The following is a 71,122-nucleotide window of genomic DNA, read 5'->3' on the forward strand; positions in this document are numbered from 1 at the left end:
TAACTAAATTGTCAGTAACGTATTTAATTAACGGACATACGATATCTTAAACACGGGGAGATTAACGCACTCATAATAAGAAAAACTCATATTGTAATATGAGATTAGTACGGTAGTTTAATAATAACCCTTTAGGGGTATGAGTTATTATTGATGGACTTGAGTTGGGTGTTCGGGGTGAACACAGGAAACCCAAACCCATCGGGAGGCCTAAACCAATTTCTCTTCTAGGTCTCTGTTGTAGCCTCAATATATAATGCCTTGCATTCACCTTTCCATAACCGGATTTGGTTTAACTTGGTTTGGTTTAACTTAACTTGGTTTGATTTAATTTAAGTTGGTTTGGTTTAACTTAACTTAGTTTGTTTTAACATAGTTTGTTTTAACATAGTTTGTTTAGATTTTTTTCTAAACAAAATTTTGTTAATTTTTCTTTCCTTGTAACCGACGACAAGTCTATAAAAAGGAGTAGGATGTGCCCCCTAAAGCCTAACTTTTTAATCCTCCACAACTCCCTTCTCTCCTTGTGGTTGCCGCCAACCTCTCCCTTGCTAGGGCCGGCGGCACAACCAATTCTTTTCTCCCCTTGTGGTCGGCGCCACCTTCTTCCCCACCTAGGGCCGACGGCCGGCGCCAACCTCTCCCTTGCAAAGGGCCGGTGGTTTCCTCCTCCACCTTGGCTAGGGCCGGCGGTTCCCCTTCTCCCTTGGCGACCGACGCCTCTTCCCATCCATTGGTGGCCGGTGGCTTGAAGAAGAGGAGGAAGAGAAGAAGAAGAGGAAGAGAAGGAAGAAGATTAGAAGGTGCCCTATCCTAGAGACTTCTTTTGTGCCCTGCGGTTTGGAAGAGAAGAAAAGAAGGGTGATGTTGTCTTGGTAGATCGTCGCTCACACGACATCTAAGAAGAGGAGAGAAATACGACAGAAGATCAAGAAGTCTTTAGCTACGAAGAAAGGTACAACTAGTTTTTTAATTCCGTCGCATAATTGGTTTTATTTTCTTCGTGTAGATTTTGGATATCGATTTTGAATACCAACACAAGAGGGCAATGATCTTGTACTTCAATCAAGGTGTGTTTTGATCATTCAAGAACTTGTTTGATTGATCAAACACATGTCTGATCGAACATGCAGGTTGCTAGGAATAGTTATGTACTTGTATCATTTTTGTACGGGAAATTTAAACAGAACGGAATTTCAGTGCCTTCATGGCCAACCCACGACCTCCATGATTTGTATTATGCTTTGTGTGTTGGGTGCTGGCCATCGAGTCGCTGAGTTATTTGTATTATCCGGCCTGCGAGCTGTTGTCGTATCCCGGCCTAAGTGTCGCTGTCATGCATGGCTCGTCCTATAGGCCGCCTTCCGGATCCATGTTGCACCAGATTCCATATCGTCGCCCCCAGATCCAATTCCTTAGCTGACTTACACCTATCTATTCGTAAGGGCCACGATGACTCGATCAGCATTGCGACCAGCTCACCCATCCATCCGAGGGCACCCCCCCGGGGCTAGGGTACGTTCTCGTACTCCTTATTCGTGCATTTATTTCTCTATTATTATCTGGCTGCTCATATGTTCACGGGACTCACCTCGAGCATCGAGGTACCAGGGATCAGGGCAACCCGGTCGCTGGTTGCAGGTGTTGTTGACCAGAATACTTCGAACGACTTGGTCAACATAGATGACAGCTCACCATCCGAGTCATGGAGATGCTGTCAACCTTCTAGACACGTCATTCCGGCATCCTCGTCTTCCCAGATTCCGGACAAGATCAAATTAGCGCCATATGTGGGAACGCACCTGATTTGGAACGTGAAGATGGACGACGCCGGAAAATTCTACCATCCTCATGACCTCGGTAGGTTTCGACGAATGTGTCATTCTCCTCACTCCACGGGTATTCGGGAGTCGAGGAACTGAGTCAGATCCTCTGCTGGTCGGTAGGTCAGTTTTTGAGTTATTTTTTTTCTTTTAGTTATATGATCTACCCTAGTTCCTCGATCGAGGACCCCTGTGCCGATCGGCCGGGCGTACATTATCCGAGCCACGGGCTCGATGTCGAAGACCCCGTGCCGATCGACCGAGCGTATATTATCCAAGCCACGGGCTCGATGTCGAAGACCCCGTGTCGATCGGTCGGGCGTATATTATCCGAGCCACGAGCTCGATGTCGAAGACTCCGTGTCGATCGACCGGGTGTATATTATCTGAGCTGTGAGCTCGAAGTCGAAGACTCCGTGCCGATCGGCCGGGTTTGAGTTATGCTTGAAGACCGTCAAGCGGCGACGTTAAACGGCAGAGCCGAACCAGCGACTATAAATACCCGGCCTGAAGACCGTCGAGCGGCGACGTTAAACGCCAGAGCCGAACCGGCGGCTATAAATACTCGGCCTGAAGGCCGTCTGTTGGTGCAGCGGAGGCCGGCAAGAGGGGGTGAATTGCTAGCAAAATTAAATTATACCCTCCTCAAAACTTTCAACTAAAAAATACAGCAACAATAATAAAATTAAAACAGAAATAAAAGAGGAGACCGAAGTTTAACTTGGTTACAACCAAGACGGTTGTTAATCCAAGGTAGTCGAAGATCGCGCTAGCAAATCTCCTTCACTGTAGGCGAAGAAGCCTTTTTATACACTTAAAATGCTCACTGGTTGCTAGAAATTGATTACAGAGTTGAATACTGAGTTAATATCTAATTCCTAGCTCTAGGGGCCTTTATATAGCGCTTGGAAATTCTATCCCGAGGGTCCAAGGCGCCTCCAATGAGGTTCAAGGCTCCTCCAACTCGGTGAGTGGATAGAATTCTATCCGGTGCTCGAACGGTCATTTTGACCAGCTTGGAGGCGCCTCCAACAGTGTTGAAGGCGCCTCCATTGTTGAAGGCGCCTCCAACATGGAGGACTGCGCAGGCGCCTCCAGCACTTTCTTTAAGGCGCCTACAGCTAACTCTTTAGCTCATTTTGACTTTATTTCAGCTTCCAAAGCTCCGATAAACTTGGGTGATTGCGGTCAACCGAAATAGGGCTCACCCGAATCCAATTTTCGGCCTTCTCCTCGAGCAGTCTTCCTCCCCGGCTTAACATCCCTCGAACGCCGCGCACATTCTTCTCGCCCACCGGTATACTTTCCGCAGCTCTCTCGTCCTTCGGACGCACCGAGCCCGTCGGCTCCCTTCCTGTGCCGTCCTTCTAGCTAGCTGCGTCTTCCGCTCAACTTCCTGCGCTCCTAAGCTCCTGCACACTCAGACACAGGGATCAAACACAAAGAAGGACCTAACCAACTTGGTTGATCACATCAAAACAACCACGGGATTCAACATCGTCAAGCGGCGACGTTAAACGCCAGAGCCGAACTGGCGGCTATAAATACCCGGCTTGAAGACGGTCGAGCGACGACTTTGAACCCGTGTATTCACCGACCAGCTTATCATAGCATCTATCGCTCCCGTTCGGGGTCGAGCAATATTCATGAGCGTCTACCTCCCCCGTTCGGGGTCGAGCAGTATTCACAAGCATCTACCTCCCCCGTTCAGGGTCGAGCAGTATTCACAAGCATCTATCTCCCCCGTTCGGGTCGAGCAGCTTTCACGAGCATTCATCTCCCCCGTTCGGGGTCAGGCAGTCTTCATTGGTCGCGGACGAGAGTATCTCCACTGATTCCAGACCAGAATATCTCATAGGCTCTGTGTCCGTTCGGCTCACGACTTTCGCTTCCATGCGCATTCGACTCACAGGCTACACTCCAGTTCAGCTCACATACGATGCACTCGTTCGGCTCATGACTTCCATTTCTGTGCACATTCAATTTCGTGGGCGATGCGCCCGTTCATATCACGACCTTCGTTGCTGTACGCATTTGATTTCACGGGCTATGCTCCCGCTCAGTTTTCGAACCCCACTCTTGCCCAGCGCTGCTTCGTCTCTCGCTCGGTATTTGTCTAGGCGCTCACTTGACGTTCGTCCGATAGCTTATCTGGCAACCGCTCGACCCTATTTTTCGTCGCTCGACCGACACTTTAGTAGCCGCCTGATCCTTTGCCCGATCGTCCACTTAGCCACATGCTTGTTTCACTCGACATCCTGATGATCGTCAGGTCAACATTTTACGGTCACCAGGCCGACATTTTCTCTATCACTCGCTCGGTCGCTCGGCCTGCTCGGCATCCCATGTGGAGCTCGGTCGACTATCATTTCACTTGTCGCTCGCTTGACGTTCCGCCGCCCTTTCGACATCGCGTTCTATCGCTCTCTCGGCATCGTTCTGGATGTCGACTTGGCATTATTTCTCGTAGTTCGTTGGGCATCGCTACCATCTCCCGCACGACGCTCTCTCGAATACTCAATTCGCATTTTTTTCGATCGCCTGATCGACATCTTCTTGATCGCGCTCTCGGCTCGAGCGCCCGTCTTTCTACCTGATCAGCATTATCTCCGTTGCCTGGACCGCATTATTTCTCGTCGCTCATTCGATACTCCTTGAGTCACTTGCTCGACATCGCCACAGCTACTCGTTCAACATGATAAGACGAGCCCAGTGATTTAGCGTTCGGTAGTGATTCTGTTTTGGGATTGGTCTAGTCAGTTGGACTTGCGCCGCCTTCGACTAGACTTGAAGGGAAGGCTTGTGATACAGATATGTTGAGGGGTCCAGAGGGAATTAATGCAAAGGATAGGGGCATTTCAGTCTTTTGGGCGTGAGTAGGGTTTGGTGTTAAAAGAGGGGGCACTGTAGCACAGCAGAGGGGCATTTTTTTTGTCCGCCGCCAATAGGATCTTCTTCCTCCTTCCTCGCCGGCGCCGGAGTCGACTGCCGGCTGCTCCTCTCCTCCACCTCCTATCCGAGATCTAGCGGCGACACACCAGATGATGTAGTGAGGGAAAGACCGTGGGTGGAGAAGGAGCACCGTCGACGATCAGCTAGAGGGATCTAGGGCACGACTCAACCAATCGAAGAATGGAGAGGCCGGTAGCGGAGATCGTCGGCTGCTAGTTGTGGCAATCGACCTCACAATTATTGGTGTCCGGGCTCGGTGGTCGCTGGTGACAATGGGAGGCGATGGAAGCAGTGGCGGATCTAGGGGGAGTGGGGGTGTGCTTGAGCACCCCCTTGCTCCCAGAAAATTCCACCAGTATGTGTAGTCAGAGGGGCAACGAGAAGGAAGACAAGCTTCAGCTCCCTTCTTTGAACACCCTCTTCCTTTTTTATCTAGATTCGCCATTGGATGGAAGGAGATCGCGAGAGGGAGTCAGCGAATCAGACGTAAACAATCGGGAGAGGAATCGGGAGAAGGAAATGAGATAAGAAATTAAACCTTAGTTTAGTTTTTATATTTAACCTTAATGAAATTAATCAACTCTCACTTAAGAGATATTCCAAAGAGGCTTTCCTTCAGCCTAATAAATTTATCCCCTCAAACATGTCATATGGAATTCATTTAAATCTCAAAAAATTTCTAAAAATTCTCGAAAAATCTAATAAGATTATTTATCTAATAACACTTATTATTTAATTTGTTGTATCTTACAAAAATAGGCATTTCCATCAACCAACGCAAACACACTTGATCTCCTTCAAGAAGCGGGATAACTTGGTGCGAAACCGGCTAAGTTTCCCATTGAACAATCCTTGAAGCTCAACTCAAATAATGATGACTTACTCAAAGATCCGACGTATTATTGATGATTGATAGGAAAGTTGATCTACTTAACCATCACATACCAGAAATTTCATTTTCAGTTAATACTCTTAGTCAATTTATGCAAGAACCTAGACAGTCTCACCTTTATGCAATTCATTGATTGCTTTGATATCTAAAAGGTATACCAGGACAAGGATTATTTTTTCCTTCTAAAGGTGATTTATGTTTAGTTGGGTTCTGTAACGTGGACTGGGGTGGAGACATTACTATACGGTGATCAATCACTAGTTATTGTATCTTTCTTGAAAAATTTCTTATCTCATAGAAAAGTAAGAAACAAACCAGCGTATCTAAGTCTTCGGTTGAGGCAGAATATAGATCCATGACTTCCGCCACTTATGAAGTAACTTAGCTAAGGTACTTATTACGAGATTTGGGTATTGATCATCAACAACCAGTACTTTTATATTGTGACAATCAAGCAGCGATGCACATCGTTGTCAATCCGATTTTTCATGAGAGGACAAAACACATTGAGATAGACTGTCACATTGTTCGTGAGCGAATCAAAAAAGGAAAAATTATGACTGCTTATGTGTCAAGTGAAAATAAGATCACAAACATATTCATTGAGGTATTGGGCCAATCTCTATTTCACATACTTATTCACAAGCTAAGTATTTTGACATCCACGCTCTAACTTGAGAGGGAATATTAAAAAAAGAATTCTAATTGATTAACATATTAAAAGAAAAGATTCAATTGATTGACTCAATCAATTTGATTAAATATGATTTTAGGAATATATTCTGATATCAAATTAAACCTTAATTCCTTATTTTATGTAATCAATGGAACATATTTCATGATGAATACATACAAAATTAATAAAGTCGTCCGTGATTTACCTCCTCCGTGTTGGTCCTGAGATAGATTGATGGGAACACTGGGGGCGAGCGTATTCACCTTTTGCCACCATGATAAATACATACAAAATTAACAAAGCTTTCCTCCCACGTACTTTCATATTTTTGAACCTTCTTGGGCCTCTACCACTAGGGCTGTAAACAAGTCGAGCCGATCCGAACTTTGGGGTGTTCAAGCTTGTTTGATAACGTAACCAAGCTGAGCCGAGCCGAGCTTAAAATGAACCAAGCTTTTGAAATGAGTGTTCAAGCTTGACTTGGTTTATTTTTATGAGCTTGAGCTTGTTTGAAGCTTGGCTTGAGCTTGGTTCGTTTAGATGTTATCAAGTTCTCAATTCAAGCTTGTTTGATTGTTTGAAACTTTTAATTGTTTGATTGGTTATTGAGCTTGACAATTTAAATTTTTTTTTTATTTATTTTTTTTATTTAGCATATTAAAAAGAGTTTTATTAATGAATATGGTTCATGAACCTTGTTCATGAACGTTGTTCACGAATGTTGTTCACGAATATTGTTCACGAACGTTAATGAGCTGAACACATATGTGTTCAAGCTTGTTTGTTTAGTTTAACAAGCTGTTCAAGCTTGTTTGTTTAATTAATCTTATTTATATTGAACGAACATAAACAAGTTCTTACCAAGCTGAACACCAAGCTTGTTCACGAACACTTGTTCATTTATAGCCCTATCTACCACACAATTTCAGTGCCGATCTTACGCGCCTGCAGTTTTTGTATGTGAATGGCAATCGGCTTTATGGACGGTGTCCAAGTTCATGGCCGAATGCTCCCAACGTAAAAGCAATCCAATTGGAATATTGGATCACAACTTCATCGGCATGATTCCAAACAGTTTTGGATCCCTGCAAAATTAGTTCTTCCTGCAACTTGGTTATACTCAGTTAGAAGCAAGAGATGCTCTCGACTGGAGCTTCTTAGATGCTTTGGCAAATCGTACTAACCTAAAGGTCTTGGTCTTGTCTGACAACAAGCTAAGCTTGCAGGCAGATTCCCACAGTCTATAGCCAACTTATCAACAATTAACCTTGGAGCTATGTCGATGGAACACAATCAAATAGGTGGAGACATTGATTGATAGTGATGGCAGTGAGCATACAAAAAAAATGATCTATCAACTACAAGTGTGTTTACTAGTGTTATGAGCAGCTAAAATCTTCGATAGGTTTCTGCCCAAGTGGGTGAACAAGTATCTAGCATTGGACCTTTGAGTGCCTTCTTCAAGTCTTGAGCAGTATGATGTTTTTGGACAGCTTTGGTATATTCAAGATCTGCAAGTCTCTAAGATAATGCTTACTGCGCGTGGTCAGATCATGTCAGAATCAAACATATATAACACGATTGATTAATTTGTTGTATCCATGGAGTTGTTCTAAAAACTAGTTGCGGTGTAAAAGACTAACCAAAAACTACCTCTTTGGGTTCGGTTCTCATTCAAATTAAGTTATGGTCATCTTTCGCCGCTGGTGGTACGATGGACTATACTAAAGAATCTGCATCTTTAATTCATTTTTATCAATTCCATTGACCAGGGATGAACATTTTATTCCTTATCAAATTTTCTAGATTCGTTGTCAGTTTGATGAAAATAAAATTCTCTCCATAGCTTCTTACTCTTACCGAATCATCCATTTCAAACTCTCTCTCACTGCAACTCAAGCAAGAGATCTAGACTAATTAGAAGGAAGTCAGGTGATCTAGACTCAGAATTCTTCCCTCATTTAACTTTTTTTTGTAGCCACCTCTTGCTAAATACTGAGGCATGATTCCACATCAGAGAATGCTCTGTCTCTAATATGGAGTCTTAAATGGTGCAGCTGCCTTGAGATTATGCACAATGTCCGCCACAGAGCCGACGCTCGCAGCGATCGAAACTAGCAGACACAAGAAGCTGAGGCCCTGCAGCACGAACCACTTGCGATCGCCTCTTCGTATCTTCTCCTGAGCCATGTGCATGCCCAATGGGAAGTACACGGCCAACGGCCAAAACCCCACGGCGCCGATCAGTCCCAGCACAGCGTTGAAGAAGGGAAACAGCATCGCCACCAGCGTCGTGAACATGATGAAGATGGTCCTTAGCACGAGCTTGGACGGCGTGAAGCTCAAGGAGCCGATGGAGTAGCTCTTTTGCAGGAATTTGTTGTCCGGGCAGTAGAAAGCCAGGAAGATCTCGAACCTGGCGAAGATCGGCTGCGCGTAGACCTGATACGCTCCGATGAGATGGACGATGACGCAGACGTTGGCCAAGTCGACGAGCCAGTACGGCTCGTAGAAACCGAAACCGGTGAGGATGTTTCCGGGCGCGTCGTTGCCGAATGCCGCGTAGCCTATGCAACCGAGCGAGAGGTAGAAGACGGTGGTCAGGCCGATGCCGTTGCGCGTCGCCTTCTTCATCGACTTGTTCTCGGCGGGAGGCGACTTCAGGGTGTCCTGCATGATTCAGAGCATGTGGAACATCAGCCGTCGTCGATCGTCGACTACTCATTAATTAATTAGCTCGTTAGATCACCTGAATCTCAATCAAGACGTCCGCAAAAGTGTATGCGAAAGCTATGTTCCCCAGTGCCAGGAGCACGTTGAAGCCCTTCTCGCTGGCGGCGGCGTTGCCGGTGCCGCCCAAAGTGCCTCTGAATTCGCCATGAGAAATCCACTTCCCGACGCACAGGCCGAGGCCGATGAAGGAGTAGCCGAAGGATGTCGTGACCGCCACCACCGACAGCCATGTTATGTTCTCCAAGCTCGGGAACTGGGACAGCACGAGCTCGAAGAGGCCGAACACCACCATGTACATGTTGCCCGACACCAGACACCTCGCGCCGTGCCCATTCCGATGGAAGCAGTTGGCGCGCTTCACCGCCCTTGAGACAAGCAAGAATCGACTATGAAAAATTCGAATTCAAAATTAATGACTGGTTGATGAATCATTCAGCCGTACATCATGCTTGTGCTGGCTGTAATGGTGTAGCCCACGAGAGTTCCCCACAGATTCACATACTGAGCACATCCACACAAGAACACTTGCTTTGGACCTTCAGGGACAAGACATTAAAAAAAAGGTAATCGATTCCGAGTCATTTCCATCGCTTCTTAATTTTAGTTGTTGTCATGGAAAAGTTTGTACCTAAATACGATCGAACAGCATCGATATATGCGCGATTGATCGTTCCAGTGATGGGATCAGGGAACCTGTAGCAGTTGGCAAGGAGAACAGAGGTGTAGTAGGTGACAGCAGAGAAGAAGAGGAGAACCAGAGGCCCGACGATCCACCCTAATTGAGCGACACTCCACGCGAGTGCCAAGACCCCTGAACCGATCAACGCTGCGACGATGTGCGCCGTCGCGGTCCACACAGTTCCTGCATTCGAGAACAGCTCGAGTGTGAGAGAATTCAGGTAAAGTAAGTAACAGGAGCTGCAACAGTTTAATTACCTTGTCTTTCATGATCTCCATGCTCGATGTCGTTAACGATGACGCTTTTCTCCATTATTTGTTTTTTTCCCTCCTCTCTCTCTCTCTCTCTCTCTCTCTCTCTCTCTCAGGATCTCGACCACAGTTGGAATGAGAAAGAAGTGAGGGAGGAGGGAGGTGATTTATAGTGCAGGCGGAGTGTGCTTCCAATACCTGATGATCCCTTTGATTCTTCGATTTGAAATAACAAAGTGAAAGGTTCAAAATTGTAAATCCTTGCCACCACTAAAAGACAGAGAGAGAGAGAGAGAGAGAGAGAGAGGGGTTGCAATTTGCTTGCATTATTGGAAGACAAGTGAAACATCCATGGAAAAGAAGATGATATAAACCTTAAAATTAGTGTGGATGAAGAACAAATTCAAGTAACTTCCCTTGTTATTCTCCTAAAACTACTCCTACTTTCTATTTTGTTTCATTAACTTGCGAGGTAAGTTTCTGAATAAAATGATAAAATAAGTCTACTTTTCTCCAACAATTTTTTTTATCTTTATTTTTAAAATGAAGCCAACTTTTGCTTTGAGTAGCCCTTTTGTGTTGGAAATGGAGTGCTCGTTCGTTTAGCTTAAATCATTGTTGGTGGTTGCATACTAATATATATAATTTTTTGAAAGAATGCTCAACAACTTTAACTGTACACTGAAAGCAATACTATTGTCGGCCCTCTAATGTCGAATTTGTTATTCACATAGGTCATAGCTAGCATCTTATTCACTTGTTATCGACATTCAAAGTCGAGATTCTAGTCCTTCATGTACTTGTTAGAGACATTGCATGATCACCAACAATTTGATACGATACTATCATTTAATTTGCTCTAATGCGGATGCTGTGATCTATAGTTGGACGCCATATATAACCACTAGGAACCTATTCGAGTACGTAGTGTAAGGTATTGGATGCGACATAATCAAATAACAATGCCATAGCACGTGTAAATTCGACACTAATACTAGGTTAATCTATGTTTCCTTGTCATGCGGTGATGATGAGGGGTCTCATCCCACGATCACGGTGGAGGTTAAAATCAAGGCGGTCAAACGTGCAGATAGTATCGGCCGGTCGGGCGAGGCATGCACCAACCGGGGGAGAAGGTTCCGATCCGTCGCCTCCTTCGACATGGGGGAGAAGACAAACAATCGACGTTCAAGGGAAACGAGGTGTAGAAGCCGAGCCGAGCGGCTACTCCACTCGGCCAGACAACATAGCTTGATGTGGGCAGAGTTCGACTTCGACCAAGTGACTACCCCACTCGGCCTAGCAACAGGCCTCGGCAGTGACAAAGTAGACCTTCGGTCGAGCAGACACATAATGAGGAATAGCGAGATTCTGACCAACCGAACAAGGCACCAGAGTGGTGAGATCTCGGCCGAGCGGCCAACCCGCTCGGCCTAGCAGTACACTCCCTCTGATATTCAGCGACATTCTTTTGGGAGTTGGTGTCGCCGACACTGGGCATGGGCAGCCAGAAGATCATACGGCGGAAGCTTCCATTATTGTCAATTCAGAGATATGTTCGGCCCGTTAAGGTACTGTGTCAGGGACATTTTACTGACAAGTCTTTCAGTAAAAATTTTAAGCATGCTTACCTCGGAAAGTGTGCACAAGCATTACATGAGCTCTATATAAGAGGGGTCTCAGCATTAGAGGAGGTATGCGATATTCATTGTTTGTGCTACAGTCTTCTTGTTACTCTGCTTTACACTTCATCGTCGGTGACTGATTTGAGGATCGAAGGACCAACGTCGGGACCCCTTCCCTGGTTCAACATTAACGTAATTTATGTTGCAGGTCCGAACGAAGTCTATATACGGTCAACGAAAACGTTACATTTTTTACTTTCCATTTTTTTAACTTTCGGACATGAACACCTTGTGCATTAATTATGAGTAATTTATAGTTTTTTACAATTCTGTATTCACATATTTTATTGTTAATTCCTTCTCGTTGGAAGATATAGGAGTAGCTAGGAGACGTCCTTGCGAATGCAAGGAACCAATGCAAAGTTAATTCTCCAAGTAAAAAGATAATTGTAAATCGAATCGAATCACACTTTCGCCATGCACAGAACACGAGGATTATTTGCCAATTAGGAGAATAATTCGCTAGATAAGTTCTCGGAAAAGATGAAGCAAAACTTGATTGATGGACGAGCAATAATTAAAATTAAAGCCGAGGAATGCACAAGGCTTAGTGCTCGCCCAGTCACTGGCAGGCAGGCGGCAGTTTAGTAGTCTGCCTACTGCTTTAAATTATAATGATATTGTCTCTCAACAGGTGCAGTCCGCGTTGGCTTCCTATAAACGGCCTTTTGCTTGATGGCTTCGCCCACTGCTCGACTCCATACTCAATATCTAAAGCTGCTCGCATATATTGTTCCTGACGTGACTGCTTACTGATTAGTTATAAGTGTATACAAGAGGAATAGCGTAACAGTGTACGTATAAGGGAGCATTCCAACGTCGGAGACTGGCTTTCTAGCTCCGAGTCTGCAAAGGTGGTAATTATTAACATGGATCGAAAGCAAAAGTAGCTCAATGATACAGTTAAAGTAGGATATGATGAACACTCTTTTTGAAAGAGCAGAACCGCTTGCCATACTGAGAAGGCAGAAATGGTTTCGTAATAGACGTTTAAAAGAACGTGTCTGCGTATGGATTTAGTAGAGCTCACGAGACGTGTTTGATATTAGAACGTAAACTGTCGCCAAAACGACAAATTAAAGAAGTTTTGAATGGCCCCATGCAGGATCATGTCATGTCCTTTTGTCATGGTCACGAGATAATAAGATATATGCAAGTTGCCTATTGGTGTATGACACTGATGAAACTAACTCAGCAGATTTTGGTTTACTGTTGCAAAAGTTTTTGAATTAATTTACCTTTATTTAATGTATTCAAAATGATATGGAACTAAAAAATATATATGGAGAAAAAGTATATTAATTTGACTTACATTGACACCTGCCTTTGGATTATTATGGCTTGCAACTGGATCATCTTTTCCTCTTTCAATTACATGTTTTGGGGAGCTTCTAAACTCAATTGCAATTGAATCAGAATAACGTTCGCATCAACAGTCCTATTTAAGATGAACAAGTCGGCACATCATCACCAACTACAATTGATTAGCAGAATGCAAATCTGAAAACTGGATACGAGGGTCATGCACATTAAACTGAATTACATATAAACTGGATCATGTTCCATCCAGTTCTATAATGTCAGGTGCTAGAACAAGTATCAGTGCTAAATCTCACGGTTGCAGCCAACAATCTCGACAGAGGAAAATAATCTTGCATGTTTTTGCAAGTGAACATGTAAGAACATAAATTAGAATTGGGCTGATGCAAAATTCTTGATGTGTTGCAGACTTGGATGTTGTTGCTGTTTCAAAAGTGACAGACCAAATTCATGGAAGGTCGTACTTCACATTGCCGAGATAGAGACCACAAGAAGGAGCCATCGGACTTGCAGCGGTCACCGTCTTTGCATTCAAAATTCTTTCAACTACGCATCAGATCAACGAAGAGTAATTATTACGTTCTGAAATTTTACATCATGGCAAAATTCTTGGATAATTGTTTTTAATGAAATTACAGATATAGAAATGATGCAGACCATCGCTTATTGTCAGTTCTCCAGTTCCAACAGATTTTAGAACACCAACCATAAGCCTGACCTGCATGTTTCAATTAATGCCTTTCAAAACCATGAAACCTACAGAATAGGGGCTACGGCAAAATTTAAAAAGTCATTTGTTTCAGGGAGTCATTGAAAACCACATATAATGTTGACTTGTAGGGCAACAATGCTGCCCCAAGGCGTAGCACATATGGTGGGCGTATAACATTTTCTGGCGTAATGGCTAGGAGTCGATTCTAAAGAATTGATGACTTGAGATTTATCCCACCATACGCCTAACATTTGTTGTACCTGTATTTACCTCTCTCCATATCCGTGGGGCCGACACTAAAGGGCCTGTTAAAGTAACGAATTGACCTTTGTAGAGCAACAATGCCACAAAATTTTGACTTGAAATGCAAGTGCTCACACCAAATGTGAATGATTTGGATATGCCGTAGCAAATATGCATATCAGACTTAAATTTTTTTCTTCTAAGGTAAGAGACATATGAGGATCACACAAGACATGAGGATCACATACAAGACTCTAGTCTCTAAATTTCAGCCACCTATTCCGTAGTTTATCCTGTCAATGATAATTAGTATTCATAATAACTCTAAAATTGTTGTTCAAGGTGAAAATTTTCAGGTGGCTTGATTCTTGGTATTTGCTTGATCCGTACTAAAAAAACAATGATATACATAAACTACCCTTCCTAAAATCTGCCTCAAAATTATGACTAAGGACAGAAGACTTCATTTTGACTCACAAGTATCCCATTGCAACCTGTTGATTAGATGACCTGAATTCATCCCAGGCTAGGATGATCCGAAGTGATCCAATCAGTATCAAACATTAGTACCTTGACAGTATTCAAACATTATTGATCTTTAGGAGATTACCAACATATTCTGAGTACCTTTACAGTTTTTTTTACTTCATCACATAACAAAAATAAGACTTGCTGCCATAATTAACCAAGAAAACTAGAGCCAAAACTACAAAAAATAGTGTAAAACTAGAGGAAGATGATTAAATACTGAAAAATACAAAATACGCGAATGTGTTTAGAATAAACCTTGGCTCATACTGAATCCTAAAGAAACTCATACCGGAAAAGCCATGTCTACCAAGTATATCATGGAGCATGTACTTGAAAATGCCACCTTGGCTAGCAAAAAATGGTAGAAAGAAGTAGAATAAGCAGAATAGTAGTGCAAAAAAATACCAAACCTGGTGGTAAAGAAAAGAACGAGCTCTTGCTGCTATAACATAACAACGATGCCTCGGTTTTTGTCCAAATCCTTGATTGCATCCCTGCAAGCCCACCCAAGTGATGTCTAAGGAACTTGGAGGTGATCCATGGCCTGATTTCTCAGAATGAATGAGACATCCATCAGTTGATTCCAGCTGAGACCTCTCCAACAATGAAGGGAAGTGTAGTGAAGGAAATGTTTCTGTAATGCTAAGTTCATCCAAGGTTTTAATAGGAGATTTCGCCTGAGAATCAATAGACAATGATTTTAAAATAATAATTATAATAATAAAATTTCATTAATAATATAAAAAGCAGGAAACATGCAGTATATCCTTCTTTTCACTAAAACGTGATAAAAGAAGAAAGGGAAAACGTGATAAAAGAAGATAAATAAACTTTTGAAAGTCAGTCACTGAATGTTACAAAACAAAAAAAAAACTGATTCAAAGATCCTTTTTGGTCTTCAGGAAAACAATCTTTAGTGTTCTTATCAAAGTAGGCCAAATAATTGTGTCAGTTAGATATATATTGATGATTAAGGAGATGAGCTAACGAAGGCCATGCATTTTCATGCTGACTAAAATTGAAGGCAGGCCTTTCTGTGATTGAAGTGTCATAATTTGCAGAATGAGAATCCGTAAGTCATACAAATTCAATATGGGCTAACAAGGCAAAAGAGATCATGCTTTGCACGTCATCTAATTGAACCTTGATCTATCAATACGAGTACAAATTCTAAAAAAATTAACAAATCTATTAAGTTCACATTGTGATTGTTAAAAGACGTCCATATAACAATTGGTGAGGCAACAATACCTACAAAAGGCCCAACAATAAACAAAACAAGTTTTCTGTCATTTCTCTTTAAATATTGTACAAAAATTACCAACTACCATTTTGCTTGATCCTGCAAAACAATTGGTGAGGCATGAGAATTTAGGGTCATTTCAAAGAGAAGGTAACAATTCAATGCCATAGATGGATGGAGAGGCCGCAATCACCGGATCCAAACTCATTGACAAGATGGTAAAATCTAGAAGGGCGAAGTGAGGTTGCGCTAAAAAACAACATTCACATTGTAGCTACAAACAAATAACTTAATTTGATATGCATCAATAATACACTAAAGGAAATGATACAGATATTTAGATTATAAAGAAAGTTAAAGGTAGAATTTTAGTATGATGGATAAAGAAGAACCTGACAACCAGAAGCCCTAAAAGAGCTGAAATCATGAGACCCGACAAGGATTGTACATGCTTTCTGCATGGATAACAGTTATTAGAGAAAAAGGTATTACTGGATTTAAGTTTAGATGTAGTAATGAAATCAACCTTCATAGCAAGAATATCCAAGTCCTCAGATATATGCCAAGCACGGTCTTTCTCAAAAGTTGACAATGGCTCTGGTCCAGAGAACAACCGGTAATAGTATCTACAAAGAATTTTGTGTCTTAAGGTAGAATTCAGTCTATACATCAACATACAGAAAATGAGGCCAAAAATAAGTTGCATTCATAGTCTTGCAAGGAAGTATATATCAAATATTCAATTATTGCAACAGTGAATGAGATAGCATACCATACCATTGCACAGCTAAATTCACTGTGCAGAAAGCATGTACATGTAGTCAACCTTAAGGAACACAAACTAAGGAAATCTAGTGTCCAGCAATCTGAACAGGGAAGAAAATATCAAAGAAAGATTTAAACTTTACTTATATATTGGAAGACATTTTCAGGAACTGGAATCTGTGGTAATAGTTATCAGCCAACAAAAGAAACAGCTACAAGCAAAGGTTGGCCACTGATGTGCCAAACTACTAATGTATGCGTCAGATGTGCCACAGAAGACAGACACATATCCAGGGAGAAAAATAAGGAGTTCTACTGACGCAGGCACACAAGGAGAAGGGGAGAGACAGAGAGCAACAACAAATTTCATTAACCAAAAAGTGAGTAACAGAATCTGAAAAATTCCTACAGAACTTTGGGAATCACTTGTATTTTATTTTATATGATAAGTTATCATTCTGATTATTCTTCATGGCATTGACAATCAGTAGTAAAAGCAGTTGGGCTGAGGTCATGATATCAACAGCCAACAGAAACTAGAAATAATAAAGTTTAACACAATTAATGTTTTAATACTTTGACTTTAGCAGCTAACACATTTTCCATTCATGGACTTGTTGCAGGAGAAAATATGACTAGCAAAGGTGCAACTACATAAAACCCAAGATCAAGGACTTTTCAGCATTAGAGGAGCATAAGCAAAACAATGAGCTAGTTTTTGACGAACTGAAAATATAGATAGCAGGTTGTTTGATTGTGCAACATGTGATTGAAGCAATTAGCAAACAATGTGTTCATAAATTAAGCAACGTGCATAAGGTTTTTAGCATCAAGAAGCATGAGAATATTCAAATGAATCAACTGCACATATGAGTCCTTTTGACGCCGTAAACAAAATTTTTGCTTAGAAATGTTAATTTATCACTAGTCATCTCAAGTTCTGAAATCAGTAACTTTAATAAAATAAATGATGAGAAGCACATAATGGAACTTCACATTGAAGATATTTTCTGCTACCTACGTCCTCTCTAAGGCCTTGAATCTAGCATGGAAATCTGATGGAACACATCGAACATCAACTATCGATATGTCGCCTTCACATTTCTGTCATAAAAAAAAACATCTATGATTATTTCAATTATCAAAGTATCAACACTAATAGATTGCAAGAAATTAAGGGGGCGTTTGGTATGAGCATGGGAATGAGAATCGAAATGAGAATTATTGTATTGTGGAATGGGAATGGGTATGAGCATGGATATCACTCTTAAAAGCAATGTTTGGTTAGTTGCATACTTTCTATCGGAATAAATCAATATTTCCTTTTTTACCCTTAAAGGAAAATAAGAGAAAAAATTAGATGTAAGAGAAAGATGAATGTGAGAGAAAAATATGATGAGAGAGAATGATGAGAGAGACAGTATGATGAGAGAGAAAATGTGATGAGAAAAATGAAGAGAGAGAAAGTGTGATGAGAGAAAATGAGAAAAGAGAGTGTGATAGAAGAGAGCATGATGAGAGAAGATGAGAGATAAACTATGATGTGAAAGAAATTATGATGGGAGAGGATGAAGAGATAGAAAATGTAATGAGAAAAAATGAGGGAGGAGAGAGTGTGTGATGAGAGAGATTGAGGAGAGAGAAAGTATGATGAGAGAGAAAGTGTGATGAGAAAAAAAGAGAACAGTGAGTGTGATGGGAGAGATTGATAAGAGAGAAAGTATGATGAGAGAGAAAGTGTGTTGAGGAAAAAAAAGGAGGGAGTGTGACAAGAGAGATTGAGGAGAGAGAAAGTGTGATGAGAGCGAAAGTGTGATGAGAAAAAAAAAGAGAAAAGAGAGTGTGATGGGAGAGATTGAGTAAAGAGAAAGTATGATGAGAGAGAAAGTATGATGAAAAAAAGAAGGAAGAGAGTGTTATGGAAGAGATTGAGGAGAGAGAAAGTGCGATGAGAGAGAAAGTGTAATGAGAAAAAAGAGGAAAGAGAGTGTGATAGGAGAGAGAGTATGTGATAAAATGATGAAAGAGAAAATATGATGAGAGAGAAGTGATATGAAGAAAAAATAAATAAATAAATTTTGATATTTGATATTAAGGGAGAAAATTTTAGTTTTAGGTCAAGGGTATTTTTGGAATAAGAGAATATTTTGATTAATGAAAATAGGGTAATGACTCATTGAAGGGGAGGTACATGGGAATGAGTTATTATCCAATTTCAAGGATTCATTCCCTTATTTGTATTCCTATTCCTATAATCCAAACATTAACAATGACAATCAATGATTCTCATTCTCATTCCCCACTTTTATTCCCCTAAACCAAACGCCCCCTAAAGAAATATGAATCCAGATTAGTTCTCAGGAGCATAACATCGAAGTAAACACCAGCTCAAAATGTGAAAATATTAGATGCAGTATTTATCTTTTGCACATAAAAGCCCATGAGAACATGCAAAAGGTATGAAAAATTAAAGCCTATTACAACAGGTACAAATATGATTTTTCTGACATAGAAAACAGTCAAACCTGTAAAAAGTGGTTCATGGCACGCCTTACAACAGATGGTTCGTGTGGTGGTAACTGCAAAATGCAAAGTATGTCACATGAAATATCAATTTTATACCTTAGTAAAACAAGGCATATATAGATAGACATGTGCCATATAAACACAGATGAAAAAATAGTAACAACAGAAAACTGATGGATCTGATATCAAAAACATAAATGGAAAAGGACAATTATACTAGAGAGTAAAGATTACTGAACAATGTTTCTTTTAAAATGACTAGATTTGACTAAAAACAGATAAATTGTCCATTTCTAGTACGTAAATAACTCTGTAAATCACATACCACTTCTCCAGGCTTCCTTTTACTTATTCGCTCAACATCAACATGGCAAACATTGGATAATGCATGAACTCCAGCATCCTGGAAAAAAAGAAAGAGAAAATTTTTAACTCGCCTGATCCACTCGCAAAGTAAATTAATTTGACAACCAAGTATGCAAAATAACAATAGTGGTGAGACACACAACTACAGGTGAAGCTCAACTGATGAATGTGAAATTAAAAAATGTAATTTTTGGACTCCAGCAAGGCAAACATAGTTAGTCTCTCCTTGTAGAGTATTTATTGGCAATTAAATAATCCCACGGCAGGGCAAATGAAAGATACCTACCAGTTTCATAATGCACCATACTCTGCAGTCATTTTGTATGGTTTGATTTAGTGCAGCAATGCAGCACCAAAATCATAATGTTTCGTCTACCCATGCAACTTTGTAAAGACCCAAGTAAGAATTTGGTGTGAGTAGAGCAAGAGCCTACATGGAAACAATATTTATGCAACCCCACTATCTAGGACAATTTTTCATATTTTTTTCTCCACATAATGCATATGTATTAAAAATACTCGTACACTTGTATGTGACATCTAATGTGGTTTAACTTAAGTATTTAATATGCTAAGTACCATAATCTCTATCCATTATCCATCTTTGCCAAATGGTTGAGTGCATATCTTTGGTTTCTTCCTCTTTTTCTGTTTGATTTAGACTAAGTTACATAAGATAATTATCTTAAACTTTGGCCCATTTTGCATTTTATTTAAAACCTTTGCAATTAGCATTTGTATCTCTCACACTCACAATAGTGATGGTTTCTTCTCTTAATCATTGAACTAAGATTATGGATAAGTAAACTTTATAGTTTTTTATTTTTTATTTTGTGAGAACAACTAATTAATTGCAAAAAATTACAAAGCAATAAAATACCTAGCTGGTGCAAATTAAGTCCACTGTCGAAGTTGTTGCATCTATGGTTTAAAATCTCAAGCCGTATCTATGATTGAAACGATACGATTTTGGTATTGTTTAAATATAAAATATAATAACTAAAAATAAAATATTTAACATAAATATTTAAAAAATAAAAATATATAAGAAATATTTTTTAAAAAAAGAAAAAATATAGAGATAAATAAATAAATAAATAATGTATTATATATTTTTAGAATTAAAATAAATAAAATAGATAATTAATTAGATAATTTTATTAGGATTTAATTAACTTTTTTTTGATTATTTCTATCATGGTTAGGAGTTGATTAAAATAATTAACCTATATTTCAAATTAAAACCCTTGGCCCGCTCACGCTACCTCTTCGAAGGAGTCACACGACTCCTCCGTAGTATTTTTAAAAATATAATAACTAAAAATACAATATTTAAAAAAGAAAAAATAATTTTTTAAAAAAAGGAAAAAATGGAGATAAATAAATAAATAATTTTAAAATAAAATATATAATTAATTAGATAAATTTATTAGGATTTAATTAATCCTATTTAAATTATCTCAATCATAGCTACAAGTTGATTGAGATAATCAACTAAGTTATCAGATTTAATTAAAAAAAAATCTGCCCACTCTTGCGGGACCCAATGCTCGCGCGACCCCTTCGACGCAACCACTGGGGTCACGTGGCCCCTCCAGTGCAACTGCGGGTCTCGCGACCCCTCCAGAACCTAGCACGGCCATTGGATCGTGCGAGCCTTCCGGGGTGACCGTAGGGTCACGCGATGCCTCCACGGCTCCACGGCTGTCGCAGGGCCTGGTGTTGGGTTGTGCTGGTGCCCGTGGCAGAACAAAATGTTTCACTCGTTTTGACCAGCTCGGCGTGATATTTTAATCCATGGTTGCATCTTAATCAATTGCATTTGGGTGTCCTTTTTCTTGCAATTTCTTATTGTAAAGGATAGTGGACTAGATCCTAAATTAGCTAGTATAAAATCCTGGTAAGTAATAGGCCCACCTCTCACTACATTCTCTATGTTTACAAATCATTGTTTTTCGTTTTTTATATATGAGGCCCAAACTATTAATAAAGTGATACAATCTTGCATACCTAACAACAATTCAAATTTGCAAATCACAAGTTGGTGTATGTCTAGTTGGGAGCCACAATGACTCATGTGAAGAAAGGATGAAACTTATGCTAGTGAATGTTGAGAAGGTGGCGGTGGATATAGCAATGATAAATCTAGTACAAGCATGTTTTTGGAGGAGAGTCCAGATTCCATAGCAGAAATGGGGTTGGCTTCGACAGGAAGCACAGAGACAATGGCACTGCAATGTAACACAACCAAACGAGTTCCACTTGCAAATAGATTGATGGAAGAGAAGAGGGGGAAGCAGTGATAGTATTGTGAAGAAGACAGCAGTAGCCTTGTCGTGGGTGTTTACAAGGTGGGGTTGATGAGCAGATGGAGAACTCCACTAGACCTAGTGGGTGGAATCAAGTCGCCAAAGGAGAGTTGTTGGTGTTAGTGGGTGGGAGGAGGCTTGTGGGTGTTGGTAGCTGCATGTGTGAGATGGCGGATTGATGCAAATCAAGACAATCTCTACAATAGTGAGCAGGTTGGCTAGGGCACAAAGGCGAAGAAGGATGCCTAAACATAATCTAGGTGGGTTACAGGATGAGGAAGTGGAGGATGAATAAAAAAATTACTTTTCTACGAACTTATTTAGCACAATTAGAAAGGTTATAATTTTATGTGCCTCGACCATCATAAAATTACATGCCTCAATCTACATCTCACAAGAGAAAACAATTAAAGGACACAGAAGTTTTAGTAAATTGAAAGATATTGACATCTCAATAAGAGACAAGTTCTCTCTCTTCTCTAGTGGGAGAGAATGATGCCAAAAGAGTTTTCAGATTTGAAAGTCTTAAAGTAGAAAGTTTTAAAGTTTGATGGGCCATATAACTTGAGAATTAAATTCCCAAGTTGCTCAATCTAATAACTTGGAAACACCACCTAGTTAGATACTTGAATTTGTTGTTCTAAAACATTCATTTTCTTCAGTTCCATATTCCATTTTATAATAAACAAATGGGTCTTAATACATCAGAAGCATAGAGCAGAGATCATATTAGAAGAGAACCTTAACTTGTTAAGTCTATTTGAGGTGCTAAATAAAAGAGGTAGAAATAATTTCTACTCCCAAATTCCTAAACTAACCAAAAAGCATAAAGCAAATTACCGTTCGGCTAGAACAGGTTACTGAGACTGGCTGTCCAATAAATTTGTGAAAAGCTTCCTGCACACACACGCGCGCGCGCGCATTGCTCAGTGAGATGAAGTTTTCATGGGTGAAACCTGTATAGTGATAGAGAAGAAATACAATTTCCAGTTGCCATTTGGTACTCTACTAATCAAACCAGTATGTATCATATTATCATATTCCTTGTTTTATGGCAGTTGTTAAGTTGAGATGTAAACAGAAAACCAGCACACACACATTGCTCAGTGAGATGAAGTTTTCATGGGTGAAACTTGTATAGTGATAGAGAAGAAATACAATTTCCAGTTGCCATTTGGTACTCTATTAATCAAACCAGTATATATCATATTCCTTGTTTTATGGCAGTTGTTATGTTGAGATGTAAACAGAAAACCAGTTTCCAATTTTTACTGTCAATGTCTACTGGAGACTAAAACCCATTGTTAATTTCTACCAGCCAAGCAAAATTATACAAGACAACTGACAACAAAGTAATCTAGAATTAATGTCTGCACTAGTATTTTAGCATGGTATGTACGGTCAGACATATAAACGCCAAAAAGCAAGGGAAAATAATGTGGATAAAAAGGAAATTAGATACTGATGCAATAATTATCACCTAGATTGTCGAATCCCCATCTCAAAATGAAACAGGTAATAGCTCATTCGACATGTAATTATGTATTTTAAGTTTACAAAGGAAATAATAAGACTCATTTTCTTCCAATGTTTCCTTCCACTTAGTGTAATCAATTATGAATTTGTCCTCCAAATATTATAATCATCATATTATAATTCATCATATCCTAGTAACAATCAACATTTTTAGCAAATACAATTTTTTACTAAACTGAGCTAAACACTACAATGAAGATACAGATAGACAATTTGAATCTCAGTGCACCAATTAACCAGTAGAATCAGGTGAAATGATATGCAAGGCAATTAAAGCGAGTATGATATTAAAATAAAAATGCTTTGTTGCTTAGCTTGGTAGAATGCTTGAAGAACTTCTCGAGGTAATTTACATAGGCTCAGTTTGGGATTTACAGGAGATCAGTGAACTTATTTCTAAACATTCTCCCTTAAGCATATTTAACATATGTCATTTAGGTTTAGCAAAAGCAAAAACATACATATAGGTATTCGTTCTAACACATTTTCAGTAATGTGTCAATGCAAATAACAAAGAAGTTATTTTCAGACATCAAAAGTAAGTATGATGCTAAAATATATTGACCTAGCAAAATATGTATGAGACATAAATGTGTTGGTATCCATCTGCAAATTGGTGATATAAGTTGGACGATCTTCAATTTTAATTCCACATAACTGAAAAATATATCTTTGCACTAAAAAAAGCCCACTTAATTCTGTGGTAAACGCAAAAAAATCCCGTCATAACCTCTTGCCCCGTGATTACAAACATAATAGGAAGCAGAAAATTTTGAACTTTTTAATTGGAAGTAAATACTTATTGATATTAATCCATGAATCGCATAAGATGAACTTATCAAAAAACGATAAACGCGTAGCATTGAAGAGAGAACATATTCTCGTCCAATAACTGAGCCACTACTTTTGCTTCAAAAGGAGTGGCATCAAATGAGGTATTGCACGCAACTAACATAACCTCAAGGAGGCCAACAACGGTCCTGCAGTTGGGTTGCCTCTGGGATCCCGAGAACCGCGTTCCGATGTACTCCACCGCTATCAGGTACCTCTGGGCCTTTGAGTTGTGGCTCATCCCGTCGCCTCCTCCACCAGCTTCCTCTTCGGATCTTTGCTGCTTCGGCGGCTTCAGCAATTCCGAGGGCGAGTCGAGAGGTCGCTTTGGTTCTTTCGAGGAATTCAACGACGGCGTTGCTGAGCATAAATCACTGGAGTCGTCCACCATCTCTGCCACACTGCAAAACCGGCGATTTTCCTTCGAAGGGTTTATTAGGGAAGGGCTCGCTTGGCGTTTAATCGAGTCCGTCGGATGCACAGTACTCGGATCCGATGGATAGAGCTCGCAAACTCTGTTTTCGTTCGAGGACTTCACTTTTTAATATTTTTTAAAACTCAATTAATTTTAAATAACTGATTAAATAATAGTTATGAATCCTTAAAACTCAATTATTATGACTAAATCATGTTAATTATGCCTTGTAATTTTAATAACCCTAAAATGATTTTTCTTTCTCTACCCCACTAGTCGTATCTCCACCGTCCATATATTGCATGACGGTGATGGAGGGTAGAAAGCACTTCTGACTCAGCTGACTCTTCGCTGCCCGTCTCATTCGTACCCTAGGGTTTTGCGTTTTGAGGGTTTCCGACGACTGCCGCATTCATGGCGAAGCCTGGCAGAGCTCGGTCCCGATCCTCCCCGTCTCGGTCGTTCTCCGGCTCTGATTCCCGATCTCGATCTCGCTCTCGCTCCAGGTCACTCTCTTCGTCCTCCTCGCCCTCACGAAGTGTGAGCTCTCGGAGTCGGTCCCCTCCGCCGCAGAAGAGGTAAGTTGTTTCCATGATATATTTTTTTAGTGACTAGTTCTGGTAGATTTAGATTTTATATTAGATCTCGATGCTAGTCCAAAATGAAGTTTGCAACTTCCATTCGCTGGCTTTCAAATTTGAAATGGAGGTGCTTTCCCCCGTCATACACAAGCGTCCCATCAAAAATTGAAAGGAGGATGGTTTTTGGGTGGTGGTACCAGTGACATTAATTGTTCAAGTCCATCAAAAGTCTTAGTAGCGTATATTGATGCCTGTGACTTTCACAAAAAAAAAAAAATTACAAAGTAGCAGTTGCTAGAGCTTAATCGTGATATTGAATGAGTAGTTGCAGAGTAGAGTAGGGAAAAGGTAAATCTGCTCATTATTCCACCAAGAAAATGGCACTCGAAATGATTTTATTGCTATTGACCCAACTTCTTTAACAATCTGGTATCTAAATTTACATCTACTATGTATATGCCAAATTAATCAACATTATTTATATAACAAAATGAATGTAGAATTCACAAGTATTATGTGCTTACAATTACAATTATTTGTCAGTCGAGAGACCAATTTATAGTTTGCTTGTAAATAAGTCTCACTAGTATGAATCCTCTAAAGAAGAAAATGTGTCTGAAAAAGATATTATGAAATAAATTTGTCATGTCATCTTCCACATTATATATCAAAATTCTTAATAAAAGCAATTTTCTTAGTGAAACCACTTTAATGAATTATCTCGCTCTCCTTTTGTTGTATAGATACACAGTCGTACACTATTTTCCCATTACCTTTATTAGTATGATTGGTAATACTAGTATCCCCAGACTGAACTAAAATTAGTAAATCTATGTACTTGTGTTTTATTATTATTTTATTTTTAAATTTAATTTCTTCTTCAACTAATCTTCCTATTACTACAGGCCGAGTAATTCATTTTAGTTACTATTAAATTTTACTTGCTAAAAATTTATGAGCATGATCTCTTAGATGATTGACATGCTAACAAAACTTATTTAGTCTGTAACTTTTGTTTCTTATATCCTTTCATTTTGAGAGATTTTTTATTGATGCGGTAAAGATTCTTGCTTTGTTGTGTGCCCAATTAGTATATCTTGTTAATACAAAACGAAAAGAATGAGAAACAGGATAATTACTGTGGCTCCTAAATGTGCGTTAATACTTTGACAACATGGTTTCATCTTCTTCCTGTGATGAGGTTCATGATTGATTTTGTACTTTGACAATTTCCTAATATCTTATCCCTCTTTCTTGTTTGTGATAGAGCAGTTGTTTCCTCAACCTTCTGTCATTACCTTTGTAACTAATGCCTAATTTTTTAGCTGAACACATAAAGAGTAAATATTGCAATGTTTCCTTTGGATTATCATTGTTGTCAAAACTGGAGAAGCAGGTGTTTTGTGTACATTTTTCTGCCATATTTATGGATACCTAACAACTATAGGAGAGTGTAAACAACCTCACCTTATTGCTCTATAAAGAGTTTATATGTTTATAATTAAGATAATCATTGCACTTTTTATTTCATTTTCTCGTAATAACATGAAATCTGAGACAATTTGACTGAGTAAGCTGATGGTACTTGCAGAGAAATAAGATAATGGAAGTATGGGAATATAGAATATCAATTGAGCCATTGCATGATTCTTTTTCTGAACGTTGAGACAGCCCTTTTCTTCTATTTTCTCTTTAATATCATTTTGACATTTTCTAACTGTGTATACACATTGCTAGATGATCTAGAGCATGACATTGTCGATGGATCACATTGAATATGGATGAAATTACCTTTTGTAGTTGGTTCTTTGTATTTCATTGATTAATGTTCGTCCATTTATTTTTTTCACTTGTATATTTCTAGACGCACTTTTGATTTTTTTTTTTTTTTTATCCTTTGCATATGCTTTCAATATCCTTGTATCTGACCACAAATATTTGGAACTAACTTAGCTAGATCATTCTTTTAGTATGTTTGATTCAATTCTTTATGTATTTTAATACACTGATAATCACATTACTAGCTCTTAGATTTTGACCTCTTTCTATAAGGCATTTGTACACTCTGAAATAATGTCTTTCATGCATGGTGATTATCCTCTCAGTGGAACCACAGCTGTTAGAAGAGGTCGTTCGCTGACACCGCCATCTAAAAAAACTTCACCACCGCCTAAAAAAGCTTCACCGCTGCCCAAAAAAGCTTCACCACCGCCCAAAAAAGCTTCACCACCAAGGTATGATTCTACCTAGATTTCTTTTGATCCTTATGTTCATATAGTCCACTTTATGTATGTTTTGAATGATTGGCTAAATCTTATCCAGGATGGTTGGCAGTGGTGAACTGTCCTGAACCATGATTGCAATCTCTAAGACCTAGTAATTGTATAGATTAGGAACAGACAAAGATCTTGTCTTTATCAGGACATCCCTGGAATTATTCAATTTTACTGAGTCTGTGTAAAAGTTTGTCTCTTGTTAATTATGAATTTGTTGAGAACTGGCTCCAGGTGTAGTTTAATCCCTCTCAGTTTTTATTGGAATAATACAGGAATTAGATAGTATTCTGTAGATCTTCTCTCCTTACCATTATAACAATTATTTGGCTGGTATGTCTCAATGCTGCTATAAATTGGATGGTAAGAATCCCCCAGAAATCATCAAGTTCAAGTGTTGGAACTTTCGCTGTGTTTTCTTGTGGAGAAAAAGTAGATGAAGAAAAGAGGGGGCAGGAAAAGAATTTCCCTCTATTTATCTTTCCAAAGAAGAAGGGGAGCTTTGGCGCAACGATAAAGTTGTTGCCATGTGACCAAAAGGTCACGGGTTCGAATCTTGGAAATAGCCTCTTGTAAAAAGCAGGGTAAGGCTACGTACAATGGATCCTTCCCCGAGACTCCGCATGACGGGAGCTTCGTGCACCGGGCTGGTTTTTTTTTTTATCTTTTCAAAGAAGTGGGTAGGAGGGAGAGAATTTTCTCCCACTCTCTACTTTTTGGTTTCTTCCCAAATTGGTCAGAAGGCTATTGCAATCAACTAAAAGTTAATAATTAATTATAGTGGAAATTTTATTTTTTATTCTTTTGTAGAAAGTTTAAACAAAACCAAATTTACTTTCTCACCCTCTTTCTTTCTCTCAAAAGAAAGTTTTACTTTCTTACTGACTTGGACTTCTGTTTGGAGCCACCTCAATCTGTCATTTAGGTTTTCCACAAATTAAAGAATACTGATTTTGAATTAAACTTTCTGACTTCCAGTGATCTGTAGCTCTTAGAGTATTGCACAAGTTCCATGCACATACAAACACATTAACACAATGGTGAGTGCATGTAGTAAGTTCTATCTGAAGGTCTAATCTGTGCATGATCCTGATTCTTCATACAAGTAGATTTGAATGCGATGTGAAATGTATTCACAAGGAAGAAAAGTTTTGTTTCCTTCTAAATTTTGAATAAGATGATGTATTATAAACATACACATCTAAGAAAAAAAAACAAAAATCTAGCTTGTAATCTTTGCAATCTAGCTTGACAACTCTGTGACATAAGTTGCTATTTTCCTTTGTGAGAGAAAATAACTGGGCTAATTGGAGTTTGTTACTCTTCAGGAAAGCATCACCAGTACCTGAGTCTGTCGTTCTTCACATCGATCACTTATCTAGGAATGTCAATGAAGCTCATCTTAAAGAGATTTTCGGTGAGTTGATTTCATCTTCTCCATATAATCAACAAATCTTTTTGTTTCTTAAGAATACATGTCTGGATGGTACATATCAATTCCTTATATTAGTTAGTTTAACCTCTAACAATTGTGCAAAACATTTAGTTCAAGTTTTTTTGAACAAACTTATTGCCCCACTTAACTGCTTGACATAAAATGTATCATACATGCTATGCTTATTATGCCCATTTGTTTTGAAAGTTTCGTCCCTTTTGCTTCACCTATTGGCATTTGATAACATGCACATAGGTTATCTAGTGGTAGCTGAAAAATATAAGTAATGACATATAATGTTCTCATTGATGCTTGAATTTATCTGTTGTCAAGGGATGTGGTATTGTGAAGGATTTCTGGATCTAGTTGGCACTGACACAGCGCTAAAATATAAGCATTTATCTCGATGTATCTCAGATCTGAAAAAATCTTTTTTCATCAGCCTTGTTGATTTTGGTGGATATCCCATTGGCAAGAGCTTTGATTGTGTGATACTTATAAGATGGGGATTGCTTAGTAATGGAAGAAACAGAATTTTTGTATGTTATTTAGTCTAGAATTCTTTAGTTGAGCTTTCTTGTTTGCCCTGGATATACCTTCAACTTCATTAATTGACATGTAAAATTTGGTTCACATGACTTGCTTATTCATGTTACAACTATGTAAGCTTTCACCATAATCAACACATGTGGAAGAAGATTCTTACACCACATTTCTTTTCCAGGCAATTTTGGTGAGATAGTCAATGTAGAACTGGCAATGGATCGACTGGTAATTAATTTTATTGTCATTGTCGTGCTTTCAAAAGGGTTTGTGCTTTTCAATTTTCGCAGATGTAAGATTATATGCTATCCAGGTTAATCTTCCTCGTGGGTATGGATATGTTGAGTACAAGAAGAGAGTTGATGCTGAGAAGGCTCTTCTTTACATGGATGGGGTATGCCCTCAACTCTCTTTCTCTTTCCACTTGTATGCATATTACAAAGAGTATGTTTTATCTGGTTATGTTGCTTCTTGTGTTGCAGGGTCAAATTGATGGATGTATCACCCGGGTGAGATTTACACTTACACAACGCCAGAAAGCTTCTTCACCTATAAAGGTTGTGCCTACTGCTCCAAAGAAGGAAGCTCCACCTAAAGATAAAGTTGGTCCACCTGCAGAAAAAGATGTGCCCCCACAACCTAGGGAAAGTGAGCTTTTGCAACTTATAGACTTTCTTTCTTACTTCCACCGGACCTTTCCCATTTCTCTTTAATAAACTGTTACCTATTTCTGTGTGTTATTTTTATTTTGGCTTAGAGCAGATGCCATTCAGTTTGAGATTTCTCTTAACCACAACATTGTAAGTTAATCTTCTAATCATGAGTTATTCTTCTAGCTTCTCCAAGAAGGAAACCTCCCTCTCCACCACGGAGACGGTCCCCTCCAAACAGAAGAGTTGTTTCCCCTAGACGTCGCCCTGATTCCTCTCCACGTCGTCGTGTGGAATCTCCTGTTCGTAGACGAGTAGATTCTCCTGCAAATCGGCGCACTGAAACATCACCTCGACGAAGGCCACCTTCTCCTCCTAGAAGACGCTCTCCGTCACCACCTCGGAGGCATAGATCACCTGTTCGGTTAGTATATCATCTATATTTTTAGTTCCTCGTCATCATGTCAACTTTTTTTTTATATAATTGTCCTTGTTTATAGGATCTCTCCTAGAAGAGGACGTGGGAGCCCTATCCGTAAACGATCTCCTCTTCCACCTAGGAGGCGGTAAGTCAATGAAATTTGTTCACACTTGTTTAGATCAAACATAATACACTTATTGGTTAAACTTAACCATATAAACATGTGCCCTTTTTTTCTTCTTTCAACCAAATATCTTATGAAATTACTATAGGATATCCTACTTTTTGTCTAAATTAACAGCATAATTTGTTGCAACTTGAACCCCAATTTTTCTTTCCATCAAGAAATGAATGTAACCTTTTGAATGTTTATACAAGTTGAACAAGAACTTCCTCTCTTCAATTCTTCATTATTTTGTAATGTGAGGAACAATAATTTCTGCTTATCTTCACAAGATAGTCCGTTTATTTGGTATTCATTTCATGCTTGCTCTTGGAAAGTTCATTTTCATGCATAGCATTTTCTAAATGAGAGGCCTGAAATTTTAGCTACTCTTATGTGAGTGAGGTTGTTTATGCCTGATTAACTGTTTTGGCATATTTTTCATGTTTATTTCATAGAAGATTTGTTGATGAGATGCAGTTATTCTGCTACTTGACAAATATCATTGGTTGGGACAGTACCAGAAGAATCGGAGATGTGAGTTTCTCCCTTTGGAAGGAAGATGGGAGCTGAAGAAGATGGAAGGACAAACAGGAAGAAGAGAGGAAAAAGGATTTGGACCTTGTAGGAAGAGAAGAAGAATAATAAGTGCAATCAGAATCTAAGAGAATATTAGCAGTAGAGGGAGAGATGAAGGGAGTAGAATGAGAAAGTGGGAAGTTAAAACTGGAAATGAGAGCAGGGGAAGACCAAGAAGTGAAGTGAACAGAGAAGAAGAGGAAGATCCAAAAAGGAGAGGAGGAATAAAAAGAGGAAGGCTAAAAGGATGAAAAGTCGATCAATTAAATGTTATAACGGACAAAAATGTTGAGAGAACTACCAGGATAGTGAGACGTCAAAGGGAGAGAGAGTGGGAGAAGAGGGGACAACATCGGATAGCATTGGATAGATCCATTGTTTCCACCTGACATCCTTGCTTGATACAATAGACTCACTTGAATAAGAATTAGGCCAAAGGAAGCATCCTAAACAGCACCAATTAATACCCATATTAGCTATCTGTTCCCTAATACTTCAAGCCATCAACCATAAATCTCTTCCATGCCTTTTAAGAATAAGTCTCAAGTTGTCAGCTGTATCAATCCTGTCCCACCATTGAATCAACAGACATGGTAAGGATCCATATTTATACTATTTTTAACATTATTTTATGCTGTCTGCCAAGGTCTTAACACCATCCTCAACTTTTAACATTTAGGCTTGAGATTGGTATTGGTGGTTTTCCTTGCTTTTTAACATTGTTTTATTAATATGATTGGCACTAACGATGCAATTACTGGAATTTTTGGAATTCCTTGGCATCCTAAATTGTATACAGGTGTAACTTCTGCCTGAACTCTAATCAAATTATTCAGGTTTTATTCTCCTTGCCCTTGTTGGCAGATATGGCAAGTTTTGTTAAAAGTTCGTACCAAGGAATTGATCCATACACCATATTTTACAAGATGTTATATAATTACTGAAAACTTGTATAAAGAGGCTACATATTGTACTCAACAAACATAAAATTATCTGATAAGGAAAAGGAAATATTCCATAAATAATATGCTGACATGCTCTAAATTATATATTTTTTTATTGCTTTATATATAGAATTTTGTGACAATTAAAGGCTTAAAAGTATTGTGTTAGCTTATGATCATTTCCTCGATGGAATTGCTTGTTTTAGATCACCTCCTAGGCGAGCAAGGAGCCCACCAAGGAGGTCACCTCCTCCGCCTCGACATCGTAGCCGTTCGCCAATGAGGAGACCTCTACGTTCTAATTCTAGATCAATATCTCCTCGCAGGTACTGGCAGTGCTTTCCCCTTAACCTTTCTGAACTTGCATGTATGAACCCTCTTAGTCTTCATTGCTAATTTACAATTCCACCATTTTCTTTCCTGCTTGTGTAAAAATATATCTTTATGCTTTTAATATCTTTATGCTCTTGATTGAATCTCTTGAAATAATTTAAGGTATGCCATCTTTTGGCCAGTATGAAAATTTTTTGGACACTTCTTCAATATTTAGTTGGCTATTTTGTTTATCTTATAAAAATGAATCTTTGCTAATTCCATATCCTTCTCCAATGTTCATAGTGTTAGACTAGGGTAGCTGAGTTGATTGGACCTACAATTTTGGTAGGACATTTTCATAGGCTATGTTAAGCTTCACCCTAGTATCACTAGATGGAGGAATTAATATCCACGAGTAATTTATGGCGACCTTAACATGCAAGAATTCTAGGCCCTTCAACTAAATAATTTGTTTTGTTGTTTTGATGTTGGGTCCATTTTTTTCCCACATATACTTCAAAGAGTTTGTCTCCATATATGGAGTGTATTTGCTTCTCTACTAATGGAGATCTTTCTCAAATTAGGGGTCGTGCTCCTCCACCAAGACGGGGCAATTCAGAATCGTCATACTCTGGATCTCCTAGTCCTCGCAAGGTATTTAACACCGTGTTGTGTACACACTTGCGTTAAACCCTGTTGCATCCTTTTTCTTCAGGATACCACACCACCCACAAATCTAACTTCTGCTTTCCAGGGTGCTCGAAGGATATCAAGAAGTCGCAGTCCTAGAAGGTAAATTGTTTTCACAATTGTACTTTCACCATCAATTTTGTCCACATTAGAATAATGAAAATGACAGGGTAACTTAAATTTACTTACCTAATGATGAATATAGTTTTTTCCTTGCATTTCCCCCCAAAACTGAAAACTTAGTGAAAATATGATATTTTGTTTACCAATTAACATTAAGAATTGATTGTGACATGTTAGGCCTGTTAGAGGAAGAAGCAGCAGCAACAGCAGGAGCAGCAGCTCCCCTCCGCCGAGAGGTAAGTAACCACTTATTGCAGGGACAGTTTGCTACACTGAATGCTGAAACAATGTATCTGAGATGTGTTGAGCAAGGTTCGACCAGTAGTGATCATGCACTTGTAGACGATTCATGGGGCACTTTCTTAGAAACAGTTTGAATATCTAGTTACTGAAGAGATTGTTGTAGTAATACTTCTATGAATTTGTCATTTAAAACTAGCGTTGCAGTGAATTGTCTAGGTGTTAATGCAGACAAGTTTGCATCGATGGTAATCTAGTGGGAAGGAAGAGATAAGATTCATGTGGTTGATGATGGCTATACTGTTTGATGATATCCTAGATGATTTTCCAATTTACTTTTCAATACCTTGGTGTTCATTTTTTTTCACTGGTATAGTACACTGGTAAAAATTTTATTGCAATTACATAATGCTGGGATGGAGGGTTACACAAGTGACAAGTTGACCTAACCCTTGGCTGGGTCCTAATTGGATCCGGCTCATCCTCATAACTGGGTCAACAGATTAGGTATTCGTTTACTCGGTTCCCAGCCCGAACTGTAAGCTGGGCCAGTTAGGATTTCAGCTCAAATTAAGTACTACGATTATAGCTCAATTTAATAATTTCGGATTTCTTAGCCCACAATTCTGGTCTCTTCTTGGTTCATATACACTTTGAATGTTCACAATACCTGGTCCTTCCGGTCCTTACACACTTTACTACTGTTTTATTTAGTAAATTTATTTAAAATAAATAAAAATTTAAAATATCTTAATTTCGTACTAAATTATAATTTTTTAGTATTTTTTTATCTTATAAATATTAAGAAAAAAATCTTTTTAAATATATTTATATGGTTTAAAATAATAAAAAAATATAATTTATGCATGGAATCATTTTTACTTTTCTTTTGTTTTTAAAATGATATCCAAAGTGTATAAATAGGGATAGGAGGAGACCGAATTAACAATTGAATCGGTGTGTTTTTGTTTTTGTTTTTATTTTTAAATTTTTTTATTTCTACTAAACGTTGAAATCGATTATATATATTATCTTAGTTAATTATTTAATAACTAATTAATATTTTTTTTTATATATTATTATTCTTAATAATTAGATGAAGATATTTATTTGTTTGTTAATTAATTTACAATCGTTTATCAATAAATAATTTTATATATTAATTAATTAATTAATATTTTTTTATTATATAATTATTTTTAATAAGCCCAATAACATCCGGTTCTAGTAAATAATTTTATAAATTTATAATTTTTAAAATGTTTAATATAATAATCTTAAATTATGATGCACCTTATATGAATTGTGAATCGATCATTTTAAATCGAGAATTATGGATAGACTTCTTAGGAACTATCGATTTGTCAGGTCTAGAATTAACGGAATGTTCTCTATTTAAATCCGCTATGATTCAAAAGTTATTTGTTCATAAGTCATTAGCTCGACCAAAATGTTTCCCCAATAATTGGAATTTCTCAGAAATCAGGTTTATTAAAACTTTGAATCAATGATAGTAACATGATTGATATGATACAGCATAATATGGCATTTTCCATCTATAAGTCTCAGCTGTGGTTATTTGACTAGTACATAAGAAAGATCATGTGATTAAAGGATACAATGGTGTTATAATACCAATGGTGCCCATATGTTTTCACAGTAAATTTAATTCTTAATTTTACATGCATATAAAAATGCATTATATTTTAGCACTCTCAAAACCAAAACCAATAAGTAGACACCTATCCTAATGTGTATTCGATTAAAATTTTTTAATTAAAATTAAATAGATTAAATTAATAAAATATTAATTAATTCGATCAAAAACTATTTTAATCATATTTTTAAATTATGATCTTAAAATTCAATTTGGTTTAATAAAAATTTAATTTTTGTCTAAAAATTTAATTCGGTTCAAAAATTTAATTTATTTAGTTCAATCAATTTAACTGAATAAGAAATTTTAAAATTAAATTTTAATTTAAGCAATCAATTTTTTAGCGGAAAAATTAAAATTCTAAAAAAAACATAATTAATTTTTAAATTCGTTTAATTCAATCAATTTAATTAATCTTTTGCTCATACTATAACCGTTTACATTTGATTTAAAAATATTTTCATAATTTTCCCAATTGAATAGACCAATACTATCTAAACATCGGTCCTGAAAAATGACGTGTAATTTGTGTTTGGTGATTAACCCTATTAAAAAAATAGAGAGACTATTTTTAGTGAACAATCAACACCACCTAAATACCTAATTATATATTATCCCATCTCTATTTTCTTTTCCTTATATATCATCAGCCATGAACAAAAAAAAATGGCCTGTATTTTATTCTAATTTATTTTTTAATTTATTAAGGGGTTTGAGGGATTTACCATTTTTAGTGCTTCATCTTAATTTTTCCCCATTTTATCCTGTTGTATTTTTTTCTTTTACTTATCCTGTTTAATTTATTATTGTATTCTTATCTACACATGCTTCTTTGTCCCAAGTTTATGTTACATTTTTCTATAATCCATATTTATTTATTTATTTATTAATCTTTATCACATAATCCTTCAAATGAGACACGTAATTAAAAATTATCGAGCTCTGTGTGATTCATTATGAGTATTTCTTGATTTATTTTGATGACAGATGGGATTAGATCGATCACTCTAGGTTCAACGTTACCCAACTGATTAATCATTTTTTATAATAATTTAATACAAATTAAAACAAAATCTAAATTAAAACTCTTAAAAATTTATACGTGAAATTATTTTTATTTTCTTTTAATAATAAATTTCCAAACCAACCCTGAAAATTCCAGGGAAAGAATCATTATATTCGATCCAGCGAAGGGCAGTAGGGCACCTTCTTCGCTTATATGCCCCAAGTTAGAAACCAAGAGCCGAAGAATCGTCGACCGCCCCCCTCCCAAGCTTTCGTGCTCTAATGGCGGAAGAGAAGCAGAAGAAGACGCACGGGATTCCTCCGAAGTACGATCTCAACGCCAAATGGGACGCCTGCCTCGATCTCACCGTGCGGCGGCTTGCCTATTCCTCTCTCGCCGGTGCTTTCACTGCCCTCCTCTTCTTTAGTGAGTTCTCGCTGTACCCCAATTGATTGCCCATTTTTCATCTTCATTTCCTTGCCATCGCGTCATATTTCAGCAAGATTCTGATTTTATTATTTTTTCTCCTAATTGCCTGATTCTCGATCTCGAGCTCCCAAAATTCCTTCCTTTTGTTTTATTTTGTTTGTCTCTCTCCGCCCGTTGCCCTTTGGCATCTCGGCCACAAGATTTGTCTTTATTCTTTGCGGTAAATGTTAATGATTTGTTCGTCATAGACCAAATTATTGTTCTTCTCCGTTAACTACCATGAGATTTTTCAAATAAGGTTTTTATTGTTCATTTTTCATTGCACATAAAAGCATCTTTACATACTTTAAATTCCATATGCAATGTAAGATAATACATGTACAATGTTTTTATTTCCTTTGGTTCCTTAAAATACTTAATACTGCTGATATCATTTTGATGTTTGAATGAGACAGGTGAAGTTGTTTTAGACCTTTGGTTCCTTACCAAAATCTGTATTGTCGACCCTACTGTTTGTCTGCTATTATTACTGTTGGTTTCTTAAAATATTTCACCGATGGAGGCTTACATAGGTATTACTTGAATAAGATTCACGGCATCAACATAAAACTAAGATGTTTTATTTGATTGGATAATCTTCTCTGGCTATACTATTTGTTCCAATACTATGATGAATTGATGGTTGATTCCTATTTTTTTAGTTCCTTGTCATCCTACGTTTTCTGATTGAAAAAAATATATATATCATATTAAAATGGCTGCAGTTCCTAGTTAGCGGATATAAGCCAACATTCTTCTCCCGCATAATTTTTCCTCATTCAGTCTCTTCATTTTATTTGCTTGACAACCACGTAGTTTTGTAGTTGACCACAAGTCAGGGACGTGAGTACTTCAAACACTACTACTAGTCAATTTCTGCCTCACTAACACTTCTTTATCTTGTTCCTTAAGATTATTCTGCCTCAAATGTGCCTAATGTATTATTCATCTTTTCTATCTATACTATTTATTTTTTTTAACAATACTAAGATATGGCAAAATTTAACCCAGACCCCCCTTTCTTCATTTCCTTGTTATACTATGTTCTCTCACGAAAAATCATCTATTAGACCATATTTCAAAAAATAAAAAATAAAAAATAAAGAAACAAACACTGGCACAATTTTTATTCACTATTTTGCTTCCATGTGCATGATAATTACTTACTAGTTCATGATTTTTTTATTGACCACAAGTCAGGAGCATATGTACTTTTTACACATTCCGGGCAATTTTGGCTTCTCTAACCTTGCTTCTTCATCTAGTTATTTTAGATTATTCTGCTTCAGTTAAGCTTATTGCATTATGCTTTGCCATCTCTATGTAAACACATACATGGTTTCTGATGTACCAAAAATTTCTCGAATACACGAACTTTTTATGGGAAGTATGATGACTCTAATTTACTTGCCAAGTTTGCTACTTGAAATCTATTTTTTATAATCCTCTGATAGCTTAAGTTGCTAGTTTAAGCAATACTCCTGGAGTAATAATCTGTTACCACTTACCACTACCATTGAAAGATGGTGCTAGTTTAACTTTTGTAATCCTGATGGATTGCTGTAATACCTATTTCTTATCTGGCTTCATTGTTCTTATTGAAATATCAGTGGTGATCTTCTGATAAGAAAGCCTCATCATTTTCACTTGATTGGTATAGTTGGTAAAAGAGTATAGTTTGCCTTTCCTGCAGGCTTGTATTAATTATTTCTTTAACATTTTAGATGGCTGAATAATGATCATTGAGGGCTCTCATAGGGTACTACCTAAAATCTACTTTGGGAGCAACTTTCCATGATCCTACAAATGACATCAAAGTTTTATTAAAACTCTCGGTCTACTGAGTAACTGCCATACATTTTCATCTGTGGAATATTGTCTGTTTTTTCTCATTTGCAGTAAACCACATCAGATGAAATTCATGTCTTAAGCAATTGATTAATCCTCTCGTTTTATAATTTTGAATACTCCATGTTTCTCTGTGATAAAGTTGCCAATGCGTCGATGAAAATTATATCATCAAATACAAGTTTATGTTTGATCTCACATAATTACAGAAATTGATGACTGATTACAGTTGTTATGTCAGACAGCTGGGTTCTTCACTTTGTATGCTTTTAGCCCTTTAGCAATAGATTCATCCTTTCTTTTATAGGAAAGGTATTACGCATTAGGCAACAATCTCCATAAGTTCCTGTGCAAGGGTCAAGAACAAAGCTGCCTGCTGTGGCACAAGCTATGATTCCAGTATTTGAGACTTGTTCAGGATTTCATAGGTGTTGTGTTCATATAGAGTAGTTATGAACCATAATGCCATTGCTACCAAATGATCATAAACTTGATAAGGTTTGTTGTTACCATTAGCCTGTATTCTACTATGCTTAACAATGATGCATATTTACCCATATACGAGTTCATCTTCAGAAGATGGTGATTAACTTAATTGCTCTTGGGGAAAAGGTTATAGGATCCTTATTTACTTTCTTCAACTGGTTCACACAGGAAGTCCAGTTACCAGATGGGCATCTGTAGCTTTTGGTGCCGGGGTGGGTATTGGGTCAGCATATACAGATTGCTCGTACATCTTTGGCAGTTCTTGCCCGGAAATCTCGTCTTCAAAAGTTTCCGTTGTTTCCTCTGATCCTCAAGTAAGATCTCTCTGCTAATTTTTTTTTTTTCTTTCTGCATGGAGTTTTCACTTCTGCTTCTGTATTACCTGAAAATACATCCTGCGGGCTTAACCTTTAAATGAGATTTCTAAAAGATGCACCTCTAGGAAGCAATTGATCCCCAAATGCTATATTTCAGTTTACTGTATTGAGTAATAATGCACAACTTCTAAGTAATTATGCTGAGGTTTAAAATTATGTAATTGCTTCACATCAATAATTGATATATTAGGTGTCAAAGATTGGGGAAAAAATTCAACTGGAATTCAGGCAAAGGGAAAAGAAATTCATAGACTTGATTTGCAAATTCAACTTGATAAGCAAGATATATATTGCATGCAACACCACATGATATACAGGAAGCCAACTAAAATTGGTATTACATTTGGTCTTGAAAGAACAAAGATACCTGTATCATATAGAGCAGGTGATACAGCTACTTTAGCAAAGAATTTGTTAAACAAATGCTGCAACTGTTTCTGAATCATAAGCAAAATAGAGTGAAATAAAAACAAATCAAACTAAATTACTTCATCAATCACTTTTTGAAAGTGATTCTTAATGCAAAGTGTCTAAGAGGGAAGATGAACTTGTGTAGAAAGAGGTGTTGCAATTTGGTTAGTATATGGTTTTATGATATCTCATATTAGACAACTAGTGCAGCTCTTTGTGAAATGAAATTGGAAAATGACACCAAGGATTTATGATAAAGAGAAACTGAAACATTTGAAGATTGCATGATATGTCGGGCTTGAGCTGGATCCTTGAAAACCATAATTGATTCAGTATATCTCTGTCATTTTCTCTTATGCAATGCAACTGATACTTTCTGATGTCTTGTTAGTCACTGGATACAATTTATAGCATTTGATTTTTCTGATCAACCTATTGATTTTTTATACTTCTCAGCAAGACCACAACTGATTGAAGATAGCAGCTGAATATTGAAACCAGAAGCATGTTTTTTATTCCATTTTGTACGCGTCTCAGAGTTGTTGCCCCTTCGAATGTTATGGGGTAGATCGTATCCTTGACGGAGTTGTGTTTAATATTACAACAAAAAATAATTTCTTTTTGGGAGTAAAACATGCATCACAATACTGCTTTATATTATATTAACTACATTAAACTGTGTGATAGTGGTTTCTCCTCCCCTGCTTTCCGCTTGAGTGTGTTTGTTTTTTTTTTTCCTCTTGCAATAAACGGTATGTTGAAGTCGTCCAATCAATCCATTTGCATGGCCAAAAAGATTGATTAGCCTAAGCTACTTTAGTTGACATCAATTAGAGTTCCTAGATGCATGCGTATAAAACAGTACATGTGTATTCTTCTTATTACAACTGCAGCTTCTTTGCCTTTTGTACTTGATGCAGTGACATGGATCTTCTTAGTTTGTCTAAGATCCTTCCAAGCAAATGACTTGCAAGTTCCTTCGTCAGCCTATCAATCTTTGGCTCATTTTGATAAACTATTAGTATATTATCTAAGAACAAAATTAAGAATGTTATTATCAACTGACGCATTGACAAAACTCATGATTGGATCTAGGTTTGTCTTCTGCTCTCGTCGTTTAAAGAAAGCTTTGTGCTTTTTTATGCCACTATGTTAGTGCTTGTTTTTTATCACACAAACTCTCATTAGCTTATTAGTTAGATTCTCTTTCTCTTTAACCTGGAATTCTAGTTATTTCATATAAATTAGTTCTTCTAATTCTCCACGAAGAAATACCAAATAGAGTAGCTTAGTTGCCAAAGACTAGGTGCAAATCCTCTCCTTATCGATCCCATACTCTAAACCATTACAATGGAAACAAGAAATCAAAACTTGGAAATGCGAGCAAAGATTTTGTCCCTTTCCATGCCAATGGAAGGCTCATGGGTGTCTATAAGTGCGATGAGCGCCGCAACCAGTCCAGCATTGCCTGAGATGGATGGCTCAGTATATTCATACCTATTCCTTATGTCCAGAAATCCTTCATCATGATCTGGACCAGCCACCATGGCCCCTACCAGGATATTTGGATTGGGTTCCTTCCTGTCTCTCCATCTAGTTCTGCCCTCTGAACAACTGTACTTGTGGCCATCCCAAGGGATCGATGCAGCTCTGTGGTGGACGTGCTCAGGATAAGTGTCCCCAAACCCAACCAAATAGCTCATCTTCATTGGATTTTCCCCGAGTATATAATCGACCTGTAGTATATATAATACCACACAAAAGATGTGCATTCAGATATTAGGACCCAAGCCTTTTTTTTTAATGCTAATCTTCTTTTGAGTACCTGAGTTCTAGCAAAATTCTGCAACATTTCCAGCGAGAATGACTCGGCATCGCAGTTGCCGCTCCTGATTTGAAGGACGTCGAGATAGTCGCTGTAGATTTTGCTCAAGAAGGCAGCAGTTGCAGCAAACTGGAGTGGTGCACTTTGATTAGGCTGGAAGAAGATCAAGCCATCTGCGAGCATGAAAGAAACACCCATTGTCGACCAATTGTAAATGGCAAATCATCCTTCATTCGATAACAATGGTGAGTTAAAAGAATAGGAGCTGGTAATACTTGCAGTCACACTGAACTTCTTTGGCATTGAAAGGTAGAAGCACATCATCAAGTTTGCCATATCAGAGCTATTCTTTAGTGTCGGCTGATAAGGATACCCGGGATCATGTAGATATCTCAGCCTTGTTAGCAAAACCTACAATCCAAAAACATAGATAACAAAGATTCACCACTTACAAACTCAAATCCAAAAGATCATGATCAGAAGACATTACTGCATTAGCTGCAACTTTATTGTTCCAGTAGAAAACCCCTTCATCGGAGGGCACTACTTCTTCCACTGCCGCTTCGAAGTTTCCCGTGGCATAGTCAAGGTAGCTGGAGTTCCCTGTGGCAAAGAACAGCCATGTTGCTCCCCAGACCAGTTCATCCTTGTAGCTGGTGGAATTGTACAACATCGCGGCTTCGAATCCACAATCTTTGTCCCTGGCATAACTCCCATGGATGAGATTCTTGGTGGCTAAGTCGTATACCATTTCGGAAGTATGAACTAAGGTCGCCGAGTAGGAGGCATCATCTTGATCGAAAACTATGGAAGCTGCTGCCATTGCTGCAATCATCTCCCCTGCAAGATCTGAGGCAGACATCGAACACTTGAACACCGGTCTCCGATAACTCATGTCTTCAGGCCTCTGCCAGCATGTGGCATCATTGTCGAATTGGGCATCGAGGTTTCCACTCCCAACCTACAGTTTGACAAGCACACAATCTAACTAAGTTAATTGCTTGTTTTGGATAAGAACACCAGCAGTCTCTAGCACTTGCCTGAGAGAACAAGTAGCCTGAATCGGAGCTCGAGTTCGACTGGAGGAGCTTAAGCAAGTAGTCGCTTCCCCACTTGATGATGTCCTTGACGTGTTCGAGCTCACGAATGGCGGCATACTTGGGACTATACTCGATCACTGACCAACTCAGAAGAGTGACGGTGTAAGCCGTGGTGAAGCTGAACTTGATGTTGCTGCCTGAATCGTAGAATCCTCCGACTAAATTAGTATTGCTTTGATCATCTCCGTCTCGCAGACCCGAATTCCCCCGAAAGTTCACCGGATTGTTAGCCGGAAGAATCCCAGCTACACAATTATAATTGGCTAAATCCTCTGACTTGCTGATGGAATGAATATAATTGATCGACTTACATTTTTGTGCGTCGAAGAAGAGAAGAGCATTGTCGAGTGCGAGCGGAAGCCCGGTTAAGGAGCCACCGGCAGCGCGTTTGCGAGGGAGGAAAGTCACCAGGAGAGCGACTGCAGTCGCGATGAGAATCATGGAGATGAAGATGTAGAGGAAGCGCTTTAGGTGGGATTTGTCGTTGATGGCGAGCTTAAAAGTGTAGGATTTGGAGTAGGCCACCAGCGGGGTGCCTTCGTTCGGGTTCGACGAGGCCGGGAACAATCCGAAGTCGACTTCTATGGAGCTCCAGCGGCTGGCAGAAGGGAGCAATCGGCCGGCGCCGGGGATGGAGTGGACGAAGGCCTTTTCCTCCATGGCGGAATACACGAGTGCAAGAGAGGAGAAGAAACAAGTTTTTAGCTCCATTGCAAATCGTATTTTTAATTGTTAACGGCAGGAGAAGAGTGTGGATTACGGTGAAAACGAGGTGGTTCTTCGGATTATTCCATGACGTTAAATTCAAGTTGTAGGCTGGAAACATCAAGCATGATTCTTACAATCATAAACTTATTTATAATTATAGCAATCTCAGCAGAGTCCTAAGCGTTCTTCAAGAACGGGCAACTTGAAGAAGTCAACGACGAGTTCTCTGCGCTCGCGCCGCCGCCGCCATTTAGCAGAAGACCCAGTAGCTCGCCTCGATCGTAGAAGAACTCCACCTTCACAATTTTCATCTTCTCATCCACCTGATCAAGACACGAACATCTCTCAGTCATGCAATAACCGATAGAATTTTTCTCAGAAACTGATCGACATGAATTTACTTGGTACACTGCCATCCCGAATAACTCCACCATTTCCCCTGTCGGAGCGTGGCCTTGGAAAGGCCCCTCCATGAATCCCCAGTGCCTGAACTTGAACACTATCGACGGCGGCCCGCTGTAGACCTGGAGCACTTCCAAAGCGAATCCCCGAGGAAACGCAGTCGTGAAGGCAGCATGGGCCGACTCCATCGTCTCCTTCGCGGGGTCGTAGCCTCGTAGCCTCTGTGGCAGTGATGTCTGCAGCAGCGAGTTGTATCCACCTCCTAATCTTCGCTTTTCTTCCAGCGTTAGTGGCTTCCGCCCTTTCAGATCAAGACTGCCAAAACTCAGTATCGAATCAAGAACAGAAATCTCACGCTAGAAGATTTAATTACCGTTTAGGCTGAAGGTGTAGTTGTCCGGATCCAAAGTTTTGTAGTCTTCAAACTTCTTCTTGTTGAACATCTCCATTTCCCACGTCTTCACCATATGCTGCACTCTCTCTTCCAAGGACCCTGCTTCCCATACCTTCGTCCGGCCTTCCTCGAAGAGCTTGTTGACGACATCGTAGTTGGGGGGTGCGCCGAATGTCCATTCTGTATCTTTCTCGTCCTCGCCGTGGATATGAGACCGATACTTATCCCCTAGAACACTGCTGGTGTTGGCCATCTCGCAGCCTATGCTCTGCTCCAGACCTGTCAGTGCAGTGACAGCTTCTTATAGGCAAGCCAGAATGAGGATTTAGCTGGTTTGACCCGATCTGCCTTCTAATTAGCCAACTAACGTTACAGCAAAAGGTGAAATCCTCGCCCTCAGGGTCTATCAGACCCACGGTCATTGTGAGAAAGGTAAATCATAACACCCGAGCTAATATGGGACAGATCGGATGAGATATAGGAATAAGAAATTTATTCTCCGTTGTCACTGAGTTTCAATCCAACGGCCTTATTACAGCAACCTTCATCTCATGTCATCTCGGATGACCCACGGGATCATCCTGTGGGCCGCCCTGTGTGTACAACTAACGTGGATGGCTAAGTGAGGAAGTCGGTGTTAAAGATAAGAGTGTGGGCCGCCCTGTGTGTACAATTCTTTGAAGTTTCTTGGGGTTGTCAACGGAGAGTGACGCATCGCAAGTGAATTATCGGTTCTTGGGTGGCTATTCTTTTTCTATTATATATAAAACATTATAATTTTTAAAATAAAAATTAATTTAATTAAAAAAATCTGAAATTCTAAAATCAAATCAATCGGGATGGATTCAAATCCTATTCGATCCTAATACAATTTAAAAAACCTCCACTCGAATCCAGTTCAAATCGAAAAATCATGTGATATTTTTTCAAATGGACTCGGGTTGAACTGATGGATCGAATTTATATTTACACTTATACATCTACCTTCTAATTAGCCAAGTGACAAGGATGGCTAATAGATCTTTTGAATTATTAAGTGAGGGAGTGGGTTTGAAGTCAAGAATGATGGCTGCTGTGTGTGTACCATTCTTTGAAGTTTCGTGGGTACGTATATGGAGAGTGACGCAAGCAATGATACAATAAATAGATTTTACAATACTTAAATCTAACATTAAATCATAACTCCTATATATCACTCAAGTTAGAGAATCTCAAATAACAAAATATCTAAAGATTCGGGTAAACTGCCAATGATTATAATTTTCAATAAATATTATAAAATAAAATATTTAAATCTAACTAAAATCTATAGAAATCAATTTAAAAGAAAATAATAGTAGCATGTGAACAAACTCCAAGTAGATCACGCAGCCCTACAAATATAGTCAACTTGAGAGGTTTGGTTTGTATATTTGTAACTTTATCTTCACTTCAATAATAAATCAGTTTGATTGTTCCATCATTGTTGAGATCTCTTAGAAAAAAATAGTTCACATCGATATGCTTGCTTCTGCCATGTAGCACAGGATTCTTAGAGAGTTTGATTGCTAAGTTGTTGTCACAAAAAACTATAGTAGTTTCAACTTGTTTGAACTAAAGCACTTCAAAAATTCTTCTCAACAGATAACTTGACAAGCACAAGCTATTGCAACAATAAATTTAACTTCTGTAGTTAACAAGGAGACAATTGATTATTTCTTAGAAGACCATGATACGGGCCCTGTTAGGGGTGACTATTTGGTTAAAACCGAACCGAATTAATCGAACCGAACCTATTTTTTTTCAAACAAACCGAATCGAACCGATTTTTGATAAAAATCGAACCGAACCAAATTTTCAATAAAATCAAACAAACCGAACCGAACAAACCGATTTTTTCTAAAAAATTAGTTTGGCTTAATAAAAATTTGGATCGGTCTAAAATTTATGGTGTAAAAAATCAATTTGGTTCAAAAATTCGATCTATTCGGTCAATTCGGTTTAACTGAATAAAAAAATTTAAAACCGAACCCGAACCAAATTAACCTAATTAATCAATTTTTTGAAGAAAAAAAACTGAATTTCCGAATAAACTAAACCGAATTTTAAATCCAGTCGGTTTGATCGGTTTATTCGATTTAACCGAACTTTTGCTCACCCCTAGCCCCTGTGCCCAATATAAAAGCATAACCTGAAATGCTCCTTCTATCATCTTGATCTCCTGTATAATCATTGTTAATAAACCTGAACAACTCTAACTTTTCACCTTTCTTGTAGAATAACTCAAAATCTTTAGTTCCTTGTAAGTAACGAAGGATTCTCTTGATAACTAACAAATCTATTTCTGTTAGATTTTCCATAAATCTATTTATTAAACTCACAGAACACATTACGTCTGGCCTTGTCAGTGTTAAATACATCAAATTTCCAACAATTTGCTTTTAAATTGTATTGTCCACCTTCTTCCCTCCATGATCTTTGTTTAGCTTCAAGCCAAACTCAGTTAGAGTGCTTACAGGATTGCAATCCTTCAGCTGAAACCTATCCAAAATTTTTTGCACATACTTCTTTTGAGAAATAAAAATTCCATTAGCTGATTGCACTATTTCTATGCCAAGGAAGTAATGTATCATACTAAGATCAGACATTTCAAATCCAACCATCATAGATTTCTTGAATTCTTTAAACATGACATCATCAGTTCTAATAAATATAAGATCGTCTATATATAAGCAAACAATGAGTAGTTTCCCCTTATCTCCAATTTTAACAAAAAGTGTGTAATCATATGAACATTTGTAAAAGCCATCTTTAAAAAAATAGGCCTCAATGCGACTATATCAAGCTCATGGAGCTTGCTTTAATCCATAAAGAACTTTCTTTAATCTATACACTTTATGTTCATTTCTAATCTTAATATGACCAAGGGGTTGTTCTACAAATACCCGCCCTCCAAGTTTCCATGCAAGAACGTCAATTTGACATCTAACTAGTAAATAGACCACGAGTTTTGTGCTTCAAATACGATCACCAATCTGATTGTGTCATGTCTTGCAACGGGAGAACAAACTTCTGTGTAATCGATCCCAATCTATACACTTTATTCTCATTTCTAATCTTAATATGACCAAGGGGTTGTTCTACAAATATTTGTTCCTCCAAGTTTCCATGCAAGAACGTCGATTTGACATCTAGCTAGTAAATAGACCACGAGTTCTATGCTGCCAATGTGATCATCAATCTTATTGTGTCATGTCTTGCAACGGGAGCAAAAACTTTTGTATAATCGATCCCATATTCTTGCTTATATCCCTTAGCTACTAAACGCGCCTTATACTTGTCAATTTCACTATTTTATTTTAGCTTTGTTTTGAAGACCCACTTTACACCAATAGTTTTGTGCCCTTTCAGAAGATCAATCAACTCCCAAGTATCATTTCTTTCAATGGCTTCAATTTCATCATTCATTGTCTTATGCCATTTTGCATCTTTGACGATACTTTCAAAAGTTGTAAGATCGCAATATGAAAATGAAGCAAAATGAATGATTAGATCTTTAATTTCTGTTACCTCATAGTCTTCCATTCATGCAGGTCTTCTTCAAATATGATGAAGAGATTGAGCTGCTATATCAGTAGCTTATGCTGCTATTGGCAAAATTTCAGCAATTGCTGGACTAGCTTCTAATGAATTTTCAGGCATAAGGACCACTGATGTTGGTTCTCTTTCAGAATCATTGTCAAAAAGAACTTGAGTAGATTGCTGCATATTCTAATCCCAATTGTTTTTCCTCATCAAAGACAACATCTCGGCTAGTCACAATCTTCTTGGTTTGTGAATTAAACAATTTATACACTTTGGATACTTCACTAACACCAAGAAAGACACATTTTTCCCCCTTATCATCAAGTTTCTTCTTTTTCTCATCTGAGATATGTGCATAAGCGATGCAACCAAAAATTTTAAAATAATCTACATTTGGTTTCCTTACACTCCAAGCTTCCTCTGGTGTCATATTTGGAACAACAAGTGTAGGACTTCTATTCAAGATGTGAATACTCCAATTTACTGCTTCTGGCCAAAAAGTTTTTGGAATTCTCCCTTTTGTCAACGAGCTTCTCACCATATTGAGGATGGTTCTGTTTTTCCTCTCTGATAGACCATTTTGTTGGGGTGTAAAAGCAGCTATCAGCTCTCTTCGAATGTCATGAACTTCACAAAAATCTTCAAATTTGGTTGAGCAATATTCTCCATCATGATTCGTTTGGAGGGTCTTAATGGTGTTTCCTATTTCATTTTTTACACGAGCCTTGAAGCTCTGAAATGCACAAAATGCTTCTGATTTGTTTGTAAAAAATAAACTCAAGTTTTTCGAGTATAATCATCAATGAAGGTAATTAAGTCTCCATTAGACCATCATATTATCGGGTTGCATATATCGGAATGAATTTGCTTCAAAAACATCTTTTGCTCGCCATGACTTCCCCTGAGGAAATTGACAACGATGTTGTTTACAAACAATACATTCTTCACAAACTTGGAAAGGAATACTAATCTGAGGAAGACCTGTCACTTTATTTTTCTATTGGATGATCTTCAATCCACCAAAACTCAAGTGACTATAACGAAAATACAAAAACCAAGAAGGGTTTTTATTTAAGCTGTCAAACAAGATTACACACTTATAATCTTCAATGGAAACAATCTGTTTGAGCTCATTTGCACAACAACAATGGCTCCTCTAGTGGGATCATAAATCTCACAAACACCCTTTTGAATAGTGATTACATAACCCTTTTCTTGTAATTGACCAACACTTAACAGATTACTTTTCGATCATGAACGTAAAGGACATTAGAAATTGTTTCTACAAAACCATTCTTGGTTCCTATCTCTATATTACATTTTCCCATCACTTTCGCAATAGAATAATCATCAAAACTTACTGTAGAATGAAAGCATTTATTTAAATAAAAAAAAGACTTACTTCCACACATGTGGTTATTACAGCCCATATCCAAATACAAAACATCAGACTCAGGTTCCTGATTAGCTTGAAACGCCATTAACAAAGTTTCCACTTCCTGCTTTTCGGAAAAATTTGATTGCGCTTCCTTTTCTTTGTCTTCAGGTAGCTTAGTATAACATTCAAAATAATAATGTCCAAATTTTTTACATCTAAAGCACTCTACATTTGATTTGTCAAAATATTGATCTCGTCCTCTATCTTTTCCTTAAAAATAACCATCATCGGCTTTGAAATACCTGCTGTCATCTCTATTGCCTCGATCTTCAGTTCCTCTACCTCTATCTCTACCCCTTCCTCTAGAGTTTGAGAAATGAGTAGAGATAGAAGCCTTTAAAGCTTGATCCTTTGAAGTTGAACTTCAGCTCATCTTCTGTTCATGGACTAACAAGGAGCTCTACAGTTCATCAAAAGAAAATGCATCTATGTCTTTGGATTCTTCAATGGAACACACAACATAATCAAACTTTGGTGTCAGCGAATGCAATATCTTCTCCACAATGGTGACATCTCCCATCTTCTCACCATGAAATAGCATTTTGTTGCTCCATAGTCCTGGCACAATAACTGGTGACAGATTCCCCATCATTCATTTGTAGTCTCAAATCTCTTCTCAAAGCTTGAAGTTGTGCACGCTTCACTCTAGCAGAGCCTTGATATTTTTTCTTCATGGAATCCCAAATATCTTTGGAAGTTTCTTTGCTAAGAGTTGTTTCCAAGATGGGACGATCAATTTCCTGGAAAAGGTTTTTTTTTGCCTTCAAGTCTTTGAGCTTTCTCCCTTCCAACTCTATTTTCTGGACATCAGTCAAGACTGCATCTGTTGTTGGTGCTTGAATTCCAAATTCAATGATTGACCAATACTCTTTTGACCATAGAAGATTCTCCATTAGCATACTCCAATGGTCATAGTGACCATCAAAACATGGAATCACAGGTTGCACAAAATTATTTTCGGACACCATTGAGTCTTGTTGTTGTAAGATAAAATTAAAGTTGTTGCTTTTTCGAACCTGGCTTGGATACCACTGATATAACAGAAAAGAAAATAAAAGAGACGTGTTGGAATGGAAAAACTCTTATAATTGATGAAGAAAAAGAGCCTATAAATAGGTTTTACATCAAAACACTTCAACCTAGCATTAAACCATAACTCCTATATAATAAGATCACCCATGGCACTTTCTCAGACACAAAATCAAATAACTATACACCTAAAGACTCAGACAAACTAAGACTCGGACAAACTACCAATTGTTGGTTAATCCCAGGAAAACGTACCGGTTCCACTGTACAAAAATTTTTGTACAAGTGTCGAACATTTCCTTAAATAACCTATTGTGTTCTTTAGAAATTAAATCAGTAATCGCAAACGGAACTTAACATCATTGATTCCAAATTTAACTTATCTGTTCTTAATGGTTTAGATTTGAATCGCAAGCGGAACTTAACACTATTGATTCAAATCTACCTAAATTATTAATTCCATAAATATTAATTTCCAAAATTGACTTCCAGGACTACATGGCGAGGCACATTGTTAGGATCTTTCGTACGGCTAGAGAGGGGGGTGTGAATAGCCGCCCCAAATCGCTCTCGTTTCTTCCTACAATTAGGTTAGTCGCAGCGGAAAATACAAAGAAACGAAAGAGAAGAAAACCAAACCTTAACACGAGGATGTAACGAGGTTCGGAGATTAGGGCTCCTACTCCTCGGCGTGTCCGTAAGGTGGACGAGTCCGGTCAATCCGTCGGTGGATGAGTCCCCGGAGAACCGGCTAATACAATATACTCCTTGTGGGTGGAGAAACCTCGCCACAAACGTTTGCAACAGCAAACAAAGAGTACAAGAGCAGTAAGAAAAGCAATACAATATGAATACAATCGCACTCTACCAATTGCTTGCTTTCTTGTCGACTGGAGGTGAAGCAGCAACTTCACGCGACGCCTACAACAGCAGGAACCCAGCCGGAAGCTCACGCGAAGCTTTGGAGAAGCTCAACAAAGCTCAAGCACAGCAGCACTTAGAACAGCAAGAAGGAAGAAAGAGTTCTATTCGCACAGAAGATGCCTCGATCCTTTATACCTGCGAAGAAGAAAAGAAGAAACTAACCGCTGTGTCGCAACGGCTAGAACTCGATCGGTCTACGGACCGATCGCCTAAACGAGGCTTGTCACCGATCGGTCCCGCATCGATCGGTGTCGCGATCAAGCCCCGATCGGTCTGTGGACCGATCAGAACCCCGATCGGTCCATAGACCGATCGAACTCCCTTTTCCCTGATCTGTCTGCGGACCGATCAGGGTATAAATGGATCGGTCCGCACCGATCCACGGTTTCTTCTCGAGGTTCGATCGGTCTCCGCATCGATCGATTGCAACGCGAGCCATCGATGATTCGATCGGTCACCGCACCGATCGTGAAAACGCAGATCACCGGATCGGTCACCGCATCGGCTTAGAGTGCCCTCTCTAACCTAGTTCGGAGAACGAGCCACCGAGCCCTCTCCGACTCCATATGCCAAGCTTCACTCACTTGGACTTCTCAACACCGGATGTCCGATCACCCTTGATCCATCCCTTGCCCGGCTTCACTCACCGGGACTTTCCACCGGCTTCACTCACCAGATTTCATACTGCCTAACATCCCAGTTAGGACTTTCTCATTCACCTAGCTTCACTCACTAGGATTTTCACCGCTTCACTCACCAGATTTCCAATCTGGCTTCACTCACGGGACTTTTCACACCTGGCTTCACTCAACTTTGCCCACGGCTTCACTCACCAGACTTCCCAACCGCCTAACATCCCAGTTAGGACTTTCCCTTGCCTGCTTCACTCACCAGGACTTTCCAACCGCCTAACATCCCAGTTAGGACTTTCCAACTTCCCACTTAGGACTTCTCCGTGCAAGTCTTCATACTTGGACTTTTCCGTGCCAAGTCTCCATACTTGGACTTTTAAGGTCCCTGCTTGGACTTTTCCAGAGCCAAGTCTCCATACTTGGACTTTTCCGGTCAAGCTCCCTGCTGGACTTTTCCGTGCCAAGTCTCCATACTTGGACTTTTTCCCGAATCAGTCAACCAGTCAACCTTGACCTACGGTTGCACCAATAATCTCCCAAACATCTATTCTTGTCCCATATCAAGAATAGAACTCTCTCACAGTGTCAAACATCAACATGCAACACAACTAGGTCAACCTTGACCTAAGGTTGCACCGACAATCTTCCCAAATCAAACATCAAAACACCACTCAGGGAAAGACAACTCATGTCGGGGCAACCCGTACCACCTTGACCTAAGGTTGCACCAACAATCTCCCCCTTTTTGATGTTTGACAAAACCATAATCAAGTTAGGTTAACCCGATAACCTAACTTAGGTTTTCCAACCATCTTCCAATGTCCAATGTTCTTTCCTTGAACATTCTCTAGACATTCTCCCCTTAGGTTAACCTGATAACCTAACTTGGGTTCTCTAATAATTCTCCCCCTTTTTGACACACATCAAAAAGTATTCCAATGTTCTTCCTCGAACATTCCTTGACAATCTTCCCCTAGCTTAGGTTAAACCGATAACCTAACTTGGGTTCTCCAATAATTCTCCAATGAACACTCTCCCCTTTTTGACACACATCAAAAAGAATAAGGAGGGTATCAAGATCAAGAGTTTCTTCCTAATGAAAGTCCCATACCTTTCATTGAAACTCTTATTTTCCCCTTGATACTAAGCTCAACAGTCCACTTAGTGATAATCCCATATCACTAATCCTCAAGGAGTAAAACCTCCCCCTAAAAGTCAACTCCCCTTGACTAATAGTTAAAACTCCCCCTAAAGGCCAACTCCCCCTTGACCATTGCACCAACAATGTCTTGGAGAGTTTCAAACCTTTAGAAATCTAAAACCCTTTCAGCCGAAATTTCAGACACAGTCGAATTTCAGCACATTGGCACGCTATCAGACCTCACTGGATCGGTCACCAGACCGATCCACAGCACTCTGGATCGGTCCAGTGACCGATCCAGCCCTCCCTGGATCGGTCCAGCGACCGATCCAGACACTGATCACAGGGATTTCTGATTTTTCCTCTCCCGAAATTCAGAAACCCCTAATAAATTCCAGAAAATTCGAAAAATTGTGAAATTTTGAGGATACATTCCTCATATCATACACTACCATGGAAAAATAATTTTCTATGAAAATAGTTTCCATTTTCAAATCTTGATACAAAGTTCAAAAACTTTGAAATAGTTCAAGTTTTAACTCAACTTTGTATCACAATGTTCAATGATGAATGCTATCACTAGGAAAGCTTCATCAAGGTTTTTCAAATCAATTTTAAAATGCTTTTAAAACCATTTGAATTTAGGACCATAATCTTAGGGCTAAATGTACATGACTTGTACATAAGCTTTCCTATGATCCTCCATTTCTTGAATTAGGGTCATCTAGGTACAAGAATTATGCACCTTGATCCTAACTCATGATCCTAATATCTCACACACATCTAAAGTGTATCAAACCACATTCAAGTCAATTTGATGTGAGATATGGGTTAAGGTCAACTTAGGCTAAGTTCTCATGCATTTTCTAAACATCAATTTGATCTCAATATCAAAATGTGTTTTTCCTTAAATCAATTACATTGATTATAATGCAAGAGATGATGACATGGCATATAATGATATCATAAGTAAAAACATGTGCCAATGTCATGATGTCATGGCATAAAGTTTGAAAACTTAAATAAAGCATGACATATAAACTAGCCTAGCACTATCATGACATTTCAAATGATGATAAAACTAAACATGATGTCATGACATGTCATATGGCAAACAACCATGGTAAGTTAACACAAATAAAATACCTAGATTACCTATCTAAGTATCCTTAATCTCTTAGTTAACTTAAATTCTAATCCTAGATTGCCCATATATCCCTAAGAGAAACCAAAATCCCAATTATGGTTTTTCTCTAGGTTTCCTTAAATTGTGCCAAATAAGATTAAAATATTCTCACTTTGGCACACTTTACTCTTCCAAGGAGTGAATGATAAAGATTATCCCCTTTCATTTTCAAAGGTTCCCAAAAACCTTGAAAATGCTCCTTGAGTGTCAATTTCCTCAAAGTTGGGTTAACTACCCTTCTTCTTGGAGTTGACACTCTCTAACCCATCTATGGGGTAGAGAAAATGCTCCTAGGAACCCAATACCTACTTGAGCTCATTGGGTTCACTAAAAATTCACTAGGGATGACTTCCCTAGCAACCCTCCTAATGACCCTCTTAGGCTTTAAAGCCTTGGTCATTTGGGTCTCATCAAGATCAACTCTAGGGGTGACTCCCCTTGTGACCTTGGTGGTGATCTTCCTAGCCCTAGGTTTTGTTCCATAATCGAATGGAACATTATGATAGGTGGACTTGACCATTTGGGACTTAGGTTTGTGACCCAAACCTTTCTTGTCCTTGGGCTTTGGTTTTTGACCCTTAAACCCTAGAGATGACTTCTCCATGTTTTTAAGAGCCTTTTCTAAATTATCAAGTCTTGACCTCAAGACTTGATTTTCCCTCTCTAATACCTCAAGTTTTAATTTGTCATTTTCTCTTGAGATATTCCTAGGCATGTGTCTAGTCTTTTTGGGATTTCTACCTAGGTTTTCCTTAACTTTAGAAGCGTTAATCCTAGGGTTGGTATTTCTAGTGTTATCCTTACCTAGGCTAACATGTTTAGCTCCTAAGCACATGTATTGGTTCCTAAAGTTAACATGCTTATCATTATTAACAATTGCAACAAAACTACTAGCATGAGTTTTATTAGAATTGCAATAATGAACCTTAGAGGTTACCTTAGGGTTTGCCTTAGCTCCCCCTATCGTTGTGCCCGGTCTCTTGCCCTTGTGAGGTTGCCTCCCCCTCGGACAATGGCTCCTATAGTGTCCCCTTTGCTTGCATTGGAAGCACACGATGTGCTCCTTGCCCTTGCGTTTCGGGACTCCGGCTTCCTTGACCTTTGGCGCCGGTGGAGTCTTTCTTACCCTCTTTGGACACTTACTCTTGTAGTGCCCAAATTCCCTACACTCAAAACACATTATATGCAATTTACTTGAACTTAAAGTGTTTGAGTTACCTAGGATTGAGGATGAATGGATGTTCTCTTCTTCATCCCTCCCGGAGGTAGAAGCTTCTTCTTCGTGCTCCGATCTTGAAGAAGAACTCACTTCCTCTTCTTCCTTGGATGTTGAGTAGCCCTCAACTCCCAACTCGCTCCCTCCATGATGTGAGCTACTTGGCTCACTAGGCTCCTCTTCATGGCTTGAAGTGGAACTCTCCTCATGGTACTTGGCCAAGTTATCCCACAACTCCTTGGCATTGTTGTATTCACCTATCTTACGCAAAATATTAGTAGGTAATGAAAATTCAATTGTTTTAGTTACCTCATTGTTGATCGTTGATTGATGGACTTGTTCCTTTGTCCACTTGTTCTTCTCTAGAGGCTCTCCTTCTTTATCCATTGGAGGAGTAAACCCTTCTTGTACACAAAACCAATTCCACATATTAGTCCTAAGAAAATACATCATCCTTACCTTCCAATATGCGAAGTTGTCGTTGTAGAAGGGTGGAATGGTGATGTCTTCTCCAATTGATCCATCTCTAGCTTGTGCTCCCCCGGTGTGAATCCGGCGAAGAGCGACCTCGCTCTGATACCACTTGTTAGGATCTTTCATACGGCTAGAGAGGGGGGTGTGAATAGCCACCCAAATCTTTCTCGTTTCTTCCTACAATTAGGTTAGTGCAGCGGAAAATACAAAGAAACGAAAGAGAAGAAAACCAAACCTTAACACGAGGATGTAACGAGGTTCGGAGAATAGGGCTCCTACTCCTCGGCGTGTCCGTAAGGTGGACGAGTCCAGTCAATCCGTCGGTGGATGAGTCCCCGGAGAACCGGCTAATACAATATACTCCTTGTGGGTGGAGAAACCTCGCCACAAACGTTTGCAACAGCAAACAAAGAGTACAAGAGCAGTAAGAAAAGCAATACAATATGAATACAATCGCACTCTACCAATTGCTTGCTTTCTTGTCGACTGGAGGTGAAGCAGCAACTTCACGCGACGCCTACAACAGCAGGAACCCAGCCGGAAGCTCACGCGAAGCTTTGGAGAAGCTCAACAAAGCTCAAGCACAGCAGCACTTAGAACAGCAAGAAGGAAGAAAGAGTTCTATTCGCACGGAAGATGCCTCGATCCTTTATACCGCGAAGAAGAAACAATGAAGAAACTAACCGTTGTGTCGCAACGGCTAGAACCCATCGGTCTACGACCGATCCCTAGGCGCATGAGGCTTCTTGTCACCGATCGGTCCCGCATCGATCAGGTGTCGCGATCAAGCCTGATCGGTCGTGGACCGATCAGGAACCTCCGATCGGTCCATAGACCGATCGCTCGCCTCACGCCATCGATCTATTCCCGATCGCCCGCGCACCGATCCATGGGTGGATCAGACCGATCCACGGTTTCTTCTCGAGTGCTGCATCGATCGATTGCAATCCAGTGAGCCATCGATCCGATTCGATCGGTCACCGCACCGATCGTGAAAACGCAGATCACCGGATCGGTCACCGCACCGATCCAACTCCTCGCTTAGAGTGCCCTCTAACCTAGTTCGGAGAACGAGCCACCGAGCCCTCTCCGACTCCATATGCCAAGCTTCACTCACTTGACTTCTCAACACCGGATGTCCGATCACCTTGATCCATCCGGATTTTCCCTTGCCCGGCTTCACTCACGTGACTTTCCACGGCTTCACTCACCAGATTTCCCTAACATCCCACTTAGGACTTTCTCATTCACCTAGCTTCACTCACTAGGATTTTCACCGCTTCACTCACCAGATTTCCAATCTGCCTGGCTTCACTCACGAGCACCGCCCGGCTTCACTCACCAGACTTTCCCTTGCCTGGCTTCACTCAGGACTTCCCAACCGCCTAACATCCCAGTTTGGACCTGGCTTCACTCACCAGACTTTCCAACCGCCTAACATCACTGCTTTCCATTGCCAGGCTTCCTCACTCAGACTTCTCCGTGCCAAGTCTTCATACTTGGACTTTTCCGTGCCAAGTCTCCATACTTGGACTTTTCCGTGCCAAGCTCCCTGCTTTTTTTTTGCCAAGTCTCCATACTTGGACTTTTCGTGCCAAGCTCCTGCTTGGACTTTTCCACAAGTCTCCATACTTGACTTTTCCCGTGCCTGCTTGGACTTTTCCGTTGCCAAGTCTCCATACTTGGACTTTTTCCCGAATCAGGTCAACCAGGTCAACCTTGACCTACGGTTGCACCAATAATCTCCCAAACATCTATTCTTGTCCCATATCAAGAATAGAACTCTCTCACGAGTGTCAAACATCAACATGCAACACAACTAGGTCAACCTTGACCTAAGGTTGCACCGACAATCTTCCCAAGTCAAACATCAAAATACAACTCGAGTCAAGTCAACTCGAGTCGGGTCAACCAGGTCAACCTTGACCTAAGGTTGCACCAACACACATGACTTTCTTGGATATGGGAGCAACCACCACCGTCTAGGCAAAGCCTTTTAAGGAAAGCTAATATTTATTTCCTTAAATAACTTTAGGTTAACCAAAAAGAACAATCGAATCACAAATTTGAAAAAAAAAAACATAAAATCGAAAAACAAATTCGATAAACTAGATCTAATTGCCTCTTGTATTTAGAATTCATACAAAGAAAAATAACTAGTATGATGCGGAAGAAAAATACTAGTTATACCTTCTCTTTGTAAGCTAATGACCTCAAGATCTTCTGCCGTATTCCTCGTCTCGCCTTGGACGTCGTGTGGGCGGCGATCCTCCAAGATGAACACCACCCAAAAGCTTCCTCCTTCTTCTTCTAAAATCCGGCCACCACCACCACCAAGGAGAAGAGAGCAAAGGGAGAGGAAGAAGGGAGAGGGCCGGCCACCAAGAGATCACCCAAGCAAAAGAATAAGAGTTGTGTCTCATGAAGCCCCCTCACCCCTTCTTTTATATTACTTGCCCAAGGCAAATAAGGAAAAACCTTTTACAAAAAATAAAATCATCCAAGAGTTTTTCCTTTTTCCTTTTTATTTTTCCTTTCCTTTTCTCTTGATTGAATCAATCACCAATCAATAGTTATGATCAATCCTATTTGGTTTAGGCTTTAATTTGGTTTAATCCTATTGGTCGGCCCTTGCTTGGGCACCAAGCAAGGTGGCCGACCACAATTAAAAGGAAAGGAAAAATAATTTTTTTAAAAAAAAAATTTACAAGAAGAAATCCTCTTATAAAATTTACAAGCTCTCTTTCCTAAAGTATGAGTTATAAAAGGAAAGTTTCTAAAAATTAAAACCATGTTTTAAAATTTAAAAACTCTCTTATAAAATTTTCTTTTTTAACATGGTGATAGAAAATTTAAATTTTAAAACTTCTTTTCCTTTTTTTTCTTAAACCATAAGGATGGTTAAAAAAGGAAAGTTTTAAAATCTTTTAAACTTATAGTTGGTTAATCCTAAAAATACACAGAGGCAAACCCTAGCTCTGATACCAATTGTTGGTTAATCCTAGGAAAACGTACCGGTTCCACTGTACAAAAATTTTTGTACAAGTGTCGAACCTTTCCTTAAATAACCTATTGTGTTCTTTAGAAATTAAATCAGTAATCGCAAATGGAACTTAACATCATTGATTCCAAATTTAACTTATTTGTTCTTAATGATTTAGATTTGAATCGCAAGCGGAACTTAACACTATTGATTCAAATCTACCTAAATTATTAATTCCATAAATATTAATTTCCAAATTTGGCTTCCAGGACTGCATGGCGAGGCACATGGCCTTCTTGGATATGGGAGCAACCACCACCGCCTAGGCAAAGCCTTTTAAGGAAAGCTAATATTTATTTCCTTAAATAACTTTAGGTTAACCAAAAAGAACAATCGAATCACAAATTTGGAAAAAAAAACACAAAATCGAAAAACAAATTCGATAAACTAGATCTAATTGCCTCTTGTATTTAGAATTCATACAAAGAAAAATAACTAGTATGATGCGGAAGAAAAATACTAGTTATACCTTCTCTTTGTAAGCTAATGACCTCAAGATCTTCTGCCGTATTCCTCGTCTCGCCTTGGACGTCGTGTGGGCGGCGATCCTCCAAGATGTGTTGGAGTGTATACTGAAAGCCTAAGCTTTGTAAACATTCATTATGAATAAAGAATCACATTTGGTCAAATTGTCTACATTTGTTCATTTAATTTATATTGTAGATAACATAGTATGTGGTGTCACATACAGAAGATGATGTTATCAGTACCTTATAAATTATAAACAGTAACTCACGACTAAAATGGAAAGGAACAAACCATTAGAAGGTCGTAGTGTAATTAGGTATTAGTTTATCTTGACTATATAATTACACTAGTATACTCAGAGTGTATTGAGTTGGACCATTAGAGGTCGTTTCTCTTATACTGACTTTATAAAGGAACAAAGACCTCAGTTATTATGGAAGTGTGTGCTCTTAATCCTAATATAATAACAAGCACATATGTTTGATATTTATTTCTTTAATTTATCAATGGGTGAGATTTAGTTCGATGAATCAATAAACCCGATAAGTTGGGAAATGGTATCACTTATAGTGTGTGTTGTTGATTATAGAAGGAAACTGTGTCCTAGAGATACTAGGTTGATAATGTCCTCAAGAGGAGCTCATAAAGATTGTCATGTTAAACCCTGCAGGTGGACTTAGTCCGACATGATAATAAGGTTGAGTGGTACTACTCTTGGACTTAGATATTGATTAAATGAGTTGTCAGTAACTCACTTAATTAGTGGACATTCGATATCTTAAACACAGGGAGACTAACACACTCATAATAAGAAGGAGCCCAAAAATGTAATTTGGGATTGGTGCGGTAGTTCAATGATAGTTCTCTAGTGGAATGAATTATCATTGATAAAATTAAGTTGTGTGTTCGGGGCGAACACGGGATGCTTAATTTTATCGGGAGACCAAAACTAATTCCTCCTCTCGGTCCCTATCGTAGCCTCTTATTTATAGAGTTCTATACCCACCTTCTATACCCACCCAATAGGGGTCGGCCAAGCTAGCTTGGGAACAAGCTAGGGCCGGCCTAGGTATAATATTGGGTGGCCGGTCCTAGCTTGAACCCAAGCTAGTAGGGCCGGCCAAAATAAATTAAAAAGAATTTCAATTTTAATTTTTATTATGTGGAAGAAATAATTTATTAAAGAGAATTTAAATTAAATTATCTCTCTTGTAAAATTTACAAAAGATTAAAGAAAGAGATTAGATCTCTTTCCTTATTTGTAGATTGGTGAGATATTTTATTTTCTCTTTAAAAATTATTCACATGTTGTAAAATTAAAATTATGGAAATTTATTTTTATTAACCATAAAGAGATTTTTGAAGAGAAATTTTATTTTTTAAAATTTCCGGAAACAAATAAAGAAAGTTTTAATTGTTGATTGAAACTTGTCCAATTTGCTTCCCATTGATGTGGCCGGCCATCATTGATTAATTGGGGAAATATTATTTTATTTTTCTCAATTAAATCATGTCAAGGGAATTAAGGAAATTTTATTGTAATTAAATTTCCTAATTTGCCTAGGCCAAGGAATATAAAAGAAGAGGTGAGGGTGCATTCACAAGACACAACATCTATTATTTCTCTCCCTCTTTTGTTCCTTGATGTGGCCGGCCATCCTCTCCCTCTCTTCCTCTTGTGGTGGCCGAACCCTTCTCTTCCATTGGAGCTCTTGTGGTGGTCGGATACTACTCGGAGAAGAAGAAGAAGAAGGAGAGAAAGCTAGCATCTCTTGGAGCTTGGTTAGTATTTTGGTTTTTCTCCTTGGTGAAGTTTTTCTTTGTGGCCGAACCTTGCTTGGAGGAGAAGAAGGTGGTTGGTGGTTTCTCATCTCGGTAGATCGTTGCCCACACAACGTTCGAGGTTAGAAGAGGAATACGGTAGAAGATCAAGAGGTTTTTCTACAAAGTATAACTAGTAATTTTTCTTTCCGCATCATGCTAGTTATTTATGGAAATAATACCAAATACAAGAGGCTTACGTTCTAGAATTTCGAATATGGTTTTTCGAAGTTGTGTTCTTTTGTTTTTTCTTTTCCTTGTGATTTGATTGTTCTCTTTGGTTAACCTAAAGTTATTTTAGGAAATTAAATATTATCTTTCTATAAAAGGTTTTGTCTAGTCGGTGGTGGTTGCTCCCATATCCAAGAAGGTCATGTGCCTCGCCACGTCAGTACTGGGAACCAATTATGGAAATTAATATTTAATGGAATTAATAACTTAAGGAGACTTGGGTTGAACGTGTTAAGTTCCACAGGAGATCCAAGTCAAAATCTAAAAGAACAAATAGATTAAGTTTTGGATCAAACGTGTTAAGTTCCGCAGGCGATCCAAAATTTAATTTAAAAGAACACATGGTAGCTAGGAAAAGGTTCAGACCTTTGTACAAAATTTTTGTACAGTGGAACCTATAGGTTTTCCGAGTAGCAACCAACAAGATGAACACCACCCAAAAGCTTCCTCCTTCTTCTTCTAAAATCCGGCCACCACCACCACCAAGGAGAAGAGAGCAAAGGGAGAGGAAGAAGGGAGAGGGTCGGCCACCAAGAGATCACCCAAGCAAAAGAATAAGAGTTGTGTCTCATGAAGCCCCCTCACCCCTTCTTTTATATTACTTGCCCAAGGCAAATAAGGAAAAACCTTTTACAAAAAATAAAATCATTCAAGAGTTTTTCCTTTTTCCTTTTTATTTTTCCTTTTCTTTCCTCTTGATTGAATCAATCACCAATCAATGGTTATGATCAATCCTATTTGGTTTAGGATTGAATTTGGTTTAATCCTATTGGTCGGCCCTTGCTTGGGCACCAAGCAAGGTGGCCGGCCACAATTAAAAGGAAAGGAAAAATAATTTTTTTTTAAAAAAAAATTTACAAGAAGAAATCCTCTTATAAAATTTACAAGCTCTCTTTCCTAAAGTATGAGTTAAAAAAGGAAAGTTTCTAAAAATTAAAACCATGTTTTAAAATTTAAAAACTCTCTTATAAAATTTTCTTTTTTAACATGGTGATAGAAAATTTAAATTTTAAAACTTCTTTTCCTTTTTTTTCTTAAACCATAAGGATGGTTAAAAAAAGGAAAGTTTTAAAAATTAAAATCTCTCTTATAGTTTAATACAAAGAGAAGATTTTAAAAATTCAAAACAACCCTCCCTTTTTGAATTATTATGGTCGGCCCCTACAAGCTTGGTCACCAAGCTATAGGGCCAACCCCTTCAAGAGGATGTGGCCGGCCATTGCTTGGTCACCAAACAATGGTCCGACCCCTTCTTGGACACCAAGAAGAGCCTTACATTTGGATGGACTTGAGGCTATAATGAGGCTACGACAGGGACCTAGAGGAGAAATTGGTTTTGGCCTTCCGATGAGCTTGAGTATCCCGTGTTCGCCCTGAACACACAACTCAAGTTCATCGATAATAACTCATTCCACTAGAGAGTTATTATCGCACTACCGCACCAATCCCAAATTACATTATGGGCTCCTTCTTATCATGAGTGTGTTAGTCTCCCTGTGTTTAAGATTATGAATATCCACTAATTAAGTAAGTTACTGACAACTCACTTAATTAATATCTAGCTCCAAGAGTAGTACCACTCAACTTTATTGTCATGTCGGACTAGGTCCACCTGCAGGGTTTAACATGACAATCCTTATGAGCTCCTCTTGAGGACATTCTCAACCTAAATAATTAGGACACAGATTCCTTCTATAATCAACAACACACACTATAAGTAATATCATTTCCCAACTTATCGGGCATATTTATCGAGCTAAACCTCACCCTTTGATAAATCAAAGAAATAAATATTAAATATATGTGCTTGTTATTATATTAGTATTAAGAGCACACACTTCCATAATAACTAAGGTTTAGTTCTTTTACTAAGTCAATATAAAAGAACATACCTAAATGATCCTACTCAATACACTTAAAGTGTATTAGTGTAATTTATTAGTCAAGATAAACTAATACTTAATTACACTACGACTATACTGATAGTTTGTTCCTTTCTATCTTAGTCGCGAGCAACTGTTTATAATTTATAGAGAACCGACAACATGATCTTCTGAGTGTGACACCACACTCCATGTTGTCTACTATATAAATTAATTGAACAATTACATTTAATAAATAAATACATATATTGACCAATGTGATTCTTTTATTTTAACAAATAAATGTTTACAAAAGCTAGGCTTTTAGTATACACTCCAACACCAATGACTAGAACTTCCAATAAATATTATAAAATAAAACATTTAAATCTTAACAAGCAAGTTATCAGTTCCACTTCTCTAAGAAATCTCATCTACCAATCATCTATTGTGTCAGTAGATAACACTCATCATCCATCTGCTTTTATTTATTTATTTATTTATTTATTATTAATTCAATGGTAATTCATCCAAGGACGTACTTAGGTTTTCAAATGGATTAAAAGGCACACTATATTTAATAATTATCAAAGGTTGCATCGGTCTCAAACCCAAATAAAGAAGGAGGATTGTGTTATGTTGTCAGCCAGTGTTAAAACTATGGTAAATGTTCAATGAATGGATCCATTAAACTATTATGATAATGCTAGATTGTTCTCTAGAAGGAACGTGTTGTAGGGTTCGACTGTAACGTCTCAGCAAGGACCGCTACATCTCTGAAACTTGAATGTAGTGTTAAATATGCAAGAGATCACATTTTAGAGTCCGACTGTAACATATCGGCAAGGACCACTATACCTCCATGAGAATTTGGGCGCAGTGTTAAATAGGCAAGAGTTCTCACATCGTAGGTTGGATAAGAATAAATATGATAGGAAAATTAATAGTCTAAGATTTGAAACGTGAAATATAGAAATCATCACTGGTAAATCAATGGAGATAGTAGATACGATAATTAGAAGAAGAATTAGTATTTTGTATGTACAAGAGACAAAATGGGTAGGCGAGAATGGAAAGATAATAGAGAACTTGGGTTTTAAGTTATAGTATACATGAAAAAGTAAATAAGAAATGAAGTGAGCATTGATATGGATAGTTCGTTAAAGGAGAAAGTTGTAAGAGTAGTTTGAAAAGGAGATAGAATTATAATCCTTAAGATAATAGTGGTGAAAGCAACTATAAACATAATTAGTGTTAGGGGTGGCAATTTCTGACTCGACACGAAAACATAACCCGAACTGAAATAAAAAAATCAGGTTAGGGTCAGGTCTTATTGGGTTTGGGTCAACCTGATTGACACAATTAATAAATGTGTCGAGTTCGGGTTAACCTAAAATGACCTTATTACAACCCATGAACCCATTTATAAATATTTTCGAATAGGATTCGGGTTAGATTTTGGTTGAATTTGGGTTAAAATAAGTATATTTTTATAAAATGGGTATTTTCAGGTTGAGTTCAGGTTGAGTTTGGATTAAGATGAACATGTTTTTATAAATGGATAATTTCAAGTCGGGTCAAATTCGGGTTGGATTCGGATTGTGGGTCATTTCAGGTCGGCTTCAAGTCAAATATAGATAAACGGGTCGGGTCCGAGTCGAACAATTTGACCCAAAATATTAATCAAGTCAGGTTCGGATTTTGATGTTCCAACCCGTCAACCTACCAACCCGAACCTGCCAACTTGAATTCGACCCGAATTGTCACCCCTAATTAGCGTATATACAGCGCAAGTAGGATTAGATAAAGCTACCAAATCAAGATTTTGGGATGACTTAGATGAAGTATTATAAAATATTCTACCAAATGCAATAAATTTAATAGGAGGTGATCTAAATGAGCATATTAAAGTGAAAAATAAGGAATAAATCCAAAGAAAAGTTGGCAAAGAGAATGTCAAAGTGGGTCAAAGGTTGACTGAACACTTGGCATGAGATGAAAAGTCCAAGTGGGTCAAGAGTTAACTAGACACTTAGTGGGGAAGACCAAGCAGATCACGGTTGATTGGATGTTGGGCAAGGAGAACCCTATACTCGGATCAAGTGAGTTAGGGTTGGATAATTGATCAGGGTAATTGATTGGGACATGTTCCAATCGATTAGGATGGATTCCTAATTGATTGAGAGTTTCGAGGAGCCAAATTAGCAATAACAGGTGTTGAATCGATTGAGCCAATTGATTCATCTCTTTCCAATCGATTGGGCAGTGGTTTGTCGCGGAGAGAAGGAATCAATTGAGGCAATCGATTAAGACTTCTTAATCGATTGTGCTAATCGATTAAGGCTTTTGCAAGAGAACATAAAGGTTGGTAATCAATTAGGTAATCAATTAAGACCTTCTGAATCAATTAGGATAACTCACCAATTAATTAAGAGATAAAAAAGAGGCGTTCTACATATGTTCGAATGGTCGACTTACGTGGCAATCGATTAAGGAAAAGCTTAATTGATTAGGAGGCGAAAAATCATTCGAACAACTTCGATATAAAGGGGAGTTCGTCTAGGGTTTTCGTTGCCAGTTCTTAGATGATTCAGAGTAAGTGTTGTTGCATTTCCAAGTCAACAAGAGGCTAAATCAAAGCAAGAAAAGAGTAAGCAAAACAAGGTCATTTGTTGTAATTATTTTTTATTTCTTTTGTAACCTAGTTTGCATTTCTTGTTGTATTTCTTATATTTGAGTTTGTGTGAGGCTTCTCCATCTCTAGATTGTTTCCAAGAAGGAGTGTGTTCATAGTGGAACTATATGCACGGTGTGGATCTTTGGATTAGTCATCTCAAGGAGGTGGAAACCAAGTAAAATGTGTTGGAATAGGTTGGGCCGGCAAAAGGGGTGAATTGCTTGTTGAAAAATAAAACAAAAACTCTTCTCAATCTTTCAACTCAGATTAGTAGCACACTTATAAAAAGGAAATTAAACAACTAATAAATTAAAAATACTAAGAAACTTGGTTACAACCTAGGTGGTTGTTAATTCAAGATAGAAGAAAGTACTAAAATGATCTCCTTCATGTAGGAGGAGAAGCCTATTACAATCGTTGAATGCTCAGAAATATGCTAGAAAATGAATAAAAGAGTTGTTTAATTATTCATAACTCCAGGGGTCTTTTTATAGCCCTTGGAAAATTCTATCCAAGGGTGGAAGGCGCCTCCAACATGGCAATTTTATTCATGCAAAGATAAAGTTTTATCTTCACCAACGGTCACTAGGAAGGCACCTTCAAGCCATTAAAGGCGTATTCGCACTGTTCATGGAAGGCGCCTTCGCACTGTTCATCGAAGACGCCTTCACACTATTCATCAAAGGCGCCTTCCACGCCATGGAAGGCGCTTTCCATAAGGCAATTCAACTTCTTTTCTCCTCAAGTAAGCTTCCGCTTTGACTTATCATCCCTCGAAAATATCGTGCGCTTCCTTCTCATCTTCCAATGTATTCTTCTACGGCACCTCGTCCCTTGGACACACTGAGTCTGTCGACTCTCTCCCGTGTCATCCTTCTCGCTAACTGTGTCTTTCACTCGACTTTCTTACTCCTAAGTTTCTACACTCTTAGACACAGGGGTTAAATAATAACATAACCTAACTTAACTTGGTTGATCATATTAAAATTATCACGGGGTACTTATAATCTCCCCTTTTGATGTGAGCAACCCCAAGTTAAATTATGGTAAAAAATAATAATAATAATAATGTAATCAATATCACAAATAATAATAAGCTAAAAATAATGATACCCTCCCCGTAGACTTAATCTTCACTTCTCCCCCTTTGATCACATAAAAATAGGGTATTTAAAATGTTTTGAGAATAAAGTCAAAGGAAAAATACTCTTATCCAGAAAATTTTGAAAGATTAAACATCGAAAAATCTGGACTTAAAAAAATACTTTGAAAAATATTTTTAATTGTTAAAAAAAAATTTAACAGCCATATATAAGACAGATAAAAAAATTTCATATAAAGTTGAGATTATTGTGAGTAGAAATAAAGTTCTTTCCACATTAAGACATATTAAAAAAATAAATTTTCAAAAAATTTTAATATTAAAAATTAACTTCTAATTAATTTCTAACATAATTTATGTAAAACAATTTATTTGAAAGTATTTTTATAACAATTAAATGCTTAACAGTTAGTCAATTAAATATTCATTTCACTAATTGACTTCTAAACTGTGGCAAGACACTCAGCCTTCTTGGTTATTGAAACAACAACCACTTCTAGACAAATAATTTTAAAGAAATTAAATATTTAATTTTCTTTCTGAAGTCTTAGGTCTAACTTTCAAAAATTTTAATTAAAAAAAAATAGGGCATGCAAAAAAAATAACCTAAATATGATTTTGGAATCCAAAATAGATTTCTTCCTATAGGATTAATTAAAAATTTCTTAGTAATATATTTATGTGATATTTTTCTAATTTGGCTCTTACGGTATTTAAAGTGTCAGTTTAATCCATTAGATCTTCTAACTTATTGAATATGTTAGCATGTACGATTTTTTAACTCTTTTATTTTTTCTTCCAATTTCTCATTTTCTATTTTTATCTTGTCGAAGTCTTCTAATCGACAAGATGTTGCTAGAATTCCTTTTAATTTATCATTTTATTTTTTTAAATTTATAGGAATTTTTTGATAATATTTTTATAAACTGAAATAATTTATCAGGAGGTAGAGACCATACCTGACTTACATTGTCGATCCCATATCCAAGAAGGCCATGTGCCTCGCCACGTCAGTACTGGGAACCAATTATGGAAATTAATATTTAATGGAATTAATAACTTAAGGAGACTTGGGTTGAACGTGTTAAGTTCCGTAGGAGATCCAAGTCAAAATCTAAAAGAACAAATATATTAAGTTTTGGATCAAACGTGTTAAGTTCCGCAGGCGATCCAAAATTTAATTTAAAAGAACACATGGTAGCTAGGAAAAGGTTCAGACCTTTGTACAAAATTTTTGTACAGTGGAACCTATAGGTTTTCCGAGTAGCAACCAACAAGATGAACATCACCCAAAAGTTTCTTCCTCTTCTTCTAAAATCCGGCCACCACCACCACCAAGGAGAAGAGAGCAAAGGGAAAGGGGGAAGAGAGAGGGGTCGGCCACCAAGAGATCACCAAGTAAAAGAATAAGAGTTGTGTCTCATGAAGTCTCCTCACCCCTTCTTTTATATTACTTGCCCAAGGCAAATAAGGAAAAACTTTTAACAAAAAATAAAATCATCCTCTAGTTTTTCCTTTTCCCTTTTTATTTTTCCTTTTCTTTCCTCTTGATTGAATCAATCACCAAAATTAATTGATGATGATTTTATTTATTTTATTATGCCCGGCCCCTTGCTTGGGCACCAAGCAAGGTGGCCGGCCACCTCATCAAGGGAAAAAGGAAATATATTTTTTATAAAATTTTACAAGAAAAACTCTTATAAAATTTTACAAGCTCTCTTTTCTAAAGTAAGAGTTAAAAAAAGGAAAGTTCTAAAAATTAAGACCATGTTTTAAAATTTAAAACTTCTCTTATAAAATTTCCTTTTTTTAACATGATGATAGAAAATTTTAATTTTAAAACTTATCTTTTTTTTTTCTTAAACTATGAGGATGGTTAAAAAATGAAAGTTTTAAAACTTTTAAAACTCTCTATTAAAACATGTGGTCAAATTCAAATAAGGAAAGTTTTTAAAATTAAAATCTCTCTTTTAAAACTTATAGTTTTCTACAAAGAGAAGATTTTAAAAATTCAAAAACAACCCTCCTTGTTTGAATATTATGGTCGGCCCCTTCATGCTTGGTCACCAAGCAAAGGGCCGACCCCTATAGAAGAGGTTGTAGTCGGCCCTTGCTTGGTCACCAAGCATTGGACCGGCCCACTTCTTGGACACCAAGAAGAGCTTTACATTTGGATGGACTTGATGCTATAATGAGACTACGACAGGGACCTAGAGGAGAAATTGGTTTTGGCCTTCCGATGAGCTTGAGTATCCCGTGCTCGCCCCGAACACACAACTCAAGTTCATCGATAATAACTCATTCCACTAGAGAGTTATTATCGCACTACCGCACCATTCCCAAATTACATTATGGGCTTCTTCTTATCATGAGTGTGTTAGTCTCCCTGTGTTTAAGATTACGAATATCCACTAATTAAGTAAGTTACTGACAACCCACTTAATTAATATCTAGCTCCAAGAGTAGTACCACTCAACTTCATTGTCATGTCGGACTAAGTCCACCTGCAGGGTTTAATATGTCAATCCTTATGAGCTCCTCTTGGGGGCATTCTCAACTTAGATAACTAGGACACAGATTCCTTCTATAATCAGCAACACATACTATAAGTAATATCATTTCCCAACTTATCGGGCATATTGATTTATCGAGCTAAACCTCACCCTTTGATAAGTCAAAGAAATAAATATTAAATATATATGCTTGTTATTATATTAGGATTAAGAGCACGCACTTCCATAATAACTAAGATTTAATTCTTTTATTAAGTCAGTACAAAAAGAACTTACCTAAATGGTCCTACTCAATACACTTAGAGTGTACCAGTATAATTTATTAATCAAGATAGACTAATACTTAATTACACTACGATCATTCCGATGGTTTGTTCTTTTCCATCTTAGTCGTGAGCAACTGTTTATAATTTATAAAGAACCGATAACATGATCTTCTGAGTGTGACACCACACTCCATGTTATCTACTATATAAATTAATTGAACAATCTCATTTAACAAATAAATGTAGATATTGACCAAATATGATTCTTTTATTTCAAAATAAATGTTTACAAAAGTTAGGCTTTTAGTATACACTCCAACAAGCACCTCGTCCTTCAGACGCACCGAGCCATCGACCCTCTCCTGTAACGTCATTCTCGTTAGTTGTGTAATTCGCTCGACTTTCTATACTTCTAAGTTCCTGCACACTTAGACACAGGGGTTAAACAACAACAGGACCTAACTTGATTGGTTGATCATATCAAAATTACTACGGGATACTTACAAAATGAAGGTGTTATCATTACTTCGAGTGTTCACTATAAATCATCAATAAGAAGCAAAAGAAGCTATGCACCCCTCTAGCTCTCACGTGTCCTAACAAATGCTAGAAATAATCTTCTAAAGATCCATTGATTTCACAGAATATTAGATAATAGAGATCAAATAATTCATCATTTGAGGGGAAAATGATAAAATATTATTGCTAAAAAATTAACTCAAAAATAATTAAATAGATATTTAAATAGTCTTAAAACCCTTACCCTAATTTTGCAAAAGACAAAAAAAAAAGTAATAAAAAAAACTAAAAATCTTCCATACCTTTAAAAAGGCTTTAAATAATATTTTTTAGGTTTGAAACTAGGCGATTAAGAGTAAACCTTGAAATTAACATAGATCTCAACAAGATTCGATTTGATATATTATATAGATTACGTGGTTCAATCCGAGTTAAAAGTTATGATATTTTAAAGTTTCCACCGATCTTGCTCCAATTCTGCTTCGATCTTGTTATGATTCTACCGATCTTGCTCCGATCCTACTGCAAAGCTCAATTCTGCTCGATCCAAGACCGATTTGTGTTTCTAGATAGTAAGATCATGCGATTCTACGATCCAGAATCATGATTTTACAAACTATGAGTCCAATGATGTCTTTTATTGCTTATTTCAACTTCTTCATATGTGTTAAATTATTATTGGAGGAATCGGCTCTAAATTTCAAATTGGGCCTGATTGACATGTTAGGTCTGATATCATTATATATCATTCTATAGATTGATATCAAGACCACGTTGGAATTTAGAATTAATTCTTCTAATAACATTTTAACACCTCTGAGATGTCGAAATAAGCAATGGAGGGTATCATTGGACTTCTTGCAGTCTCAGAAATCTACAATACCTTAAA

The 71,122-nt window shown here is 38.0% G+C and overlaps 6 protein-coding genes and 1 long non-coding RNA gene across 7 annotated transcripts; 3 read left to right on the forward strand and 4 right to left on the reverse strand.

Moving 5' to 3' along the window:
• Window positions 1-8,107: 8,107 nt before the first annotated feature.
• On the reverse strand, window positions 8,108-10,162 carry LOC122049306 (amino acid permease 6-like). Its single transcript, XM_042610708.1, has 5 exons — window positions 10,013-10,162; window positions 9,705-9,938; window positions 9,519-9,612; window positions 9,093-9,441; window positions 8,108-9,013 (listed from the first exon to the last, which is right to left on the reverse strand). The coding sequence occupies exons 1-5, from the start codon at window positions 10,065-10,067 to the stop codon at window positions 8,375-8,377; spliced, it is 1,371 nt and encodes a 456-aa protein (XP_042466642.1). The 5' UTR covers window positions 10,068-10,162; the 3' UTR covers window positions 8,108-8,374.
• On the forward strand, window positions 9,848-10,306 carry LOC122049316. Its single transcript, XR_006130921.1, has 2 exons — window positions 9,848-9,975; window positions 10,123-10,306. It is a non-coding gene; the product is annotated as an uncharacterized LOC122049316 (long non-coding RNA).
• Window positions 10,307-13,194: 2,888 nt separating this feature from the next.
• On the reverse strand, window positions 13,195-24,505 carry LOC122049323 (tRNA pseudouridine synthase A-like). The gene is made up of 10 exons (XM_042610721.1): window positions 24,201-24,505; window positions 22,547-22,603; window positions 19,357-19,434; window positions 19,031-19,084; window positions 17,527-17,609; window positions 16,267-16,366; window positions 16,133-16,195; window positions 14,908-15,174; window positions 13,669-13,729; window positions 13,195-13,557 (listed from the first exon to the last, which is right to left on the reverse strand). The coding sequence occupies exons 1-10, from the start codon at window positions 24,462-24,464 to the stop codon at window positions 13,460-13,462; spliced, it is 1,125 nt and encodes a 374-aa protein (XP_042466655.1). The 5' UTR covers window positions 24,465-24,505; the 3' UTR covers window positions 13,195-13,459.
• Window positions 24,506-24,812: 307 nt separating this feature from the next.
• On the forward strand, window positions 24,813-33,788 carry LOC122049334 (serine/arginine-rich splicing factor SR45-like). Its single transcript, XM_042610730.1, has 12 exons — window positions 24,813-25,066; window positions 27,175-27,303; window positions 28,671-28,759; window positions 29,502-29,548; window positions 29,634-29,714; window positions 29,803-29,968; window positions 30,157-30,394; window positions 30,471-30,536; window positions 32,284-32,403; window positions 32,977-33,046; window positions 33,147-33,184; window positions 33,383-33,788. Exons 1-12 carry the CDS (start codon window positions 24,903-24,905, stop codon window positions 33,447-33,449), a joined length of 1,275 nt encoding a protein of 424 aa, XP_042466664.1. The 5' UTR covers window positions 24,813-24,902; the 3' UTR covers window positions 33,450-33,788.
• A 2,487-nt stretch (window positions 33,789-36,275) lies between these two features.
• LOC122049344 (MICOS complex subunit Mic10-like) lies at window positions 36,276-40,380 on the forward strand. Its single transcript, XM_042610741.1, has 3 exons — window positions 36,276-36,534; window positions 39,079-39,224; window positions 40,155-40,380. Exons 1-3 carry the CDS (start codon window positions 36,390-36,392, stop codon window positions 40,167-40,169), a joined length of 306 nt encoding a protein of 101 aa, XP_042466675.1. The 5' UTR covers window positions 36,276-36,389; the 3' UTR covers window positions 40,170-40,380.
• A 550-nt stretch (window positions 40,381-40,930) lies between these two features.
• LOC122049355 (endoglucanase 25-like) lies at window positions 40,931-44,390 on the reverse strand. Its single transcript, XM_042610752.1, has 8 exons — window positions 44,107-44,390; window positions 43,733-44,034; window positions 42,935-43,654; window positions 42,564-42,868; window positions 42,014-42,484; window positions 41,799-41,934; window positions 41,524-41,696; window positions 40,931-41,434 (listed from the first exon to the last, which is right to left on the reverse strand). The coding sequence occupies exons 3-8, from the start codon at window positions 43,332-43,334 to the stop codon at window positions 41,063-41,065; spliced, it is 1,857 nt and encodes a 618-aa protein (XP_042466686.1). The 5' UTR covers window positions 43,335-43,654; window positions 43,733-44,034; window positions 44,107-44,390; the 3' UTR covers window positions 40,931-41,062.
• LOC122025136 (pathogen-related protein-like) lies at window positions 43,508-44,549 on the reverse strand. The gene is made up of 3 exons (XM_042583935.1): window positions 44,501-44,549; window positions 44,107-44,406; window positions 43,508-44,034 (listed from the first exon to the last, which is right to left on the reverse strand). Exons 1-3 carry the CDS (start codon window positions 44,547-44,549, stop codon window positions 43,508-43,510), a joined length of 876 nt encoding a protein of 291 aa, XP_042439869.1.
• Between the last annotated feature and the right edge of the window lie 26,573 nt (window positions 44,550-71,122).

Source organism: Zingiber officinale, chromosome 1B (genome assembly GCF_018446385.1).
Source record: "Zingiber officinale cultivar Zhangliang chromosome 1B, Zo_v1.1, whole genome shotgun sequence".
Classification (NCBI taxonomy): Eukaryota; Viridiplantae; Streptophyta; class Magnoliopsida; order Zingiberales; family Zingiberaceae; genus Zingiber; species Zingiber officinale.

Coding starts and splice junctions, on each gene's coding strand:
- LOC122049306 (XM_042610708.1), bottom strand. CDS start 10,067: ATGGAGAAAAGCGTCATCGTTAACGACATCGAGCATGGAGATCATGAA. Junction 9,613..9,704: donor TGCTGTTCGATCGTATTTAG/GTACAAACTTTT, acceptor TTGTCCCTGAAG/GTCCAAAGCAAGTGTTCTTG. Junction 9,014..9,092: donor ACGTCTTGATTGAGATTCAG/GTGATCTAACGA, acceptor TGAATCATGCAG/GACACCCTGAAGTCGCCTCC.
- LOC122049323 (XM_042610721.1), bottom strand. CDS start 24,464: ATGGTGGACGACTCCAGTGATTTATGCTCAGCAACGCCGTCGTTGAAT. Junction 15,175..16,132: donor TTAGGGCTTCTGGTTGTCAG/GTTCTTCTTTAT, acceptor ATTGATTCTCAG/GCGAAATCTCCTATTAAAAC. Junction 13,558..13,668: donor AGAACTGACAATAAGCGATG/GTCTGCATCATT, acceptor TCTGATGCGTAG/TTGAAAGAATTTTGAATGCA.
- LOC122049334 (XM_042610730.1), top strand. CDS start 24,903: ATGGCGAAGCCTGGCAGAGCTCGGTCCCGATCCTCCCCGTCTCGGTCG. Junction 28,760..29,501: donor TCATCTTAAAGAGATTTTCG/GTGAGTTGATTT, acceptor TTTCTTTTCCAG/GCAATTTTGGTGAGATAGTC. Junction 33,047..33,146: donor GATCTCCTAGTCCTCGCAAG/GTATTTAACACC, acceptor TCTGCTTTCCAG/GGTGCTCGAAGGATATCAAG.
- LOC122049344 (XM_042610741.1), top strand. CDS start 36,390: ATGGCGGAAGAGAAGCAGAAGAAGACGCACGGGATTCCTCCGAAGTAC. Junction 36,535..39,078: donor CACTGCCCTCCTCTTCTTTA/GTGAGTTCTCGC, acceptor TGGTTCACACAG/GAAGTCCAGTTACCAGATGG.
- LOC122049355 (XM_042610752.1), bottom strand. CDS start 43,334: ATGGAGCTAAAAACTTGTTTCTTCTCCTCTCTTGCACTCGTGTATTCC. Junction 42,869..42,934: donor CTTCTTCGACGCACAAAAAT/GTAAGTCGATCA, acceptor ATAATTGTGTAG/CTGGGATTCTTCCGGCTAAC. Junction 41,935..42,013: donor ATAAAGTTGCAGCTAATGCA/GTAATGTCTTCT, acceptor TTTGGATTGTAG/GTTTTGCTAACAAGGCTGAG.
- LOC122025136 (XM_042583935.1), bottom strand. CDS start 44,549: ATGACCGTGGGTCTGATAGACCCTGAGGGCGAGGATTTCACCTTTTGC. Junction 44,407..44,500: donor CGAGGATTTCACCTTTTGCT/GTAACGTTAGTT, acceptor CTGCACTGACAG/GTCTGGAGCAGAGCATAGGC. Junction 44,035..44,106: donor CTACACCTTCAGCCTAAACG/GTAATTAAATCT, acceptor TTGATCTGAAAG/GGCGGAAGCCACTAACGCTG.